At 32.1% G+C, this 72089-nt stretch overlaps 1 protein-coding gene and 1 long non-coding RNA gene across 2 annotated transcripts; both read left to right on the top strand.

Moving 5' to 3' along the window:
- Positions 1–23248: 23248 nt before the first annotated feature.
- Positions 23249–31753, top strand: LOC143074325 (uncharacterized). The gene is made up of 4 exons (XR_012977800.1): positions 23249–23384; positions 23699–23778; positions 29429–29599; positions 31605–31753. It is a non-coding gene; the product is annotated as an uncharacterized LOC143074325 (long non-coding RNA).
- Positions 31754–40172: 8419 nt separating this feature from the next.
- Positions 40173–45455, top strand: LOC143074324 (uncharacterized). Its single transcript, XM_076249832.1, has 7 exons — positions 40173–40349; positions 40985–41058; positions 41467–41631; positions 41945–42073; positions 42819–42947; positions 43400–43537; positions 43931–45455. Exons 1-7 carry the CDS (start codon positions 40219–40221, stop codon positions 44278–44280), a joined length of 1116 nt encoding a protein of 371 aa, XP_076105947.1. The 5' UTR covers positions 40173–40218; the 3' UTR covers positions 44281–45455.
- The last annotated feature ends 26634 nt before the right edge of the window (positions 45456–72089 follow it).

The raw sequence follows: 72089 nt of genomic DNA, 5'->3' as shown, positions 1-72089 counted from the left end.
TTTAATCATTGGTAAAAACAAACTGTTGTCTTATTTTTTGTTAATAAAAATAACATGCAGGAAAATAACAAATAAAATTGAGAATGGAAATGGGGAATGTGTCAAAGAGACAACAACCCGACCAAATAAAAAACAATATCATCAAGATGTTAGCTTATAACATTCATTTTTCATTGTACGGATGGTTGCATTTTTTGTTTTTATATGGTGACCATATCGTGGACAAGTATGTCCATGAAGCCTGACTATTTAAACATTTATGCAGATCCGATTGTAACATGTGAATGTTTAAAACCAATTCCATACTATAAGGATTTATAAGGTTAACTGTAATATACATTCCGTAAATCACCGGATTGAAATCATATAGTTCAGTTTCTTCTTCTGTTTATGTAAGGATTGAGCGTATGGAAATAAACATACATATGCAGGAGAATGTCTTCTGAAATGTATGTTCTATCTACAAACATTTTGTTGTATCAAAAAGAAAAACTTAATTTAGAAGAAAGAAAAAAATCGCGACAAATAGTTATCAAAGGTACAAGGATTATAATTTAGTCCGCCAGACGTGCGTTTTTCGTCTATATAAGACTCATCAGTGAGGCTCATATCACAATATTTATAAAGCAAAACAAGTACAAAGTTGAAGAGCATTTAGGTTCTAAATTAAAAATAGTTGTGCCAAATACGGCTAAGGTAATCTATGCCTGGGATAAGAAAATCCTTAATTTTTCGAAAAATTTAAAGTTTTGTAAACAGGGAATTTATAAAAATGACCACATTATTGATATTCATGTCAACACTGAAGTGTTGAGTACTGGGCTGGTGATTCCCTCGGGGACGAAACGTCCACCAGCAGTGGCATCGACCCAGTGATGTTAATTGTTATCAGACTGTTTTATGAGAGCACTTTTGTTTAAAAACGATTAAGGTATATTTATTAATTCGAATTCAATGGAGACATTCTTTATTGAGTTCTAGTTATATAATTTATAATCGCTTTCATGGTTTCGCTGTTCTGTAAGAAACTTTTGGTCGTATTATCAAGTATTAATTTATGCATGTCTGCTTTCCTTTGGTATTGGCTTTAATCGTTCTGCTATGATGAGTTTATTTACAACCATTGGGTCGATTCCACTGCTGGTGGAGTTTTAATTCCCCTAGGGTATCACCAGCCCAGTAGTCAGCACTTCTGTGTTGACATGAATTATCATTGATATAATCATATTTATAAATTAACTGTTCACAAAACTTTTTTGAATTCACTGATGAGTCTTTTGTATCTTAATACAAAATGTAAATCCTGGTATCTATGATGAGTTTATTGATGATTGCACCAAATTTATAAATTCCTCATTTATTCATTAAATCTTTAATTGCAATATTTTACAATCAACCAATGTAATAGACAACATTTGAATGGAAAACTTTGAATTTCTTTCCTATATTAAAACATAAGCCAAATCAAATGTTTTTTTACTGTGTATATAATATATATATAAGACACGATAGATAATTTCTGATGAGAATACGTTTACCCGTAACGCTTTGCATGAGTACGTTTAAGTAGTGTATGCTATATCAAAGCGCTTTTAATGTTTTATCAAAGTTGCCTAACAAAACGTTATATGATATTTTAACAAAGATAAAACTCTTATTTATTATTTAAAACAGAACGTTAACCTCACAATGGTCTATTTGTTTTAATCAGAGCATACCGTAACGTATTCGAATCTTACAACTATAGAGCTCTATCAATACAAACTTAAATTGTAATAGATGACCCCCGGACTGAAATCATGATTATTTTTTTTTCAAATTTTAATGCAATTCGTTTGTAACGACAATTTTCATCAGACGTTGACAACTATGTTGAAGGATTATATTCCATGTTCTACCAATCCAGACCTAAAAAAGCTTCAATTTTGAATTCTGATTTATTTATTTTTTCGGTTTGTGATTTTTCGGAAAAACAAGATTATGCCTTAAACTAATTATTTTGTCAATATTGAAACCATTCAAAGGCGTAATTAAAATTATTAATACGACTAGTTTTTTTGTTCGAAATCGGGATTACCATATAACGTCACACTGTTAAGATACCAAAGACGATGCAACAGTTTTTTTTAGAATTTTTCATTTATGGCATTTCAGCCAAAATATATTCAAAATGGAATTTAGTTTAATATGTGGCATTAAAATAAGATGAATATATGTTATTTAAAGCTTGGCCATCGTAAAACTTTATTTTGCTGTCACAAATATCCGTTTTCACGTGACTAGGTAAACTCAATTTGCGACAATAAAATCTACGTTTTACGAAGGCCACTCTTAATATCCAATACAGTTATCTCCTAATAACCACAGGTTTTTTTTAATTCGCATATGAAAAGTAAAATTATACATAATAGACATAACACTGAAATATTAACAAGATGATGATAAACTGTAAAATTCTGTTTTTGAAACTTATGAATGGAATTATTTTACAGATACAAACTGAGACAAATACTTAACCTATAAAGTCTTTTAAAACAACAGAAATAAATACTTAATGTATGTAAATCTATGTATGAGTTGCACACTGCTATGGTTCATAAAGGTAATTGGCAAGAAAATAAAACAAATACAATTCTATAATGTATTTTGTTAGTTGCATCCACTGATAATAATAAGGTTGTTTTTCTTGGATTTATATAGTGGCCACATGGTGAATAATTATATCATCAAACATATATTCTTGGCATTTGAAGCAGCGATTGTTAGTTAGTGCATATGAACTGCTTGTTTCATTGTTATAATAAAATACTATAAATTTTATTTCAAATTAGATAATATAGCACATACGCGAAGTAATTTTGGAAGTTCTCTCTTCTAGTGGCCAGAACAATAGGTATTGTTAGTTGACGAAATGTAATCAAGGCGTAGTGAATACGCGTCGATACAGATAACGTTGTTAAAGTTTAAGTGACAACATAAAGGCATCTTCAAGTATTATAATATCAAACAACATTTAATTTGTGATCGAATAAGTTTTTTTTATAAATGTTTAAATATGTTTACATAACTGCTAAAATTTATTGATTGTGATTGAAGATTTGTAAGTAACTCTATAAAATAGAACCCACATCAGATTGGTAAAACACGACAATAAAAACTCATTAAAATATTTCGAAGACAATCTTTTAACGTAGAAAGATTGGTAGATTAAGCGTTAGAAAAGTATTTGTCGAATATAAAGAAGCCTTTAATTATATTGAAAATGATGATTTTCATCAAGTTATATTATTACAGCATCCTGAAAAAGACAAAAAAAAACTTTTAATGTTATCATACATTTTAATCCTGCAAAGTTATAAAATTATATCGAATTTAAGAAAATGTACAATTTTACCACACAAATTACTAATAAAAAGAAACAAACTTAATACAAAGATGTTGTAGTAATACATGAAGTACTAATTGTGTAATTTAATAATTCAGAAACAGAATACAATGTCTTGAAACTCTATTTACTTTGGTAATTGGTTTGCCCTTCACGCTTTGCAATATTCTTTTAAGTAGTCTGACTAACATCAAAAACCTTGATATGTTCCCAATTGCAAAAATTAATGTTAATTGAATACTTAAACTTCAACGTAATAATGTGATAACATACACAAATTCCTTGCAAATACCGTACCTTAGTAAGATAAGATTGTGTTTAGCCAAATTGTATTAACAATGTACGTCTTACAGAACGAACTAAACAGAGACCTTAAGAAAAAAGTAAAAACAAAATGTAATATTTATTTTAAAAAAAAGTCTATGGGTACAATGAAAAGTTGAACAATATGTTAACAATTTAATGTAGATTTTATTTCAACTAGCAATGATGAAAATTATTAAATGTTTTAACCTTTGATCTCAGCGCAATGACTCTCTTTACGACAGTTAGAGCTTCTTAGGTAGTGCATTGGACTAGAACTGAAAATGAGAATATAAATACTACGTTATGTCTATTAGCCTAATGCCGACAGCTAAAATAATACGTTTAAACAAATGATATTTTTTTTAAACTAAGTATTATTAATCTTGACAAGTTTTTAGGAAATCTATCGTAGGCTTTGCAATTTTAAGTCAGCGTTGTTATCCAATTGTGTTGGAGAACTGTGACAAGACCATGGTGTGGAACATATCAAAGTCGGATTTATCACGAAACCCAGTCTTATTTAGGCAGTCGATACAAGTAGCATGTCTAAAAAACAGGATTGATTAAGTATTTTACTTCGATATCTCGTTCTTCAATACCTCTATGTACTAATAACGGCAACAGCGCTTCAAGTAATATTGTCATTTTTGTACATGCTTTGTTACCTTTTCATATTAAACTCATGTAAGCATCATTTTACTGTACACTGCTGGAAGCATCCTTGTTTAATTATGACATTGTTTTACTTAGTCTAACCACATGTAATAATCGTTGGCAAAACATGCACATGTATCTTAAACATTAAAATTATAATTTATCAGACATCTAATCAGCCTTATATTATAAGCATCCTCGTTTGATTATAACGTTGTTTTACCTAGTCTATGTACCTGTAATAATCATTTGCAATTCATGAAACATGCATCTTCAACAATAAAATGAAATTTCGTTTAATTATAACATTCTTTTATTTAGTCTAAGTACATGTAATAATTATTGGCATTAATATGAACGATTTAATAGTGTGTGTAATAAATCAAATATTAAAGCGTCTGAACCATTCAATATCTATTTTACATAGGTCTTTAGAGGTTGTTTCAGATCATAATACAATGGCGCCTTCAAACTTTGGTGAAAAAACAAAATCACCAAAAACTGAGGAAAATTCAAAATGGAAAGTTCCTAATCAAATAGCAAAATCAAAAGCTCAAACACAGCAAACGAATACATATTCCTGACTGAAAGTTTGATCTAGTGCAAACATTTTGATATCAGCAGTTTTCTTTAGTATCATCACGAATTACACAACTTCTAAGAGGTATTTGTCATGTTTGTCTTATGTAAAATTATTCCTTTATGAATAGTCATACAGAACAAAGTGTTTATCTGCAGGGTTAATATCATAAAAATCTTCAATTACGGAAAAATCGTTAAAACTGTACGAAATCATTTGAAGTGAGTATTACTAATACGGACGATTTCCTTCAGACGCATTAAATTTAATCATAAACACCTCTTTGATAGTTATGCAGAAATCCAAGGATACAGTTGATTCGCACTCTCATAGACATGGATTTCAAGTAAATGTAATAAAACAATATCTACTGGTTTAACTACATAAATATAATACAATGTTTTTAGGGACACAAGAATCGGTCATTTGATGACTGAAAACTTACAATACATATAATCGTCATGAAAGGAAAGACAAATAAAAAAGTCAACTTCATAAAAAAAGTTCAAACGTAGATTTATTTCTATTTTGAAATAGATGTACATTTGTATCTTCCTGGAAGAAGCATAACTCTAAGCATTTTCTGAATCCGGTTTATTAAAAGATGCAATATTATTGACAGCATTTTTTATTTTTTGTTAAAACGTGTTTATGAACAGATAATCGGCATTCCCAAAGTATCTCATTGTACTCCTTATATCGCTCCTGTCTTCCTGTGTAATATTATACAAAGGTAATTAAATATCTATTTCAAAAGTATGATACGAAGCAGTTAGCAATACCATTAATAATGTTTCGTCACTTAAAATGATTATTTTTAAATTAAAAGTCATTAAAATATAAATAAACATTAAACATCTATATATTGAAAATTGTTTGCCGATTTGTTTGTGCTTTGTATACGAATGTTAATTTATTATGCAAGAATTCAATCAAAAATATATCAGAATATAAAAAGAGATAAATTCGTGGTTTTGAAGGAGAAAATTCCTTCATCAAAGACCTAGAGGTTTGGTGTTGACACAGTACTGCCAATCTCTTTATATTTCCTGGTAGGAATTTTAGTAAGGCAAGAGCAGATTCTTATCTTTTAGCTGTAATCTATTAAATGATTGAATTGAATTGATGATCTTTGTATCAATTGGTATGACGACAAGAAAATGCTTTAGGTCAATGTATGGTTTTTAAACAAAGTTGTACTAGTAAATGCTACAAAAACTAGAAAACAAACTATTGTTACAGTAGATCATGCTCTTAATCCCAAGGTCAAAAGAAATTATAAGTTACAGTTCAGAGAAACTGTTTATAGTCTGCCATTTACACCGACTTTATTAAAGGACAAAATATTAACAGAAGATGTGAAATTAATCAGTACATGCAAACCCTCACAAATATATATTACCGTTTGAGATAAAAAAAAAAAAAAAAAAAAAAAAAAAAGACCCAAAAGAATGCTGGACATTTTCAAACAAAAACAATATTCAATACGCTTTAACAAACACATGTCATATGAGCCTCTTTTAAATCGGTGAATTAAAGTACATCGGTGTGAATTACATGCTTCGGAGTCATTAGATGTGCAGTTGACTGAGAAAGATCAGTTTCCTCCAAGTTCAGTATTTTGGTGATTTTACTTTTTTTTCATTTATATAAATACAATTCATATTAATTACTTGGATTGTTAACAAGGAATCTGCATTATGTTTGTTTAAATATACTGAGTGCCAATGCAAACGCAAAACTTGGTTTTTCATAAATAAAATTTATATTACAAATTATAATCTTTCAAAATAAATTGTTCATGAAAATTAACAATTTTAACAATAGATCGATATCAAACAAACATGTTTCATTGTCATCTTTCGGGCGCAATAGGAAAACGAAATATCCAATGTCGAATCATCAACTCACACTCCTAACAAAAAAATGTTACAACCCCGTGGTTCAGCGCAATCTCGACAGCGCCGTGGAATTCATCATTTCGGACGTTTAATGTGACCCGAGGAATGTTATTCCGCTTGTCCCGCAAAGCTGACTTTATGATATTGGTGGTGGTTTTCATCGTCTAAACTATGTCAAATCGGACCAAAATCCGGCGAAAAGCATCACTTGTAGCCAAGTCGGGTGTCAAATGTCTTTGTCACCACCACTGACGGTTTTTAGTACACAATGAATGATTTTTGGTCTACAGAGTTCGATATTTACCCCAGAAGGTCGTTTAGATGTCACTAAGGAAAGACTGTGGTGCTCTTTTACAATTTCTGCGCAAATTGTGTTTTATTGAAATTGCTCCAAAGGTTCTATCGTGACCACCATTGAACTCTCGCGACCTTTGAACAGCCATCAGAGTCGATATCGGATATGTTAAAGACCAAATGTATCGGTCTTGCTGAGCGTTTCTTGTTTTTTGTACCCCGGGATGTGGCTTATCATTAAATGATTCATTTTGGTTGAATTTGTGGATGATTTGGGTAATTGTAGAGGCTACAACTTCAGTCGTCTCGTAATTGTATGCTGCGAAAGGCTTCATTGGATCATGCCCAAAACTGCATGTCGCTGGTTGTCAGAAAGTCCTGGCATTAACTCAGATATTTATTGCAGTTTCTTAACAATCCGGGAGGGAAAATTCATGACATTATCCAAGCTTTAAATTACAAAATCGTGAAAATGGTGCGTATGTTGAAAAACGGTGCTCAGTTTATGTCCGTTCAAAATAACCCTTACTTCGCATTTGTTCCAAAAATCATTCAACCGTAAAGTTGTCGAGAAGTGTCTTAAAAGTCATTTTCAACCAACTGTACAAAGTTCTAACATAAATAAAATAAAAATCATAAGATTTAAAAAAAAAAAAAAAAACAAGTGTTGCGTTTTCATTGGCACTCAGTATATATTATGTAGCGATAGGTCTATTTAAAGTTGAGAAATGAAATCCCACCATGGTTCATAAGAAAATAAATTGACTATTTTGTAATTTTAGCTATGAAATGGTAGTGTTACTCCACAAGTGTACTAGTTTTTTGAAGTAATTGGCAATGTGTATTTTGAAGCTTGAAGTTTATCGCTTTAAAAGTAAGGCATTATACCACTATTAACGTATTGTTCTTTCATCTGTAAATACATATAATGTATTATTCTTCACTTCATAGAAACAAGTTAAGATACTAGATAACTTCATTGTACGGTAAAGAAATGAGACGTCTTCGCTAATTAAAAAATGTAATATTGACGTTAAAACCGTACAGACCATCTTGACTGAATAAACACGTAAAATTGACGCTAAAACTGCACATATCAATTTGGTTAATTAGGGTGGCTCGGGTGTCTTCCTCCATCTTAGATTTTGAAGAAACAGATAACTTTGGTCAAGATATTTGATGAAATGTGCAAATTTTGGGAGTTGTATGTAATTTTTATAAAAGACTATTGATATAAATATACAAAATTGTGTGTTTTATCATAATTACAGCTGTAATTTCGCAAAAACACCTTGTTTGTGTTTGATAAGATTTTTTCAATTTTTGCCAAAAAAGGGGAAATAACTCAGATAAAGTATTTTTTTTTTATAATAGAAAGTGTTATGAATTTACTTATTTTGATATGTAGCAAGAAAACAAGTTCGGTGACACCATTTTTTCTTTTTCCTAGTTCTGATAGAACGTTTTCTTTTTATCAAACAAAATTTGGTTTTCCATGCATGAGCTTTACAAAATCTGACAATTTTGCACAACCTGTAGCGTGAAAAAAAGTCCGGTGTCCCATACTGTTTAATACATTTTTGAAAAAAGCATGATAAAAACTTCATTTTGGCAAGTTATAAAAAAATTCTATCATTTTTAGTTAATACTCCCTAGCCACCTTAAACATGTAATAGTGACGTCAAAACTGTATAGAACATCTTGATTAATTAAACAGAACTAGTGTAAATAATATTGACGTAAAAAAACTGTTCTTTTCATTAGAACATAATATCTAGATTTTGAATCGATTTAGGTGTTAAATTAGTCTTCCGGGTTCTACATAAACGTGTCAATTATTGCAAGGTCATATTCCAGGGATGTTCTGTATTTGCCTACGTCATATTTGATTTGATACACAATTATTGGCTATCTCTCACCTGATCAAGAAACGACAACGCGAGGTTTAATTTGGATGAACTTAGTAAGGACTAATATATTTTTTTAATGTAATTTTATATGGAACTCCTGTTTTAAACTTTACTTCAAAAAGATCTTTATTGTATTTGTCAGGATTAAATTTTGCTTTACATTTATAATACATTATTACCAGATTTTAATAAGAATCAGTTGAACATATACATGATCCGGTATTAAAGTAAAATGATACAGAATGCAATACAAGAAACCTCAGCAAATGAAAATCAGCGCGTACCCACTTAAAAACTAACAAGATTTCGTTGGAAAAGCCATTCCTACAGATGGGTGCGGTCCTAACCTTGACAAAAGTTAACTTAGAGTTAACTTGTTGACTGCTTTCTAAGTTAACTTGAGAATTTTTAAGCAGTCAAGCAAGTTAACTTCGTCGTTGGTGGACCAGACCTACGGTCTGCTTTTTTAGGACTGCTGCAGACCTATCGACAAGTCTGCTCCAGACCAGACCTGTGGACAAGTCTGCTTTTGACCAGTCCTGAGGACAGGTCTGCCCCAGACCAGACCTGTGGACAAGTCTGCTTTTGACCAGTCCTAAGGACAGGTCTGCCTCAGCATATGCAACTATTCCAGTCATAATTAGGTTCGATAACTCTGTATGTGACTGGTTTAATTATGGTTATGTAAAATGTACTGGTTACCCAAGTTATAATTTCAAAATATATATATATATAGATATTGCATCTTTGTTTCAACCCATCCATGGTTTCCTTTCGTTGATATAAAATATTATCATAAAATGATTTCATAAACAATCGTATAATACTAATATATATATTAAGTGTTGTCAAAATTTTCATCGTGATTAGGTCACGTTGCCATGTTTGTTTTGTTTGATCACGTTGATGACTTAATTAATATCTCCACAATCTTGCTTTATCCTTAATTATCATACGAGTTACAAAAACATGTCATATTTAATTGCAATACAAACAGTTAAATCTTATTGAATTATTTGCATGTGTAAACTAAGTGTCTAACATCCTCTACGTTTGAAATTATTTGGTCGCCATTTTGTTATATGTAACTTCGAAATTTTATCAAAACAAATAGCATGTATCCACTTTCACAGAGGGAAATAGTGTTTAAATATATGCTGCATTAAGGTAAGACAATTATTGAAAAGACATGCATAAAACAATTTTACGATTTTCATCGTACAAATCTTCAAAAATATATATGTCCATGTCGCCCCACGCTACCAATGTTCAAACTGCATGGTCGGTGCATGTAAATCTTTATTTTTAGTGTGAGAGACTGTTTCTAATAAATATATTGAAGAACATGTGAAAAAAGAAATTTCTTAAGTTCAAAAAGACACACTTTGATAAATATTTGAAAGATTACTTTTTGATTTATAACTAAATGAATACCGGCATGTCGTGTCGTTATGAACCTTCAACAGTGTCCGCCATTTTGAAAATATTGCTGAAGACTGCCAAAATATGAACTTTTCAAACAAATTTCGAAGCAAAAAGTTTAATACCTGAACTGATATGGTTTGCCATTTACTTTAAATAAATATGTTGTCGATCTTTTTAGAGGTTGGAAGGATATAAGTAACAATAAATTAATTGAGAAAATTGATTTTACAAAAAGGTCCCATTGCAATTTTGTCGAGTTTTAACGAAGATGTCAACGGAGGCTGTGTGGCTATGTCACCTCAATTTTCAAACTTATTTCGAAGCACGAAATCATATTTCTGAACTGAAACTTAAAACATATTTAATTGTAAAAATTTATAAACTGTAAAACGCGGGGTTGGAAGGAAAAATATACTTTATAACAAAAAAGTTATGACCGTTTTATCTATGTACCCCGTTCACTTTCATTGATAATCTATCGGCCATTAATGATATACAACAGAAGTGTAAAAGTCACGTGATGACGGAGATAGTTGGATATGGACCAGACCTGTGGACAGGTCTGCTCCTGACCAGACCTGAGGACAGGTCTGCTTTTGACCAGACCTGTCGACAAGTCTGCTATTGACCAGACCTGAGGACAGGTCTGCTTATGACAGATTATCGTTATAAGAGTTTTCATATCAGACTTGAGCTTTCATTAAAATATGTAAACAACATTCGCATTGTTTTTCCACAGATATCATTTATTATTTACTCGCTAGACTCTACTAGATATTATACAAATGCTCTCTTTTATTTGATATACATGTATTTTTATATAAATAAAAAATAGCTATACGATCACACAGAGTTTTTTTTATTAGAAGGCGGATAGAAAGGTTATCCAACGCATCGGAACAATATTCTTATATCACGGGATATCGGCAACATTGTCTACGTTACTTCGTTCCCCGTTGTTTACCTGTCCCTTCCTAAATTTTACTTTATGCATAAATTTATACTTGCATGGATATTTCATTGATATTCAACTTGTTTGCATTGGATTTACTATTCTATTTCCCGCAGAATATTCTAACAGAAATTGTACAGTGTCCGTAAGCATACGATGTGGTAAAACTATCAACAATCTCGTCAAATTCGTCAGATTTATCGAGAGATTTGTCATTTCCGATATTTATATGGGACGTCCTAAAATTATACTCAATGCGCACTTTAATGAAATAGTTGCCACTTGACGTTTAACTATAAACTAAATCAATCAACCGACATAATAGATTCCAAGAAGAGAACCTCGTATACTTTTTTTTATTAAATCATTGTAAACAGTACAAATGAATTCAGACATGTCAGTGTTGGTACTTGGATGATGTGGCATAATAGTTTTGTTTTACACGTACACCATCATGAACTCCTATATATGATGTGACTGTTATTATAAATAAAGAGATGAAATTCTGACATTCTCAATTTATTCAGAATATTTTTTGCATTAATGGTTTTCCAATATTATTGATTACGTGTACATTTACGGTCCTACTAAAATGTGAACAGGAGCGCCAGGAGAAGACATTTAGGCGCTCGGTACAATGGTATGCGGGTATATAGATTTGCAAATAAAAGTGCACATATGATCAGTTTTGGTCAAATAGTTTTGTTTTCCAAGTCAGCATGAGGTATTAAAACTACTGAAATTTTGTTACGTATCAATATTTTGAATAAAAGGAGGACACGCTGGTATCCTAAATTTATGCGAACAAAAATTTGTTGTTATTAAATTGCAATATTGCTGTCCATTGTCATGATTATATTATACAATGATTCCTGACATAAAAAATATGGCTGATTAATACTATGCGGGTACGTCATGGTGTATATAGATTTACAAATTAAAGTGCACATATGGTCAGTTTTGGTAATGCGGTCAAATAATTTTGTTGTACAAGTCAGCTGGAGGTATCAAAACTACTGAAATTTTGTTACGTATCAATATTTTGAATAAAATGTGGACATGCTGGTATCCTAAATTTATGTGAACAAAAATTTGTTGTTATTATATTGCAATATTGCTGTCCATTGTCATGATTGTATTATACATTGATTCTGGCATAAAAAATATGGCTGATTAACTATGCGGGTATATAGATTTACAAATTAAAGTGCACAAATGGTCAGTTTTGGTGGATGCGGTCAAATAATTTTGTTGTACAAGTCAACTGGAGGTATCAAAACTACTGAAATTTTGTTATGATCAATATTTTGAATAAAATGAGGACATGCTGGTATCCTAAATTTATTCGAACAAACATTTGTTGTTATTTATATATTGCAATATTGCTGTCCATTGTCATGATTGTATTATACATTGAATCCTGACATAAAAAATATGGCTGATTTACTATGCGGGTATATAGATTTACAAATTAAAGTGCATATATGGTAAGTTTTGGTGGATGCGGTCAAATAATTTTGTTGTAAAAGTCAACTGGAGGCATTAAAACTACTGAAATTTTGTTACGTATCAGTATTTTAAGTAAAAAGAGGACATGCTGGCACCCTTAATTTAGGTGAACAAAAATTTGTTGTTATTATATTGCAATATTGCTGTCCATTGTCATGATTGTATTATACATTGAATCCTGACATTAAAAATAAGGCTGATTTACTATGCTGGTATATAGATTTACAATTTAAAGTTCACATATGGTCAGTTTTGGTAATGTGGTCAAATAATTTTGTTGTACAAGTCAGCTGGAGGTATCAAAACTACTGAAATTTTGTTACGTATCAATATTTTAAATAAAATGAGGACATGCTGGTATCCTAAATTTATGCGAACCAAAATTTTTTGTTATTATATTGCAATTTTGCTGTCCATTGTCATGATTGTATTATACATTGAATCCTGACATCAAAAATGTGGCTGATTTACTATGCGAGTATATAGATTTACAAATTAAAGTGCACATATGGTCAGTTTTGGTGGATGCGGTCAAATAATTTTGTTGTACAAGTCAACTGGAGGTATCAAAACTACTGAAATTTTGTTACGTATCAGTATTTTAAGTAAAAAGAGGACATGCTGGTACCCTTAATTTAGGCGAACAAAAATTTGTTGTTATTATATTGCAATATTGCTGTCCATTGTCATGATTGTATTATACATTGAATCCTGACATTAAAAATAAGGCTGATTTTCTATGCTGGTATATAGATTTACAATTTAAAGTTCACATATGGTCAGTTTTGGTAATGTGGTCAAATAATTGTGTTGTACAAGTCAGCTGGAGGTATCAAAACTACTGAAATTTTGTTTCGTATCAATATTTTGAATAAAATGAGGACATGCTGGTATCCAAAATTTATGCGAACCAAAATTTTTTGTTATTATATTGCAATTTTGCTGTCCATTGTCATGATTGTATTATACATTGAATCCTGACATAAAAAATATGGCTGATTAACTATGCGGGTATATAGATTTACAAATTAAAGTGCACATATGGTCAGTTTTGGTGGATGCGGTCAAATAATTTTGTTGTACAAGTCAACTGGAGGTATCAAAACTGCTGAAATTTTGTTACGTATCAATATTTTGAATAAAATGAGGACATGCCGGTATCCTAAATTTATGCGAACAAAAATTTGTTGTTATTATATTGCAATATTGCTGTCCATTGTCATGATTGTATTATACATTGAATCCTGACAAAAAAAATATGGCTGATTTACTATGCGGGTATATAGATTTACAAATTAAAGTGCATATATGGTCAGTTTTGGTGGATGCGGTCAAATAATTTTGTTGTACAAGTCAACTGGAGGCATCAAAACTACTGAAATTTTGTTACGTATCAGTATTTTAAGTAAAAAGAGGACATGCTGGCACCCTTAATTTAGGCGAACAAAAATTTGTTGTTATTATATTGCAATATTGCTGTACATTGTCATGATTGTATTATACATTGAATCCTGACATTAAAAATAAGGCTGATTTACTATGCTGGTATATAGATTTACAATTTAAAGTTCACATATGGTCAGTTTTGGTAATGCGGTCAAATAATTTTGTTGTACAAGTCAGCTGGAGGTATCAAAACTACTGAAATTTTGTTACGTATCAATATTTTGAATAAAATGAGGACATGCTGGTATCCTAAATTTATGCGAACCAAAATTTTTTGTTATTATATTGCAATTTTGCTGTCCATTGTCATGATTGTATTATACATTGAATCCTGACATAAAAAATATTGCTGATTTACTATGCGGGTATATAGATTTACAAATTAAAGTGCATATATGGTCAGTTTTGGTGGATGCGGTCAAATAATTTTGTTGTACAAGTCAACTGGAGGCATCAAAACTACTGAAATTTTGTTACGTATCAGTATTTTGAGTAAAAAGAAGACATGCTGGCACCCTTAATTTAGGCGAACAAAAATTTGTAGTCATTATTTAAATGAATTAAACTATTGCTGATTGTGGCTGCATAGTTCAAGGATGTATAACTAACAAGGACGTATACACCTAACATCAAATATACTTCTTTTCAAAAATATACATAATATGATTGAATTTGATCTCGGAATATATATGTATATTCAGTGCCTGTTATCATTGTAACCGAGATTGTTTTTATAATAGATAGATTGTCAGATCACAGATAAATTTGTGTTACGTTCTGTGCGTACTTATTTTCAATTATTTGTGTTTAATCCTGTTCATAAAACGGAAGTATTAATTTTCAAATTACTTTATTTTCGATGTTTATACTACGAAACAAAGATATTAAAAATATTTTTTTTTAAATCAACGAAGAGCGGTCCTGGTTACAAGTTAACTTAGTGTTGACCAGACCAGTCAAAAGTTAACTTGGGAACAGGTCTGGTTTTGATCGGATTTGTTCAAGCAGAAGTTAACTTTGTGGCAGGACCGGTTTCCAAGTTAACTTATGTTAACTTTATGGAAAGAATGGGCTAAATCCAATAACATGTCTTCACATTTTCAACGTTTATGTTCTTCCCGTTCTTATCTATGGAATTGACATTCTTCTTCCAGACAATAAACAATTAGAGCCACTAGAAGTATTCTATCGAAAATCAATTAAACAGATCTTGTCGCTTCCCAACAACACGGCGGACGCAGCAATTTATACTATAGCAGGAGTTATACCACTCCAAGGCATTATACACAAAGCAGCCTTAAACATATACAACAAGATTTGTGGTATGGAATCATCCGTTGAAAAAGATCTGGCAGAAAGACAACTCTCGATATCCGGATTTAACTCCAAAAACTGGTTTTCTAAAATACGTTGCTTACTTGCACAATATAACCTACAATCAGCTCATGAACTTATACAGAACCCGGTCAGTAGATACAGATGGAAAGCAATTGTTAAGAAGGCAGTGGACAACGTTTGGTACGAACAACTCAGGACAAAAGTATCATTATTCAGCTCTCTTCGCAATTTATCTGCAAATAATATTCTATGGTACAATATTCATCCATGTCTGGCAAGTGTTGGTACCTCTGCACAAGATATTAGCCGCCTACAACCAAAATTAAAGCTATTAACAGGAACTTATTACCTGCAAAGCAATAAGGCTGCATTTAACCAGAATTCAATAGATCCAACTTGTCTTCTCTGCAACGAAAATTCAGAAACTGTTGAACATTTTATTCTAGATTGTAAACCTCTGAATAATATTCGTATACCATACTTGTATGAATTAGACTGCTTTCTTCGTAGCATTAAAAACTGTGATAAATGCTTTAACCTAACCAGCTTAGTAATAAATAAACAGCTTATTTTAGACCCAAGTAGATTATTATGCGCATGTGGCTGTAGATGCAAATGCATGGACAACTGCTTCAAAGTGGAGTATATAAATAGAAAACTGTGCTATGCGTTACATACCAAAAGAAATGAACTTTTGAAAGCTCTACCGTCAAACAAACGAAAGGGCCATTGAATGTAGCCAGCATTCACCCCACGGGCGTAGATTTTTACTTTTTTGTTTACCAAAGACCACTGTAAATATAGTCCTGTAAATATATATATTGTGAACTTTTAAACCGATTCTGAAAAGAAGTGCTCCTTTGAAGGAGGGAATTCCTTACACAGATACAGATATGACAGGACTGGTTCCGAAGTTAACTTATGTTAACTTATGACAGGACTGGTTCGAAGTTAACTTATATCAATAGCGGACCTGTTTCTAAGTTAACTTTTTGGCAGACATAAAAACAGTCCTAGGTCCAAGTCCGCTTTTCAAGTTAACTAGATTTTGGTCCTAGGACTGGTCAGAGCAGTCCTATATTCGGTCACAGGTTAACTTTGACCAGTCCAAATGACTGGTTATCAAGTTAACTTGCTGTACAGGTTAGGAGTGCACCCATCTGTATTGGCATTTGTCGAGTTGTTCGAAACAGGTGCACTGTTAGGAAATCACAGTTGTTGGCGTTAACAACGAGATAAAGACGAGATTTTGGTCAAACCAATAACGATGGCGTAGGTCTGAACCATCCTATATATGCCTGTAACTTTACCACTGAGAAAAATCTGTAAAATAGCTTCCTTGGTATTGGTATCAGCAAACATATAGAGACAATCACAATAAAACAATACAGCGCTACAATTAAACTGTTATGTTAAACTTCAGATGCAAGTATTTGATAGAATCTTTTTATGTAAAATTAAAAAGTAAAATTTGAAAAATCAAAATATAAAAAAATAACAAACACAAACAATATGTTTTTTATCATGTATATAAAAAATGTTTGACTTATCCTGTATGAGTCAAATGGAAACCGTTATCGTGTCTTTCATCGTTGCATGATGTTACCAATGTTACATTGTAGCTTGAAAATGGATGCTTTTGTTATAATGTTAAAAAAATATTGGAAACATAAATGACAATTAAATTATAAATGCTGAGGTCTGGTTAATTTTCGAATGTTGTAGATATGATAAATATCGTAACAAAATGATCTTCTGTATATATTGCTGATGAATACACAAAAAGGTTAATATCCTCATGGTGGGCGTAGAAAGCTTCTTACTGCTTCTATAAGTAGGTAATAAGAATTACTAATTAAATATAACTATTAAAGTCTTTGTGAGAAGGAAGCGTGTTTTTGTTTCAGTTGCATTTTATATATAAGCTTGTATGTGTTTGTATCTTTAAGTCAGCAATTAGCATATAGACAACAGCTGAAAATTGTTTCAAGTATAAGTGCCAAGTGATTCCAGTAATTGGCAGGGATATCACACACTAGTTTTCTTGTAGAATATGTTTTCTATTTGTACAATTTAAAAACTGTAGATTTTGGAAACGTTCAATTGTAGCAATATAATTGTAGTTATTAATAATTCGGTTATTAATGAAGAATTCTTTTCTTTGTTTTTACATAATTGCCAAAAAAAATATATATAAGACGTTTGCCCTCCTGATGACCTTTGATAGTGTTGCAGTAATTAAAAACGGTTAATTCAAAACAAGTGCTCGTGATAAAGCGCTGTTTTTAATGGATATTACTGTAGAAAACAAACATGGCGATTAATTCATTTAAATGAATTTAGGGGATTTCTTTTAAGTAGAGAATAATAATTTTTTATTTTGTTTTTGTTTTAGTTTTATTTCATCAGATTAAACATATTTTTTTTCCTGGTTTTAAATATATGAGTTATAATTTTTCATAGACATACACGATGTACATAATGTATTTTTCTTTAGAAGTATATGTAACAGCCGGTTACATGTAGCAGTTGTTAAATTTCCATCTGAAAAAATGTTTTTTAGTTTCAGTATTTCCACAGGACAGCATGTCATTTTTATTAACATGGATTGCTGAATATTCAGGTTAGGTATAACATACGTATACAAATGTAACACCCGTTTTACATCATTATCTATCAATCAACACATGTTTAGATCAATTCTCTATATATAGATATATGAAGATGTGGTGTGAGTGCTAATGAGACAACTCTTCATCCAAATAACAATTTATAAAAGTAAACCATTATAGGTCTATGTACGGCCTTCAACACGGAGCCTTGGCTCACCCGAACAACAAGCTATAAAGGGCCCCAAAATTACTAATTCAAACGGGTAAACCAACAGTCTAATCTATATAAAAAACGAGAAACGAGAAACACGTATTAATTACATAAACAAACGACAACTACTGTACATCAGATTCCTGATTTAGGACAGGTGCAAACATTTGCAGCGGGATTAAACGTTTTAATGGTACCAAACCTTCTCCCTTTTTCTGAAACAATAGTATAACATCACAACATGGCTGTAAAAGCTCTTGAAGTGGTTACCATATCAATCAAATAAATAAAAGACCATATTTATACAAAGTACGACATCGAAAAAGACTTGTCAGTTTTAATTCATATATATCTCAATTATTTTTATGATCTTCTTTTTTTTCAAAATGTGATCGAATTTGGGAATAGCTATTGATTTTGATTTTTGTATGTCCTGTATATGTCCTTTGTATGCCTGTACCAAGTCAGGAATATGACAGTTCTTGTCCATTCGTTTTTGATGTGTTTTGTCATTTGATTTTGCCATGTGATTATGGACTTTCCGATTAGATTTTCCTCTGAGTTCAGAATTTTTGTGATTTTACTTTTTTATATGGGTTACCTCAATCCATCGGGCTTTCAGTTTTATAAGTAGGAAAAGGAGCTAATTTTATTAAATTATACCGTTTGTTTCCCGGTTTGAATGGTTTTACACTTGTCTAGTCATTTTTGTGGACCCTTTATAACTCTATGTTCCATGTGAGCCCAGGCTCCATATTAAAGACCGTACGTTGATCTATAATGTTTTTTTTTATGTTTTTGCAAATTGTGACTTGGATGGAGAGTCTATTCAATAATTTGGCTGCTGATATCATCCTCTTTTTTCACAAAATTGTCGAAACTGCTAAATTTAGAACCTGATTTCGTTGGAAAAGGAATTTATGTTTGTTTAGTTTAAACTTATTTATTTATAGTGGATTGGGAAACAAGTTATAATACTTGCTACTTATATTAACCCCTTTCCACTTTGCCGATGCAATATTCTCCCCGGAACAGGGATCGAACAAGGAACCTTTGTGTTTGTAATCCGATGCTCCAACCACTACACCATGGCTCTCCTATTTATGTCTCGTTGTTCGTTGGTATTTCCTATGAAAAGTGAAAGTTTTTGCAGAGAACACATTCGAAAACGTCTGTTTTTATATCAAAGATAATCATATATTTTGTTAAAGGAATACATATCCTAAAAACCGAAACTTAAGGCCATACTCGCAAATGGTGTCAAGGGGGAGCCGAAAATTCAGTCCCCGAAACGGGTATCGAACCAGGAACATTTGTGTTAGTTGTCCGATGCGCTAACCCCCACACCACGGATCTCAATTTATGTGTGGATAACTCTTTTAAACCACAATGAGGATCATGAAGTTGATATCGTTATTGTCAATTTATTTTAAGTTGTAGTGTATAATTGTTGAAGATATCGAGTATTTGAATAAGGATGTCGTCAACGACTTTTGGTTAACTCAAAAATAACAACAAACGTACATTTGTATGTATAAATCAATTTAAAGAAGCTATCGAAAAACATTACTTTGAAGAAAATAGTATTATTTAAGTCAGTCAATATGGCTTTTGTTGTGATAGGTCAGCATGCAACTATTTAACGTTTATTACTTTTGTTGAAAATGAATACCACAATAAACTGATATTGTATTGAAGCCCTACACGGAAATTGCCACTTGATCGCACGCAGTGACACGCATGTCAAATGCCAACTCAAGTACGTTGACAGGATCGAGGTCACGTTACATGTATCACTTCCGAGATATCTATCAATGGATTGACACAGAAAAGGGTCATTGGGTATTACTTACATGTATGTCGGTCATCCTAATGAATAATTTACTTTCATGGCTCCATGGATATGCGCAATTCTGATGTTCAAATTTTATACATCGGTTAAATATTTATATATTTCTTTCAACAGACGCAAAAAATAAAAAAAAACAGAAACCCAAGATAGCTCAATGCTAGAAAGGAAATATAATATTATCAGATTTATAAATATTAGGTCTACCGCAATAAAATACAAATCATGATTATTTTCCTTCGTATGAATGATTAAAACATAATAATATCAAGAGTATGAAAAAATGTGATACAATTTATGGATCATGCAGCATTGAAGGCGGCACGATCCCCAGTAATAGTTCGTTTAGACTAGGGGTTACTTTAATAATCATGTCACTGCTCATCATTTTTTTTGAACGAAGACATCTCTCATAAAAACTATTTTGAAAATCATGCTGCTTAAATAATATTAAACAAGAATGTGTCCTCAGTCTACGGATGCCCCATCCGCACTATCATTTTTATCAAGTTCAGTGGACCGCGATAATGGGAGAAAATAAAAAACTACCTCGACCAAAAACTTTAAACTGAAGCGGGACCGACGGACGGACGAACGGACGGACGAACGAACAGACGGACGCACAGACCAGAAAACATAGTGCCCATAAATGGGGCATAAAAATTCTATAATTCCTATGCCTTAACAAAAACGAAGTAGAGCCAAGTTATATTTCGGATTGACATTTCAACCTCTATTTCACAGCAAGACTCCCCTAGCACCGGTTTGAACAGAATTCGTAGCACGAGGCCGAGCACGCATCATCTTTGTATTACAATATTGAGAATTGAAATGGGGAATGTGTAAAAGAGACAACAACCCGACCATAGAGCAGAAAACAGCCGGAGAACATCAATGGGTCTTAAACACAGTGAGAAAACCCCGCACCCGTCGGCGGGCTTCAGCTGGTCCCAAAATAAAAATATGCACTAGATTAGTGAAAATGAACGTCATACTAAACTCTAAAACATATATATGAAACAAAATTTTAAATCACACACGACTAACATAGGCAATAGGGTCCTATTTTCGGAAACGCGCAAAAATAAGTCGGGGGTTAAACATAATTTTATTTGAAAGATATCAACCCTCCCCCTATACATCTAGCCAATGTAAAAAACAAACACACAGCGACACGCACAGTAAAACTTGGTTTAATGAAGTCAGAGTCCGATTTCAGAATATGTAAACCTAGCAAAACAATAATGATACATACATTAACAATGGACTCTGTACAAACAGTAAGGGTGATGCCAGGTCAAGATCCCAATTAAACTGATTGAAAGATTTTGATTGGAAGATTATATATGTCATGCTCTTGCTAAAACAGATTAAAAATACTGTCATATATAATTGCTCGATAATCTCTCTATAAGATGTAAAACCACACGAACATTTAGAAAGCAACTCGTCATATATAAAGATACATATTGTATAAAATAGCAGAGACCTATATATAAATACTAGGACAAAAAATAGCGGATGAACTTGCCGAATGCGTGAAAATGCAGTAGCAAGAAAATGAAGAAAAAAAAATGCCATGAATGAAAATATTAGAGCACACATCTCAGAAATATAGACATATTTCATGGTTCCTTTCACAAAGTCTTTCATTTTTTAAAACAACTATTCACTTCTTTTACGATTTCACCTTCTTTTGAGTGGTATATAATCTTGTAATCATATTGATATAGTTTTAACAAATGCACTTCAGTCTGTTTTTGAGATATTATGGTTGTTTACGTTGACATTATATCCACATGATACGGAAACAAATGTCATTGTAAAGTTGATAAAACAGATCATTACCATGACAATAATAGAGGAATTAGGAAACATGTTCCCATTTCAAAACATTGAATGAAACAATGTAAATTAAATGTCAAATGGTGCATCCTCTATCGGAAAAATTAATTTGTAATTTATATGCATAATTATATAGATATATCTAAAAAAAAATGTAAATTATAGAACTTGGATCATTTTAAAATACCGCATTTACTTAAGAAGAGAACAAGTTAAGCCTGGATACTCCTTTAAAACGTTTTTGCAATGCAGACCACATTTGTGAAGGCCTTGTCTGACGTAGTCAGCCTCGTCATGATAAGAGATCTCTGACGTAATTACCTTATAGGTTGATGTTTATACATAAATTTATTACATTTTTCTATTTAGGCTGTACAAGTATTGATGTGAAAAACGGGTCCATTAAAGAGTTGCAAAAATGAGTCCTTATCTTAAAAAACACACGCTACGTACTCTTTACGATCGAGTGATCGGATTTCATGTGCCCAATCTGAACAAACATGGTTGCATACTCATTATTCTGCCCCGAATTCAACCAGTTCCGTCCTTTTTTGTAATTTTGTGTTTTGTTATAAAGCAGGCAGTTTTTGTTCAAACCGATGATTGATCAAACCCAGGCTCACCTACATGTAACCTTGAGCGAGCAAATTCAGAAAAAAAAAGTATAAAAAACTTTGGACCAAGAAATAACATGAGAATTATGTAGGTCATTTTACAAGGTTACAATAAAGTATTTTTTGTTTTTTTTTTGTTTTTTCGCAAGAATATGCAATGGAAAGTTGTGTTATTGGCACTCATACCACATCTTCTTATATCCATTTTGAAATATAAAAAAGACTTATTTCCTATTAAACATGAAACCTTTTGACATTTTATGAAATAGCAGTTTTTGTTTAGCTGAGATAAACTAATATTACACCGGAGAAATTTGGACTTTAAATGATAACACATGCATACAAGGAAATGATGTTTGGAAATAAAATAGTATATATTAGGGATATGATACAGATGCATCAGAGCTATATACTGATAGAGTTTAGTGCTGTTGATTACATAGCATAATATGAAGACCATCGTAATTTGCATTTGTTTTTATGTTTTTAAAGACGTTTGCGTATCATTAAAGATAACAGATTCTAATGTATGTCCAAGAACTGCAGTTGCAAAGTAAGTCATTTGATCGATTTTATAAGATTTATTTATCATTTTCTCATATTTGAAGAAGGGTTATAAATCCAATAGTACTACAAAACTACAAAAACGACATAACCGAGAGTGAAACACGTATTACATTTCACAGACATGAAATGCAGATCCAAAATATATCAAGGCAGCTTACCGCTTATAATCATAACAATTAAGTTGGTCCGAGAAATAATAGCAATATTCTTTATATTAAACGAAATAAGTGACGCGAAAACATAGATAGCATTATCATGATATGTAATTTATAGTTGACAAATCATTTTTATTTTCACCAGAAGAAATCCGTTAGAATCCAAAGGGAACCTGACTTTAGATTGCTGTCCTAATTATTCTTTACAGAATGGAACATGTCAAGGTAGGTATAAATATATGTCGTATCTGCATTGAACATGTAAGGTGAAAAACATGTAGTTACATGTATGTCGTAACTTCATTGAACATTTCAAAGTAGGTATATCATATCTGCATAGAACATGTCTAACAAGTTTTGTTGTGTCTGCATGACACATGTCTTAAAAATTGTGTTGTGTCTGCATGATACATGTCTAGGTAGCTATATAGGTATGTCGTATATGTATGGAACATGTCTTAAAAGGTGTGTTGTGTCTGCATGGAACATGTCAAGGTAGTCTAAGGCACATGTATGGAACATGTCTTAAAAGATGTGTTGTGTCTGCATGGAACATGTCAAGGTAGTCTAAGGTACATGTATGTCGTATCAGTATAGAACATGTCTTAAAAGTTGTGCTGTGTCTGCATGGAACATGTCAAGGTAGTCTAAGGTACATGCAGGTCGTATCAGTATTGAACATGTCTTAAAAAGTGTGTTGTGTCTGCATGGTACATGTCTAGGTAGGTATGTTGTATCTACATGACACATGTCTAAAAACGTTAGTTATATCTGCATGACACATGCCAAGGTTGGTATGTCATATCTGCATGGAACATATGTAAGTAGATATGTTGTTTCAAAAGATCATGTCAAGTTAAGCAAGTCGTATTTGTATGGAACATATAAAGGTAGGTATGTCGTATCTTTATGGAACATGTCTAAGTAGATATGTTGTATCTATTTTAAAAGATCATGTCAAGTTAAGCAAGTCGTATTTGTATGGAACATATCAAGGTAGGCAAACTGTACCTATCAGGACCATGTCAAGGTAGGCAAGTTGTATATATCAGGACCATGTCAAGGAAGGCAAGTTGTATCTGCATGGAACATGTCAAGGTAGGCAAGTTTTATCTGTATAGAACATATTAAGGTAGGCAAGTTGTATCTGTATAGAACATGTCAAAGCAAGATGTATCCGTAAGGACAATTTCAAGGTATGCAAGTTGTATCTGTATGGAACATGTCAGGGTAGGCAAGTTGTATCTGTGACGACCATGTCAGGGAATGCAAGTTGTATATGTGAGGAACATATCAAGGTAGACAAGTTGTATCTATCAGGACCAAGTCAAGGTAGACAAGTTGTATATGTATGGAACATGTCAAGGTAGGCAAGATGTATCTGTAAGGACCATGTCAAAGTATGCAAGTTGTATCTGTATGGAACATGTCAGGGTAGGCAAGTTGTATCTGTGAGGACCATATCAATGTAGGCAAGTTGTATATGTGAGGACCATATCAAGGTAGGCAAGTTGTATCGGTGAGGACAATTTCAAGGTAGGCAAGTTGTATATATCAGGACCATGTCAAGGTAGGCAAATTGTATCTATCAAGACCATGTCAAGGTATGCAAGTTGTATTTGTATTGAATATGTCAAGGTAGGCAAGTCGTATCTGTTATGACCATATCAAGGTAGGCAAGTTGTATATGTTTGGAACAGGTCAATGTAGGCAAGTTGTATCTGTTATGACCATGTCAAGGTAGGCAAATTGTATCTGTAGGGAACATGTCCAGATAGGCAAGTTGTATATGTGACGATCATATCAAGGTCGGAAAGTTGTATCTATCAGGACCAAGTCAAGGTAGACAAGTTGTATATGTATGGAACATGTCAAGGTAGGCAAGATGTATCTGTAAGGACCATGTCAAGGTATGCAAGTTGTATCTGTATGGAACATGTCAGGGTAGGCAAGTTGTATCTGTGAGGACCATATCAATGTAGGCAAGTTGTATATGTGAGGACCATATCAAGGTAGGCAAGTTGTATCGGTGAGGACCATTTCAAGGTAGGCAAGTTGTATATATCAGGACCATGTCAAGGTAGGCAAATTGTATCTATCAAGACCATGTCAAGGTATGCAAGTTGTATTTGTATTGAATATGTCAAGGTAGGTAATTCGTATCTGTTATGACCATATCAAGGTAGGCAAGTTGTATATGTTTTGAACAGGTCAATGTAGGCAAGTTGTATCTGTTATGACCATGTCAAGGTAGGCAAATTGTATCTGTAGGGAACATGTCCAGATAGGCAAGTTGTATATGTGACGATCATATCAAGGTCGGAAGTTGTATTTGTGAGGACAATATTAAGGTAGGCAAGTTGTATCACAATGGAACATAACATGGTAGGCAAGTTGTATCTATCAGGGACATGGTTAGGTAGGCAAGTTGTATCTATTAAGACCATGCCAAGGTATGCAAGTTGTATCTGTATGGAATATGTCAAGGTAGGCAAGTCATATTTTTATGACCATGTCAAGGTAGGCAAGTTGTATCTGTATGGACCATGGAACGATAGGCAAGTTGTATCTGTAAGGGCCATGTTAAAGAAGGCAAGTTTTATCGGTGAGGACAATTTCAAGGTAGACAAGTTGTATATGTATGGAACATGTCAAGGTAGGCAAGATGTATCTGTAAGGACCATGTCAAAGTATGCAAGTTGTATCTGTATGGAACATGTCAGGGTAGGCAAGTTGTATCTGTGAGGACCATATCAATGTAGGCAAGTTGTATATGTGAGGACCATATCAAGGTAGGCAAGTTGTATCGGTGAGGACAATTTCAAGGTAGGCAAGTTGTATATATCAGGACCATGTCAAGGTAGGCAAATTGTATCTATCAAGACCATGTCAAGGTATGCAAGTTGTATTTGTATTGAATATGTCAAGGTAGGCAAGTCGTATCTGTTATGACCATATCAAGGTAGGCAAGTTGTATATGTTTGGAACAGGTCAATGTAGGCAAGTTGTATCTGTTATGACCATGTCAAGGTAGGCAAATTGTATCTGTAGGGAACATGTCCAGATAGGCAAGTTGTATATGTGACGATCATATCAAGGTCGGAAAGTTGTATCTATCAGGACCAAGTCAAGGTAGACAAGTTGTATATGTATGGAACATGTCAAGGTAGGCAAGATGTATCTGTAAGGACCATGTCAAGGTATGCAAGTTGTATCTGTATGGAACATGTCAGGGTAGGCAAGTTGTATCTGTGAGGACCATATCAATGTAGGCAAGTTGTATATGTGAGGACCATATCAAGGTAGGCAAGTTGTATCGGTGAGGACCATTTCAAGGTAGGCAAGTTGTATATATCAGGACCATGTCAAGGTAGGCAAATTGTATCTATCAAGACCATGTCAAGGTATGCAAGTTGTATTTGTATTGAATATGTCAAGGTAGGTAATTCGTATCTGTTATGACCATATCAAGGTAGGCAAGTTGTATATGTTTTGAACAGGTCAATGTAGGCAAGTTGTATCTGTTATGACCATGTCAAGGTAGGCAAATTGTATCTGTAGGGAACATGTCCAGATAGGCAAGTTGTATATGTGACGATCATATCAAGGTCGGAAGTTGTATTTGTGAGGACAATATTAAGGTAGGCAAGTTGTATCACAATGGAACATAACATGGTAGGCAAGTTGTATCTATCAGGGACATGGTTAGGTAGGCAAGTTGTATCTATTAAGACCATGCCAAGGTATGCAAGTTGTATCTGTATGGAATATGTCAAGGTAGGCAAGTCATATTTTTATGACCATGTCAAGGTAGGCAAGTTGTATCTGTATGGACCATGGAACGATAGGCAAGTTGTATCTGTAAGGGCCATGTTAAAGAAGGCAAGTTTTATCTGTATGGAACATGTCAAGGTAGGCAAGTCGTATCTGTTATGACCATGTCTAGGTAGACATTGTATCTGTATGGACCTTGTAAAGATAGGCAAGTTGTATCTGTAAGGACCGTGTCAAGGTAGGCACGTTGTATCTGTATGGAACATGTCAAGGTAGGCAAGTCGTATCTGTTATGACCATGCCGAGATAGGTAGGTCGTACCTGTATGGACCGTGTAAAGATAGGCAAGTTGTATCTGTGAGGACCATGTTATGATAGGCAAGTTGTATCTGTATGGAACATGTCAAGGTAGGCAAGTCGTATCTGTTATGACCATTTCAAGATAGGCAGGTCGTACCTCTATGGACCATGTAAAGTTAGGCAAGTTGTATCTGTAAAGGACCATGTCAAGGTAGGCAAGTTGTATCAGTATGGAACATGTCAATGTAGGCAAGTCGTATCTGTTATGACCATGTCAATGTAGGCAAGTTGTATCTGTATGGAACATGTCAAGGTAGGCAAGTCCTATCTGTTTGAAACATGTCAAGGTATGCAAGTTGTATCTGTGAGGACCATATCAAGGTAGGCGAGTTGTATATGTGAGGACTATATCAAGGTCGGAAAGTTGTATTTGTGAGGACCATATCAAGGTAGGCAAGTTGTATCACAATGGATCATATCATGGTAGGCAAGGTAGGCAAGTTGTATCTATGAAGACCATGTCAAGGTATGCAAGTTGTATCTGTATGAAATATATGTCAAGGTAGGCAAGTCTTATTTTTTATGACCATGTAAAGGTAAGCAAGTTGTATCTGTAAGGGCCATGTTAAAGTAGGCAAGTTGTATCTGTAAAGGACCATGTCAAGGGAGGCAAGTTGTATCTGTATGGAACATGTCAAGGTAGGCAAGTCGTATCCATGAAACATGTCAAGGTATGCAAGTTGTATCTGTGAGGACCATATCAAGGTAGGCGAGTTGTATATGTGAGGACCATATCAAGGTAGGCAAGTTGTATCTGTGAGGACCATATTAAGATAGGCAAGTTGTATCTATCAGGACCATGTCAAGGTAGGAAAGTTGTATCTATCAGGACCATGTCAAGGTAGGCAAATTGTATCTGTCAGGACCATATCAAGGTAGGCAAGTTGTATCTATCAGGACCATGTCAAGGTACGTAGACAAGTTGTATCTGCATGGAAAATGTCAAGGTAGTCAAGTAGTATCTATCTGGACCATGTCAAGGTGTGCAAGTTGTATCTGTATGGAATAAGTCAAGGTAGGCAAGTTGTATCTGCATTATAACATGTCAAGGTATGCAAATTGTATCTGTGAGGACCATGTCATGATAGGCAAGTTGTATCTGTATGAACCATGTCAAGGTAGGCATGTTGTTTCTGTGAGGAACATGTCAAGGTAGGCAAGTTGTATCTGTTGGACACATGTCAAGGCAGGCAAATGTTATCTGTATGACACATGTCAAGGTAGGCAAACGTTATCTGTATGACACATGTCAACGAAGGCAAGTTGTATTTGTGTCTGTATGGCACATGAATGGCAATTAAGGAACCTATAATAATTACAAATTGTGACTTTGATAGAGAGTTGTATCATTGGCACTCATACCACATCTTCTCATATCTATGGTTATACGCATGCAAAATGTATAGGCAGTGACAACTCTCAACAATATATATATAGCCACTGTTTTATGTTGTACTATGTAAAATAGCATTTATTTTATACTGACATTTCATGCACTTTCTTTGTTTGTTTGACGGAACTCGAAATGACATGTAATTGCACAATTCGTAAAGTTTGACCAGTACAAATGCATAACAAAACGGAAAAGTAACAAATAAATTACAAAAAAAAGGCTTCAAATCGTGCGTAAGATCTAGAGCTTCTCTATATAATGCAAATGACTTAATTAATCAATTAAAAAATAGAAAATTGTTTTTAAATTTGAATTTTACTTATAGTGTTTATGTTTATATTTTATAAGCATGTGTCGCCGGTAGATATGGTAAAGATTGTCTGGTCCCATGTTTGCCATATTACCATGGAGTACAATGTAAACTACGATATAACTGTACACATAATCAGAAGTGTGACTCGGTTCAGGGGTGCGTTTGTAAAGAAGGGTTTAATGCATTAGATGGTAATTGTACAAACGGTAAGACAACCTTTTTTTCGATTTACTATAACAATAATTGTTTGTATTTTTCTTAAATATATTAGAATAAAAAAAAAATCGAGCATCAGAAGCCTTTTCTAGATATATCTTTATCATGAACACTGAAGCCGACACATTTAAGGGTTGTAAATGGTTAAGGGGTAATTTATCAAGACATCAAAGTTATTGTGAAATTGCCTATTCTAGAGGTGGCGTGAATCAGATGTGAATACTTAAAAATTCCAAAGATCTTTTAGACTACATACAATCTAACTCTCTTTCATCTTGTAACAGTATTAAAACATTTGACATTTCTACTCTTTACACAAGTATTCCACATTCCAACCTTAAAGACAAATTGAAAGAGTTGGTATTGCTTTGCTTCGTAAAACAGAATGGCCAACGTAGATACAAGTATCTTGTCTTAGGAAGGGATAAATCCTGCTTTGTAAAGGATCACTCTGATTCGAACAAAAAATTCTCTGAAACTGATATTATCAAGATGCTTGATTTCTTAATTGACAACATATTTGTTACGTTCTGAGGACGTGTTTTTCAACAGACTGTCGGCATTCCAATGAGAACAAACTGTGCCCCTCTACTTGCCGACTTGTTTCTTTATTATTATGAGGCTGACTTCATGCAGGAACTTCTTAGGAAGAAAGATAAGAAGTTAGCAATATCCTTTAACTCTACTTTTCGCTATATAGATGATGTTCTTTCACTAAACAATTCAAAATTTGGTGACTATGTGGAACGCATCTATCCCATCGAATTGGAGATAAAGGATACGACAGATACAGTTAAGTCGGCTTCATATCTTGACTTACATCTAGAAATTGACAATGAGGGTCGGTTGAAAACAAAACTTTACGACAAAAGAGATGATTTCAGCTTTCCAATTGTGAACTTTCCATTTCTAAGTAGCAACATTCCAGCAGCACCTGCATACGGGGTATATATCTCCCAATTGATACGATATTCCCGTGCTTGCATTTTCTATCATGATTTTCTTGATAGAGGGTTACTACTCACAAGGAAGCTATTAAACCAAGAGTTCCAAATGGTGAAGTTGAAATCATCCCTTCGTACATTTTACGGACGCCATCACGAGTTGGTTGACCGTTATGGAATAACCGTTTCACAAATGATATCGGATATGTTCCTTACGTCGTAACAACAATCCCCTTCCCTTTCATGAATGGGACCTACCGAATTAGACTATTTACCGGATTTGTAATCACATAAGCAACACGACGGGTGCTACATGTGGAGCAGGATCTGCTCACCCTTCCGGAGCACCTGAGATCACCCCTAGTTTTTGGTGGGGTTCGTGTTGTTTATTCTTTAGTTTTCTATGTTGTGTCATGTGTACTATTGTTTTTCTGTTTGTCTTTTTCATTTTTAGCCATTACGTTGTCAGTTTGTTTTAGATTTATGAGTTTGACTGTCCCTTTGGTATCTTTCGTCCCTCTTTTATCAATGCCTCTGTCTTTGTCTTTCTTAGTTTTTGGGAACTGTATCTCCGTCATTCATATAGTCAGACAATCAATTGGATGTTGACTGATGGATGTTCTTTGCAGAAAACTGAAATGAAAAACTAATAGCAATAGTAAAAACATATCAAATCAAACATGTGTGTGCTTTACTCTGAAAACATGTGTATAAAAGAAATAACAGTATGTCCCAGAGTGTATGCTCTGTAACATGTTCCTAATATTAAAAAAAACAGTTAAAGCATACCCTTTGAAAATAGAACGGATATTTAATATTAAGGAAAAGTTTGAAACGTCAGGTGAACATCAATATAAAAATAAAGAGATGTGGTATGATTAACAATGAACCTTACGAACGTAGATCTATGTAAACGTGTAGACTGTGGAAGAATTTTATTTAAAGCACAGTAAGCTGCTACTGCATTTGTAATTTAGTTTACCATTTACCAGATACAGTGTATTCTTTTATATTCACATATGTTTTAAAACATTTATCCTGTATATTTCAGATTGTCACCAGGGATTCTATAACATAAGTTACAATTTTAACTGCTCAGAAACCTGTATCTGTAGAAATGAGACGTTCTGTAATCCACGCTCAGGAATATGCGAGTATAGCGACGAAACTTTATGCAAAAACATAACGAAAAAGCCAACTCCGAAGAACCCTACTGACAGACAAAGGTACTGGTTGATTTCATAACAAAAAAAAAAATATAAAAACATGTATATATAAAGATTTATAATTATGTGACGTACAAAAATAAATGCACAGATTCTATGGAAATGAAGAAACAGCGGACTTTATAAACATTTTCTCATCTACATGTACTATACCTATAGGAAATAATAGAATAACATAGTCTAAGAGAAGCTGTCATAAGGCTGTTTACATATTTCCCAAAAAAAAAAAAAAAATAATATTCTCTAGACAAAACTTTTGTCGATATTATACATATAATCTACATAGAAATGAGAAGTCTATTGACTACAATTTTAATTGCCTTTTGTAATGAAACAAACAGTCTTAAGACTATATTTCGAAGTAAACAATATTTTTGACCTTGATGTGAAGCGTAGAAATCTGAACTTAATATACTTGAACAAAAATGAATCTTTATAATGCTAGGTTTTCCTTTGTTTTATACAAATAAAAGATAAGAAGATGTGGTGTGATTTGCCAAAAGACACAACTATCCACCAAAGTTCAAATGAAGTGGACGAAAGGAGTTATAGGCAACCGTACAGCCTTCCACAATGACAAACACACATAGCGTATGGTCGGCTATAAAAGGCCTCGACATGAAAAATATGAAACAAGTCAATTAAGAAAACTAACGGTCCAATTAAAATAAAACACTGAAATACAGGCTCTTGACTTGGGACAGACATGAGGAATGGGGTGGGGTTAATCGTGTAAAAACTTTGTGATCGCTCAACCCGCCTCTTACCTTGGACAATGGTGTTACAACTACAGCATAAAAACAAAATATAAGAATAAGCTGAAAAAGGCTTAACTCATCAGATGGATTCAAATAGAAATACATCTAACATTAACACAGAGTGGACGTAGCAGGGTACTTGTATATCCCAACAACAAAAAGACACTAAGTACAGATCGGAGAGTACTCGCAGTTACTGACAGCTAGTTCACAGCCAATAAAAACTAAAGAAAAGTAAATATGTATCTTAGACGTATATACAAATCAAATACACACCCTACATTGCATACATTGGCTTGATTATCATTTTGTTATTTGCAGTGTTCCAGTTATTACCCTTGTAAATGTCTCCGCCATTGGCATGCCGATGCTACTCTTTACATGCTTTCTCCTTATAAAACATTGTAAACACCAGTTCCAGCACAGCCCTAAGGATAGTGAAGCAATCAGTGATCAAACATACGGAAACGATATTTACTGTGAAATAAATATTGAACAGCTCAAGGATCAGACGAGTGTTAACTCTCTTGGAACCGGAAACTTCAACACAGAGAAAAATTGTCAGCAAACAACAGAAGAGAACCATAGACATATTAACATCGCTAAATCACTTCCGAATTTTTTGATGTATGAAGAACAGTATCTCAATCCTTACTGTTCTCTTTAATAAATTTTCCCAGTCAATGGATGATTTTAATGTGTCAATCAATGGCCACAGCTACACTGTTTTGAATTTCATTCTAATGACTATCTGAACCCATACTGTGCACTTGGGTTAGGAAGGCGTATTAGTAGTTGTTCAAACCTTTATACTTTTACAGACATTATAGACGTCGTAGATTGAAAGTATTCAAAAATTTTTGTGATTCAAATGTTTAAAATGACATGATTTTGCTCTAAAATTTCAATTTATCAAAATATTGATACATATTGTGACGGCGCCAAAATGCAACTCCTTTATGCAAAACTGATCCCGTAAGATGTATGCTTTTTAAACATTTTTTATGTTTTGCTCTTAAATGTTTTATAGGTCGAAGGTAAATATTTTCACTTTGAGAAAAATAATATTATTTCATATTATATATCTATTTTTTAAATTAAAACCTGAATGATATGTTGTTTATACTGTTCTTTTTTAAAATTTTATATTACAGTACGCCCTAAACCTTCCTCGCAGCAAATCACAGATTTTCTTCTTCAATTTTAATCTGTTTGAAAATTTTCATCCAGTTATTTCCCTCTCTAAAGATTTGAGTCTCCTTCGAAAAAAAAATAATAAATAATTGTGAGCTGAACCATTTTATTTTCCTTCAGCTGTACGGAATATATGTTATATAGTGCTTTCTGCTACACAATTTTTTAATCTTTATTATTTCTAGTCTCTGAAATTTTCGCACCTATTGATAGGATTTATGTGTACAAAAACCGAACGACTGAACCTTATCAAAAATATTTGTACATATTTCTGTCGAAGCGAAACCAAAGCAAAAACATACATCTGTAATGAAAAACATATCAAACAACAACATGGGTTCTCTCCCCTTTGCCAGAAATAATCCCTACCAAATCAATGAAATCAATCTTATCATAGTTACAAAGATAACAAAAATCACAAAACATACTGTTGGGTACAAGAGACCACACCAGCCTACAACAACATAGTTTAAGTATAATGAAAACGGGGGCCCAAGGGTATACATCCTTTTTTTTAAATATAGGATTTCGTCGCTATTTTTTCACTATAAATGAACTTTATCATATACTTAATAGAAAAATAAGATTAAAAAAATGGGGTAACTGTTCATTTTCGCTCACAATCTGCCTTCGAAAGAAACATACAGTTTTGTTGAGGTACTTTTAATAATAACTAATAGGAAAATCGAGATAATATTGAAATAAAGAAAGAACTAAATTACAAAAATCGCTTACATTTTACAGTGGTTTAGTTTCAGTACAGCTTATTTGAAAAAAAATAATAAAAAAATATAGGTCACCGATGCGTTAAAAATATATTTCAATTTTAATGCCAAAAAAATGGCATGTTTGCACAAAAGGGAAATAATTTAGAGCTTTTTCAATAATATAAACATTTTAAAAGTCATATGGGGCCAAAACGAATTGATTGTATTGGTTGATTTTTTGTACCATACCAACGAAGAGTGTAATAAATAAAACTTGTAATGAAAATAAAAAAATGTTTAATTTTTGATGAAATTTTTGTACCCGCGAGCCTCCTTAAGGTGCACAATTTTGTAAACTAGTTGTTATTGGCTCTGAACTAGCTGTTAGTCACTGCAAGTACTCTCAGATCTGCACTTAGACTCGTTTTGTTGAAAGGATGTGTAACTAATCTTTTACGTCCTTTCTGTGTTTTTGTTACTTGTTTTCCTGCTTTGTGTCGATCTGCTGAGTTCAGCCTTTTTTAAACTGATTTGTATTGTTTGTTCATATGTAATACGGCTACATCAATGTCCTATGTTTAGGGGAGGGTTGGACGTACAGTAGATTATTATTTTCCTATTTCCTTTTTATGTGTCTGTCCTAGTCAGAATACTGTAAATCAGTGGCTGTCTTTAGTAGTTGTATATCATTTTTGAAAATTGTTCATAGTGTTTAAAACGTCAACAGTATCTGAGCAGAAAGTTGATGAACCAGGGATATGTTAAAAGATGTCTCGTCCCCCTTTTTTTTTTTAAGTTTATCGAAAGGTACAAAGACCTTGTTAATAAAGATAAATATTCCGTATCATCTTTACAATTAATACACGATGGTCTAAAAGTATAGGTACTGACGTTATTTATCATCCTAATAGCGTAGTGTAGTATTCTTTTGTTTGTCCTTATGAATATTACTTTGAATGCTTAGTCTGTTTTTGGGGTATTCATTTGACGTCGTTCTGTACTTATACATCCCGTCTAAGTGTAATTGTTCTAAAATAATTTTTGTATTCTTGTCTTTCACTTTTGCTAATATGCTTTGTCTATATGCCATTTTGTGTTTCTTTGTGACATGTCGGGGCTCAGTACTGATACATCCCGTCATTGTTCTATGAACATTTTTGTATGCTTATCTTTCATTTGAGATTAAATGTGTTTCTTTGTTACATATGACGTGACCTTGATTGTGCTATTGTGCCATGGTAAATTTTTGTTTATATATTTGTTTGTTTTTAAAATGGTTAAGATAATAACATTTATACCTATTGAGTGTCCCTTTGGTATCGTTCGCCTCTCATTGTTGTCTGTCTGTTTTGTTTCAGTTCGTTGTCAATATAATGCAATTTTATGCAACTGTCATACAAGTGAGAGGTTTTGCTAGCTTAAAACAAGGTTTAATCCACAATTTTCTACATAGAAAATACCTGTATCAAGTCAAGAATATGGTAGTTGTTATCCATTGGTTTGATGTGTTTGAGATTTCGAATTTGCCATTTTAATTAGGAACTTTCCCTTTTTGGGCTTTTCCTCGGAGTTCAATAATTTTGTGACTTTATTTTTTACATAATTCACGCTGTTCGTTTTCTAGTTTGAATTGTTTTACATTTACATTTAGCATGTCTGAGCCTCTTATAACCGAATAGACGGTATGGGTTTTACTCATGGTTGAAGGCTACACTTTGTCTATAAAAGACTTCAGAGTGGAAATCATGAATTAAACAATAGTTTTTAGAAAACTGTTGGTAAACGTTTGTTAATTCTTAAAAATGAACACAATTTAATGCTAATGAATTCCATTATTAGTCTTGGGAAAATGTCAACAGTTCACTTCATTCGTCATGGACTTTGATCATTTCACATCACATAAAAAGGAAATAGGAAAATAATTATGTTGATATATTCTAAATACGGCTATTGATACTTTTCTATGCCTTCGCATGTATCGTCAAATCATGTTATACATGAAATAGTCATAAGAAGAAGTAATAACACGAGTAAACATAAATTATGTTATTTCGAAAAATACAAAAAAGACATGCCGTAATGCTTGTCATGTGATGGAGTATTATTATGTAATGAGTTATCAAAGGTACCAGGCTTATAATTTGGTTCTTAATTACATAAGATTCATCAGTTAAAATGTACGCTCCGATCAAAATAAATAGAAAGCCAAACAAGTAAAACTATCAAATTGAAGAGCATTGAGGCCCCAACATATTAATTTAGACTGACAAGTGAACAATACTAACAGTACTGCAACTACTATTTCTGACACCATTCATTTACTAACTATAAAGACAACTACATGTACTACTACTATGTGCCTTTGACATTTTGACGTTTGATAAGGAAATTTGTCTGGTTTTCTATAGCCATTTTTCACAGATACTGTTTGAGTAAAGCTACATTTCCTAAAAATCAGCTTAGAATATATCGATCAATTTTGAAATAAACAAGGTTAAACCACTCAACTAAAACTATTGGATGTTCACATATCATTTATACACATGATTAGTCTAATATGATGAAGATTATCCAAGGAAAAGTCGTTGTACACATTTCAGTAGAAAGTTGATTATTATGATGATGCACAAACCAATTAAGTATTATATTTTTTTATTATCTTCTTATGTGTTATTCATTAAGAAGCTGTACGATTGATCTCAACGTCAAAAGAACAAATATGCACCTTTCGTATGAAAAAAAATCCGGCATTCGTCACCTGATAAAAACAGATACAATGTATATAGCTGTGGCATCTTTTCATATGCATGTCTCGTTATCCCCCTAGAAGGCTTATTTGTTGAATAAACTGAATGTGACCTTTTTTCATTTTTACTGGTTATTTCCGTCAAGTTTTGTCATAATCTGCAATTCATTAATTCAAGAAAAATCTAGTATAATGAAAAACGACATCTACAGCGATTCGAGCAAAACATTTCTTCGATCAAATATTTATCTCATCGCGTACAAATAGTTAAATGGGATATCAAATTTTACTTAAGGATGACACATACCACTAATAGACCTCTAAGTCTTCATTATATGGTCTCTTTTGGTCCATTTATTTCTCTCATTTCCTCAAAATTTCATTTTTTAGGCCAATTAATTAAAAGTTTGAGGTATTTTCCCTCATTTGTGATAGAAATTTTATAATTAATAAGTAAGTGAAGTATTCAAGCTGAATGAACTATACATATAAAAGTTTACTGACTCCAAGGTCGTTTCAAAAAGTCTTAAATTTACGCATCGTTCCAGACAGGGAAATAAAAAGCTTCCCTTTTAATGAATAATTTGTTGTTGCTGCTAAGAGTAAAATTTAATTTACTTATAACTATTATTATATGTTTATTAAAGTATTACTTGAGGACAAAGTTTTCTTTTATAGCAGAATAAATAAATTTGGTGTATTTACTGTCTTCTGATTGGTTAAAATTAGTAGTTTTATTTTCAATGTTGTCAATTTTGATGGCGACACGCAAACTCTGACGTTGTGTATTCATACACCAACATGTGTGTACGTTGTTATTGTTAATATAAATAATACAAAAAGTTCTTTGTGCCTTATTTTTGATAGAAATTTATTTATAATGAATGGCAATAATTTATTTTGATTTTATTGAACCATAAAACTAATTTTTGACTCTTCACATTTTACATAATCCACTTCGCGGATTATTCAATGTGAAGAGTCAAAAATTAGTTTTATGGTTCAATAAAATCATAATAAATTATTGTCATTCATTAAATATACGAATTAAGGAGAAAAGGTCAGATGAAGCTCCCTACAACACTGAGTATTGCTTGCTTTGTCTAGAAATGTATACGGTAGAGTCGTATTTCAAGGCAATTGTCATATAGAATGTGTTTTGAGACTCAAACCACCCAGAATATTTTATTTTATGTGATATGTCCCTTAGATAGCAGGCATTTTGACAAATGAGAGTACTAACAAGTTCAGAGGTGCAAATATCAGGTGTAGGTTCTAATACCACAATTGATTTTTCGTTATAAATATAGTCCTTACTAGTGTGGACAGTGTGTTACTAGCCAATTTTTGTTATACCCCTTCCAAATTTATTTCTCCATGTTTTATGCCTCATATAGCAAGTAGGGGGGTGAAATGACACTGTAAAAAAATTTGGGTCATAAATATTAATGTAAAGTAGTGATTAGGTCCAGCTGAAAAAGGTCAAAAATTAGCACTTCGGAAGCTGTGAAAAAATTTCAAGACCCCCTTAACAGAAAATTGTCCATATTTTGAGTTAGAGCTGATGACGTTTTCTATAATTTTGATATAATTTGTCCCAAAAGTAGTACAACACACTGTAAAAATATTATTGAGAAAGCGCAGGTGGGATTTTCTTTTAATTTTCATTTATTGTCTAAAAAAAATGCACTACGAAATAACTGTGTACTCGGACCAGGTTACACTTTTCAAAGTATTTTGCAAAAATATCTTTATTTCAAATAAGGAAAAATTTGGCATGAGTAAAGTTTAATCTTGTCCAGTGCATAGATAAAAACCTTTCATTGCATAAAAAAAAGTGACTGGAAGTTAACCAATCAAATGTTAACCTCTTTTTTTTACCTGTGTACAAGCTTCCGTAACCTTGTAAGCTCAAGATTCTAAAATATTATATAGAAGCACTAAATAAAAAATAATGATGATTTGAAACATCCAAGATATATGTATTTGACCCAGCTATTTTTTTTTACTGCAATGAAATACAGGATTATTTACTTAAACCTGCCAAATTTAAGAGAATAGTAACCGGATGTGACGTACTATGATTTGATGGTGCTATAAAACATGTTTCATGTATAAAAAGATGGAAATGTGATATGTTTGCAAATGGTACAACTTTCCACAAGTGTTCAATTGACATGGATTTAAAATATTATAGGTAACTGTAGGCATTTTAAAAAGGAGAAAATAAATACCGTATAGTCGGCTGTAAAATGCCCTGACAATGAAATAATCTATTTGCAAAATCATACGGCCTAATATATAATAAAACAGTTAAGGAAAGGAAATATGAAAGACTTGAACCAATGCCAACCTCTTAAGTACAGGTTTCGGACTTTGGACAGGCACATATAAAATGTGACGGGGTTCAACATGTTTGACGGTAATCAATCCTCCCTACTAGGGACAGTAATGTAACAGTAGTGTAACAGTACAACACAAGATCAATCCATGACAAAATCAGGCAAAAAGGGCTTAAATCACCAGATTGACACAAAGCAGGACAACATATATCAAATGCACATACCGGACGTGGAAAGGTATGTATGCATTCCTTAAAAACAAAAACAAACCACACACTACACTTATGAGAGTACTCGCAGTTCCTGAAAATAATTTCATAGCCAATAATAACTAATAAAACAATCATGCATATTCAACTTAAATATCAAACAGTACCATCCAACATCCAATGGATTTAGTGTAAAGACGACTAACAGTCAGCTGATCGAAAACAAATCATGACCTTGTGAAATGCCAACGTATATATATTGTGTTTATTATGTTTAACAAAAGCCAAATAAAAACAAAATGATTAAAAAAATAAAACGGAAAGCAAACTCGAGTGGATATTTTTTTTAACAATGCATTAAGCAAATGAGGAAATAATAATTGAAACTCGTCATTAATATCGTCATTGTTCTGTATTAATATACATGTACACGAGTTTCTATGAATAGATAGTCATTAAAGCGTACTGCAAACAATAACATTGATGGAGACACGTTACAGGTTTATTGCGAATAACGTGGTGTTTATAATTTTTGCTGCGTTTGTTGGAACGACAAATTGTACATCACTGAATTTAACAGATCCAAATGTTTGTCCTAAAAGAGTAACTGTAGGGTAAGTAAACAGGTTTGGTTGAAAAAATACTTTTAAACAAATGAGATGATTAAAGATATCAAAGGGACACACAACTATATAAAAAAAGGGACAGACGAATATATGAGAAAAAAGATAAACGACGGAAAGACAAACAATGGAGTATATCAAAAATGTCTTTTGAACAGAGTATTACGTTTATACAAAAACGTTCACGTGTTTTAAAATAGAAACACAATATTAAAAGTATATAATTTGGTATTATCGGATTAACATTTATTAGTTTGATAAGGAGAAAGACGAAGTCAAATTAAATATTTTATTAAGCTTCACGAGGAGCCCTCGGGAGTCATCAGCGTTTTTGTTACACTAGAGAATACTGATAATTTTCTATAATAGTGTGCTTTTATTAACGTTTGGTTTCCTTCTGGAAATAGATTGCAATATATGTAGCTGACTTAGTCAGGCCAAACATGCCTGATTATATATTTTATCTTCACACAGAACCGTCATAAACAGCAATTTTAATTACCGTACGAAACAAACTCCAGCTTGTAGATATTTCCACTGTCCTAAACTGCGGGATCAGTTATATAATTAAATATGTTTTGTAACTGGTTTGTAATAATTATTATTTTTTTTTATTAATTTTGTAGTCAATCTGTAAACGAAACACAATGGATAATAGAATGTTGTCCAGATTTTGTTAACAAGAATGGGAAATGTCAAGGTATTCTTGTATAATGTAAAATGGTCTTTTATTGTGCATTAAATACTGACATACATTTGCAGCTATTGGTAATAAAGAAAACAAAAAAGTCAAACATCCTTGTTCTTGATTGAGGAAAGGAGTGCATTATTTTGCGGAACAATCTCCTGGCGATGAATATAACTGTCATTTAAAATAAGGAACGTGAGAAACAATTGAATAATACAATTGCTGATTTTGTTTTCATCAAACTCATTTGCCTAAGTTAAATCACCATGTTTGCATATTCAATTATATAAAAAGTATATTGTAAAGTTTTCATGTACTCCTCATTTTATTTTGTTTAATAGAAGGTGCGTTTTTGAGTTGCTGCTCTTTCATTCTGAGTATCAAATGTTTATACGCGTACTTAAAATCTTTATTCTTCAGCATGTCCAGCAGGGAAATTTGGTAAAGATTGTTTGCAGACATGTATGACTAATTACTACGGGGTTCAGTGCAAACAGAACTGTACCTGTGCTGATAATCAGAAATGTGATCCAGTTCGTGGTTGCATTTGTTTTACAGGGTTTACCGGTTCAGAATGCTTAAAGGGTAGGTAAATAGTGTCCATTCATGACTGATATATGTTGGACTATTCCAATACTTATCAGATTTATTTGCGTTTTATGTTGTATAAGTTGTTAAAATATAACTCAACTGTTTTTGAGTTTTTTTGGCATAATTCAAAATGAAACCGTTCTTATACTGCTTTTTGAACAAGTCATATTTTTTAGCCTCCTTATTTATATCGGTACGAATAAAAAATTCTGTATTTACTGTGTATATAGGAATTGGTTCGTTAGATGACCTGTGTGTTATATTTTCAAAGATGATTTTTTTTAAATGTGATTCATTCCCATTGAAGCTTGTCCATCTGGATCATACGGTGTTAACTGCGGTGAGAAATGTTTATGTGGATATAATTCTAAGTGTGATCCGGTTACTGGAGACTGCTTATGTTCTACAGGATGGTTTGGGGTTCACTGCACAAAGGGTAAATAATATTGAGTGTATTTCAGTTTCTTTTAATATTGTATACAGATATAAGAAGATGTGGTATGAGTGCCGATGAGACAACTCTCCATCCAAGTTACAATTTATAAAAGTAAACCATTATAGGTCAAATTGGCTCACACCGCACAGCAAGCTATAAAGTACCCCAAAATTTGCATTCAAAACGAAAAAAACAACGGTCTAATCTATAAAAAAAAACAAAAAAACGGGGAAATACGTACGAACCACATCAACAAACGACAACTACTGAACACTAGATGCCTGACTTACATTTTAGTGTTATGTCGTTGTTCTCCTCTTATATTTAATGCGTTTCCCTCGGTTTTAGTTTGTTACCCCGATTTTGTTTTTTGTCCATAGATTTATGAGTTTTGAACAGCGGTATACTACTGTTGCCTTTATTTATGACAAGTGCAAACAATTGCGGGTTTTAACGTTTTTATCCTGTTTATAATCAGGCGGATTTTCTCGAAAGAGAAAGATTAAATGAAATTGAAACATTGCATTTATTAAATTTGATAAATGTTGACATTACAAATAATTTTACGACAAAACCATTATGACAGATATATATAATTTGTCTTTCTCACAGTGTACTTGTCACATATGTGTAAGAGCACCATTGCTGTATTTAAGGTGCATAACCGTTTTGTCTAGTATATTCTTTGGTGATTGCGAAGTAGGTTCTAATGAATTTAAAACAGTATAGTTTATTATCATTGAAGCGTGTCCGTCTGGAACGTACGGTGTAAACTGCAAAGAGGAATGTTTCTGTGCACACGATGCTGACTGTAATCCTATAACTGGAGACTGTTTATGTCCTGAAGGAAGATTTGGGCCTCACTGCACAAAGGGTATATAATAATGTTGTGTGTTATCATTTTCCTTGAACTGTTTTGTACATTTCAGAATTGTAAATTGACTCGCGTAGCAATGTTTAATATGGGCTTGGATATGTTTCAAAATTGATCGATATCATATAAGGTATTACCGCAAGATATTGTTTTTGTGAAGAAATTCAAAAATGCGGTGCACACAGAAAAATCTACAGTTTAACTCCAAGTATGAACCACGTGTTTGAATTGTTATTCTGAATAAACAATTCAATTATAAATCACGGTCACTTGACAAAATTATGTCTATGAGCTGATAGTAAAACATTTTAAAGCTGATCAGAACACTTGTTCAAAATAGAATTATTGATAAATATAAATAACGGGAACATTGACATCAGTTTGTAATCTTTGATAATAAAACAACATTTCTTCAAACCAAATCAATATAACCCTATCATGATTTATTGCAGACTGTCCAAACGGAAAATTTGGTAGGAATTGTAGGCGGATTTGTGCCTGCTCAGATGATGAGCAGTGTAATGCTGTAACGGGAGAGTGCAGTCAGTGCAACCCTGAATCTGATGAAGGAGAATGCAATTCACACACAGGTATTTCTATTTATTCAAGCCTTTCAAATGTCTTTAAATATCCAAAAAAGATACACAAGGTTCAAATGAAGTACATGAACATTGAATTTCACCAGGAATACAAAAGCAGAAAAGATTAACAGAACAAAATAAATTCAACGCTTTATAATTCATCCATTTTTGGTTCATTGAATGAAACCTAATATTTTCGTTTCACAGTCAACAATGTTATTATAATCAACTCAATTAACACCAACCAAATGGACTATTGAAATTACATTGCTCATCACATGGGTACCATACAATTTTCATCCACACAATATTATGAAAAAATATATATGATGTGCAGATTATATCTTATCGCATATTTTTATTAACGATCATTGGTAACTGATTAAAATTTTGATGTTTCAGATGAGGTAAACAATCTAAGTTCAGGACAAAAGAGTTATAAATCGAATGATAGCGTAATAGTTTACATTACGATGGTTGCTGCTGTTATTGGTCTGGTCTGTGTTGTAACAATGGCCGTGAAAGTTAAAGAAAGATTTTGTCGTAATCTACAACAATCACTAAAGGACATGTCAAAACCAAAGATCAAACGCCGAACGGCAAAACGAAGCCTACCTTTAACCCAGACACAGAACGCACAAACTGGATCGTATATCATAAACACTGAAGGTGTCATGTTTCAACCAGAAATCGAAGAAGATTTATACTGCGAGATTGGAGATATTAATGAAGTTGAATCAGACCGATATTAATGTCCCAAAACGAGTACAAACCTCAGTCTTAATTTCTACATAACAACCGAGAACAAATTCAGTCAAATTTACTTAAAATCGTAAAATGTTTACCTCTATAACATGTATAATTGATTATAATTTGCTTTTTTTTTACGAATGAACTTTGTCGGATTTGAAGTCCAAACAGGAATGTAATTACATTTTACGTTAGGGAATAATTTAATAATAACGTTGACTCTTTTTATAAAATCAATTTCAATTTCTATGTTGGATTGAAATCAAAAGTGTTCAAAATATACGCATATTTTCTGATTAGAAAACCAAGTTTTATTTCGGGGTAGGTGAAAATTTATACCGCGATTCGTCTTTTGCGATAATTTCCTATTGAAAATGCTTTTATTAAAAAAAAAAGAAGACCAAGCACATTGTGTTATAAGTGTCTTGGACGAATCAATAGTATTTTCATTGAAATGATTTTCATTTACACAAAACAGTTAAAGCAATATAACACTCTTTATCTAAGGCATTTTCCTGATCGCATGCCCATATGTAACACATGTGTGTAAAGAACTACACCGATTTCAGTGAGTCCGTAAAACAGCATAATTGGTCAATCAAAACGATATTTGATTGATTACACAGTCAACATGCATTTGAATAATTGACCTTTAGATGAAGTAATTCAATTGCTATTTCTATCAAGGATGTTTTCACTTCGTTTAATACAAATTTGTATAATGCCACATTTGACGCGACGAAGAAGACCAAATGATGTAAATCAGTTGTGTTTTTTAAACATCAATGTGTGCACTTAGAAAGTTATATGAGTGTCAGATCTGACAATAAACAATATAAAATGACTCAAAAATATAATAAAATGTTATGTGGAACAAATATGATTAATAAAAAACCAAAGCAAGCACATTGATGATCCAAAACTTGATCAAACTAATAGTTTAACGAACTGTGCATGGATCGTGTTTAAGGGATATGATTGTATATATTTGAACATTATTGATAATTTTAAGTGAAAATTTCCAAAACATTAATTTTGTGTCTTTGACGAGGTTTCTTCAAAGAACCCACCATTTAAGTTTGAATGTTTCTTTAAATATTTAACCAGGGTCACTCTTTGGATGTATCGACTAGATATTTATATTCTCCTTTTCTAATATTAAACCTTGAATATGAAACTGAAGATATTATATAATTTACTTCTTCTACAAAATGTAACTTCACGTTATTCGAACAAAAAAAAAAGACAACCAGAAGTAACCGATCAAACAGGGTTTATCAGAGCTACGTTCGTGGGAAATACATTATTTGATGTCCAATGTTTTACAGCACCTAATTAAAAAAAAAACAATTCCGTTCAGTCATGCTAGTTCAGATGTACTAAGTTACTAGGTTGGTCGTTCTCTCTGGGATTAGCTGTACATCATCAACATCAGCTGAAGTGTAAATAGATAGTGCACAACGGTTTTTGCAGTATCACCATAGTTCACAGCGGAACCTTTATAGTGAAATAATAGATATCAGTTTTCCGGAAACATTAAGTTGAGTTCAGTCATTTTCAAAAAATTGTATGTAGGGGAAATAGGAAGTGTGTTCCAATTTGTTTGTCGAAAAATTATTTGTCAAAAAATATTTAATGGAGAATACTCAAACTACATTTGTCCTGCTTCTAGGACAAAACTGTAACCGGAAAATGGCATTTTAGTGCTGTTGTGTTGTTGCCCATTATATAGAGAATAATACATGGCAAAATCCGTATCATATGTCGTATCATCCTGAGACATCAATATCAGCCCAAGGGCCTTTAGGCCCGAGGGATGATATTGGTCGAGGGTGATACAGCATGTGATACGGATTTTGCCATGTATTATACGCTTTATCATATATTTCAACAGAAGAGTATTATATTGTATGAACTGTTTTCTGATCCATAGCACTGGGTTTCCTTCAGTTCTACTTTTGTCTTGTTTCAAAGGCCTTAAAAGAACTGCTAAATTACTTATCCGAAGCACCTGGGTAACATTACAATTTGCGTGCTGTTGTTTTAAAAATATTTTGTTTATTATTGTATTTATTTGTGTGTTTTGTATTTTTTTATAGTTGCATTTAGTGTGCTAAAAAATATGAAAACTTGACGTTCGTGACGTCACATACAATATGAAAAAGTGACGTTCGTGACGTCACATACCAACAATGACGTCATTCAAAAAATTGACCTATTTTGAGGAAAATTTTTCTTAAGCAAAAAAAACCCAAACTGACTATGTAAAAAAAAAACATAAGAAATAAAAAGTAGGGGTGTGATAAAGGGTAGGGATGTGATAAAGGGTATGCGATAAATAGAGAATAATACATGGCAAAATCCGTATCATATGTCGTATCATCCCGAGACATCAATATCAGCCCAAGGGCCTTTAGGCCCGAGGGATGATATTGGTCGAGGGTGATACGGCATGTGATACGGATTTTGCCATGTATTATACACTTTATCATATATTTCAACAGAAGAGTATTATATTATATGAACTGTTTTCTGATCCATAGCACTGGGTTACCTTCAGTTCTACTTTTGTCTTGTTTCAAGGGCCTTAAAAGAACTGCTCAATTACTTATCAGAAGCCCCTGGGTTACCTTACAATTTGCGTGCTGTTGTTTTAAAAATATTTTGTTTATAATGGTATTAATTTGTGAGTTTTGTATTTTTCATAGTGTGCATTTAGTGTGCCAAAAAATATGAAAACTTGACGTTCGTGACGTCACATACAATATGAAAACTCGACGTTCGTGACGTCACATACCAAACAATGACGTCATTCAAAAAATTTACCTATTTTGAGAAAAATTTTTCTTAAGCAAAAAAAAAAAACCAAAACTAACTTTATGTAAATAAAAAAAAAAAAAAAAAAGTAGGGGTGTGATAAAGGGTATGCGATAAAGGGTAGGGGTGTGATAAAGGGTATGCGATAAAGGGTAGGGGTGTGATAAAGGGTATGCGATAAAGGGTGCGCATCAAAGTTGCGCGATATGGATTAAACAGCAGGCTATTTATCACATATGCAAAACTACTGTATTTACTACTAAACATATGATAAAGGGTGCTATCAAAGTTGCGCGATATGGATTAAACAGCAGTCTATTTATCAAATATGCAAAACTACTGTATTTACTACTAAACATATGATAAAACATTTTAACATGAATGCAAGATGATATTTGTTCTATATATTTTAATATCTAAGTAATTCTTTGATTAAAATTTTTAACATACGCCACCGATGATTTGTATATTACTGTAAACAGAATTGTTTTGTTATGAAATTGGCATGACAATATTTAAGGCAACCTCAAGTAACAAAACCATAGATATATTGCAAAATAAAACTATTGGTTGTTAAAATAAAATCTTGATATGGAATATTTATCAATAAGGTATTGGTATCTCTCGATGAAAGTTTTTAAAACAAAGAATGAGATGTTCTTGAGGTATACTAATGAAGCCAAATCAGAATTCCAATTAAAAGAGCATCATCCATATAACTAAATGTAAAACTGAATGATCTGGCCTGATTGGTATTCTTGTTTTTAACACGTGATTGAAGGTTCGCCAACTCATATGATGAATAAATTAGATGAAATAGGCAAGTAGAGGCGCACATTTCGTTGGATCATTTACAATTTGTTGAAAAAGTTTACCCCAAAAGTCAAATATACTGTCAATAAGAAACTCCAGCATACTGCATGATCAGTTGTTCCTCGGTGTAGCATGTTTTTACTTTTTTGTTCCCTTTAAACAAAATATGCCGTATGCAGCCATTTTTATATAAGTAGGCGTTGTCGATATTTCTTAGAGACTTTTTTTCAATTTCACTTGATTAATGGTAATTGAAAACTCAATAATATTGATAGAATTAATTTTTAAAATATTGATACCAGTACACAAGTAAAAATGGAAAACACGATTAATTTAAGGTAATGGTTCCAATTGATGTGTTGGGGGTTCTCTAAACTAAAGACAATAAGATGTCCCCTGTCGGAGATGTGCTTGTTGAATTATGTTAAGGTCAAAAGTAATAACATTCACATAGAGGTTGTATAAATAGAAGGTTGGTGAGTACAGTCACATGTCAAAGGGTTTTTGTTAGGTATTCTTCAAAGTAAAGGTCATGCAATAATATATTCTTCCCTTTTAAGTATATAAATCTCACTCTCCTTTATATTCTCCCTTGTCATTTTCATGGCATGGTCATAACGTCAGTAGCACAGGTTTTTCAACCATATAACTGTTCCAATGTGATTGCCATTGATTGTTTGTGGTGAAGCCTTTTGGATCCGTTTTGATGTCTATAATTTTCTAAATCTTGGTTTATATACTTTTACTTGTCATCAAGTCTTTCGATGATATTGAATTTCCCTTTGTGTATTTTTTGTCTCTATTTCAATGTATATGCTACCCTACGATAGAAGACTGACAGTGTAGAGTTTATGTTTAATTTATCTTCGGGGTGCTGTCTAATTTGCGTTACCCCTATACCTTCTTCTTCCAATACGGCTAACGCCTTTTTAACTGATTTAAAATGATCAAAATAGTATCAAAATATTTAATTTAATGTGCAAATTTGTCACAAAGAGATCGTCACTTATATCAGTTATTATAAAAAGAAGATGTGATATAAATGCAAAAAAGAAATTAAAATGTGCCTATAAGTAAAACAAATACATACATAAACGACATGTTGTAATTCAGCATTTTGTGATCCAGTGGGACAATTAATATTCATTAATCTTGAAATATTGCATTAGAACAACTACTTCCCAAAACATATTACATTATTGTAAGAACCACTACTGTGAATATAGGTTACTATTAATGAAATGAATAATACTGATGGTTATATTATAAAAGAGGTAATTTATCTTTTAATATATGCTAATTCTGAAAGAATTCATGAAGAAATAATTGCTTCTGACATATATGTCTACAAAAATCTCAAACGCAAAATATGACTTTTTTGTACATTTCATTGGAAAAATCTGCATTTTCCTAAATTGAGAAATTCAGAACCTTACCATATTGTCGTTGAAACTATAAAATTATTAAATAAAATTTAAGTCGGAAGACCAACACGATTGTATTTTTTTCACACCGAAAATGGTCAATGAGGAAATTTTAATCGAAGTATGTCGTCATAAATATTGGCATTGTTCTGTAAAAATACACGAGTTGTTATATGGAACAAATAGTCATATTTCAAACAACAATGGAGAAACATTCAAGGTATACTGCGAAACTTGTTGTGCTTCTTATTTATGTCTTTTGTCAGACGATCAGGTGTACAACACTTACGAGAGCAGATCCAAACATTTGTCCAATAAAAATAAGGTAGGTACTACACGGTTTCATGTTATAATGGCTGCCTAAAGCGAATTATTATGTTACTTTTTCACTTTTATAAATGATTGAACAAAAACTAATAGTATTTTAGATTGTTTTTGTATCTCGTAGTTATTGCCCCTTAAGAGCTATTCGGATCACAAAGACATTTTCGGATCAATATTTGTTTACTAATCAGCTCGTATCACTTCTAGACAAAATTAAAGAATTGTATGTTTTTGAACATTTCGTATTTGACATTGTAATATACATTTAGTAATGTTGATTGTACCTAGTTTAAATACGTTTTCTGATATTATTAAATACAAACAGGTTAATTAGGTTGATTAGTTTAAATTTTTTGTTGAGAAAAGGGTGATGGTATGAAAGAATGTTCATCATTTAAAAATAAACTTTGTTTATCGTTCAGTTATAAATTACCAACACTTCGTGAGTTTTTAATACCAAAAACAAAAAGAGTATTACCAATATGTTATTTGATAAGACCAACACATTAAATGACCGCAGAAGAAGTTTGAAAATCGACTTGAAACATGTTATCTGAGACAACATCATAAGTCTTAGGCAAGGTTTTCAATTTACCAGACCATGGAATTGCAACACACATGTTCATTATGTTAAGAGTTTTTTTTTAAATGCTTTTAATGGATTTGTCTTTTTCAGTGAGGCAACTTTTGTTGATTATTCACTCACACGCAGACAAACTTGTTTCCCTGGCAGCAAGTCGTATACGATTACGATAGTACATTACCTCAACAGTCATAATTTTATGCGTCTTCATTTATCTTTTGTAGTCAAACTGAAAACGAAACAGTATTAATATTAGAGTGTTGTCCTAATTATTTTAACCAGAATAGAAAATGTCAAGGTATATCGATACATTAATTATTTGCTTGTATCATAAAGAAAATAGTTAACATTTTAAATATGTATTTGCATGTTTTGTGTTATACCTTATCAAATTGGAGAAAAATAAATTAAAAAAAAAATCACATTGTATTTGCACTTATTGATTATGACATAAACAAAACAACAATCTTAAACATTTTCTTAATAAAGGGAAGGATTGCGTAAATGCTTAACAATGTATTTCTTGAAATACTGAACAGTAATATACTTCGTCTTTCGAATCTTATAACTAATGTATAATGTTGATAAGAATTGGGATAGCTATACATTTGATAACGAAATGCAATGGTATATCTCCTTATACTACTATACTGCAAGATTTTCACACTGTACGAGTTTTTGTCTATACTGTTATATATCACACTTCCGTTGAAATATAATAGCTTATTCATCTTGTAAGTCCAGAGAAAAATATGTTATATTGTATCTTTGCTTTTTTCAGGGAAAATAATTAAATGATGTACATGTATTTCGTTTTCATGTTATTGCATATGAGTTAATGTATTATACTTGTATTTTATAAACTAAAATAGTTTATTTGATTATACCTCTTTTTGTTTGAATTAATCCGTGTGTTTTTCGGATTTTATCTCAAATTTTTGTCGTCTTTTAGCATGAATATAAAATATCTTTACTTTTTTAACTCTCACTTTTTTAGCATGTCCAGCTGGTACATTTGGTAAAGATTGTTTGCTGACTTGTAGGCATAATTACCACGGTGTACAATGTACGCAGCTTTGTAACTGTGAATATTATAAGAAATGTGACCCAATTTATGGCTGTGTTTGCAATACAGGGTTTACTGGTACACAATGTTCAAATGGTAAGTTAATAACTATCATCCATCATTCAAATTTGCCGGACAATTTGGAGAAATGATTCCAAAATTCATAATAATCAGTTTATTTCACTCAATATATCATAGAGATATTTGTGTAATACATTCATACTTAAACCTCAGAAGATATAATATGCATTGCTTTGGTTACTCCCAAACGAAATCATTGCACATTTTTACAACACCAAACACTCTTTCAAAATATATTATCGATGTATTGAATATTTGCCTCTGAAACAATGGCAACCCTTCCCTATTCACGAATATGACTTACCGAATCAGACTTTTTACCGGATTTGTAATAACATAAGCAACACGACGGGTGCCACATATGGAGCAGTATCTGCTCACCCTTCCGGAGCACCTGAGATCACCCCCAATTTTTGGTGGGGTTCGTGTTGCTTAGTCTTTAGTTTTCTATGTTGTGTCTTTTGTACAATTATTTGTCTGTTTGTCTGTATGTCTTTTTATTTTAAGCTATGCTTTGTCAGTTTATTTTTAATCTATGAGTTTGACTGTTTTTCTGGTATCCTTCGTCCCTCTTTTACATCTACTAGTCATAAATATATGTTGGTTAAAGCATCCTTATTAGTATAGCTAGTTTTTTTATTTAACAATCGTCATGTACGCTATGTGTATTGAGGCGAATGACTTTTTTATCTGGCATATTCTTTGGGGATTATTAATTTTGTTCTTGTGTATTCAGTAACGATTAAATTTGGTGTTCATTTCAATTAAAGCGTGTCAATTTGGAACATACGGCGTGAACTGCATTGAGGAATGTTTTTGTGCGCACGGTGCTGAGTGTGATCATGTAACTGGAGACTGTTTATGTACTGCTGGATGGTTTGGTGATCACTGTACAAAAAGTAAATAAATTTTGTCTCTCTTTACGTTTTCTCAAATAATTCAAATGTTTCAAATCAACTTAAGTCTGGGATACATTTTTTGAACTAGCCTTTATTAATTATAAGTACTCATTATTAAAATGTTATTGTGTTTCGTGTCGATCGGAAGAAATACTTTTCAGTTTATTCTATTGAAATGTTGGTTAGGGGAGGTCTGTATTTGCCTGTTTTAAGTCATGGAGTCAGTACTTTTGCGGTTGTCGTTTGTTAATGTCTATTTATATGTAACAGACCGTTGTGTTTTTGTAGTTTTTTGACTTTTTTCAAGTTAAGGATTTTGTTTTAACGTATTAGAAATTTTACAGGCACATTGTTGTAGGCCGTTCAATGACATCGAGTGGCCAAAGTCATGTAGTATATGGTGAATATTTTTCTCATCAGCAATAATACCACACTTTTTTATTGGTATGGGATACATATCTATACTTATTTGCCAGAAAAACATATATAAGTTACAGTTGTTGTGACTTCAATTTGCGTTCTCAGATTACAGTTAAAATTCGCTAATAAACCTTTGTATATATACATTGTACCAAATTTAAAAAAAATCAAATTATCCCTACATTATCCTCTCTTGTAGAATGTCCATTAGGAAAATTCGGAATAAATTGTAGTGAAATTTGTGACTGTTCATATGATAATCCATGGGAGGTTAGAACAGGAGTGTGCATTCGAGGGAACCATGAGTCAGGTAAAAGTTACTTAAAGTCATTAAAATACAATTAGAAATAGTGAAAACAGGAGTAAAATCCTACCACAAAAAGTTAAGGTGGATCAAAAGGTATTAAAACAATGAATGAATGTATGTGCTCCGAAACAATATACATTTTAAAATCCGAAGATGACCGATATTAAACGTGATCTTTATTTGAAGCGATCAGCAAATTAAACCTGTTGATGAACGTTGGTCCTCCAGAAAAGTAAGACGGGATATATTAATAGGATAATCAAACCTTTAAGTAAAAGGAAGATTGACATTATGAAGGTAAACAGAAACAAACACGATAAGTATTGTCTCGTTTTGATATGTGTTAATGTGAGATTAATTTTATTCGTTTTTAAAATTAGTTTGTTAATTTTGTTTCTTTTACTTACAATTTATATTTCAGAATGTCATCAGGGGTATTATGACTACAATTTGAAGTATAACTGTTCAGAAACATGTATATGCAAAGATGGAGCAACATGCAACAATCACTCAGGGATATGTGAATGTAAAGATAAAACTTCATGCACAAATATAAAGAAAAAACAAATTCCAAAGGACAGCACGACAACAATTCATATAAATAGGTACTAGAAGTTATTATAAGACTAATATTGCATTATCTCAAACACGAAGAAATTGGAAAACGTATTATAGAACACTACACATAATCTCATGGGAATCACAATAATTAAAACAGTTACGAAAAAAATATGACTTAAATGAAATCTAAAGTTAGAACGAAATGAAATTGCACGCCTTTATATTTTGGTCTAAAAAAAAATGTATTTTAAAGCATAACGTATTATAAAAATGTCATCTCGGTTATCACGTATTGAAAGTGACAAAATATTTGGAATACCTTAAATGAGGTCAACGGTATTTGCTTCATATGAAAAAAATACAAACAACAGTCAATACTGCTTATTGTCAATTTTGCATAAGAGGTTTTATCACATACTAGTATTTGTTACGAATACGTTAGTTTTTGCATATGCAATAACCTCATAATTGATAAGGACAAAAAAGAGGTAATTGGTTATTGTGCCCTGTTTCCAAATGACGTGACGTCATTGCGTACTTAACGACAATTTCTAACACTTTTGTGATATGAAATTTAAGATTCTACCAGTTATGTTTCATTAAATTGTTATAGTTGATTTGTTTTGCTCTCAATTCTGCAGAACTTAAATATGTGATAAATAGATTATTACATGTCTTTTTAATATTGGCCCTGGTATCATCCCTCTACCCATATCGGTCCTCGGCTAAAGTCTCGGAATAATATCAGGTCCAATATGGAAAAGAGCATGTTATAATCTAAACTTATTTCAAAATTACTTTAGCGACTGCAGATATTTCAATTGGAGTTTACAAACCATTTAAAGTATACAGATGAATACGTTACCTGAAATATTTGCTCGTCTTACGCAATTATTGTTGTAATGAACATTAAATGACTTTTAATGACTTAAAAACCAAAGATAAGTGAAAAAAAGGAGCACACTTAATCCATATAAAAAGCAAGATAATAGGTAAACAGGATGATAACACAAATTCATCTGAAATAATTGAACCGAGCAAATCAGGTTTTCAGTTGAAATGTCGTGATATGACAAAAGGAGTTTTGACATTTAACTATTGCAATTTGTGTTTTACAGGAATTTATTTATTGTGGTAGTAACCCTATCTATCTCCATATTTTGTGTACTGTTACTGGCTTTAACATATCTGCTTTTTGGAAGGTACTTGAAGTACACTACGAACCGAGAAAGTCAGAATAATCGTAATGAAACACAAAATGTCCATGTTCATTACAATGAAAGTAATCATTACAGTGAAATTCGCGATGATCAGTTGCATGATATAAGGGGAACAAATTCTGGTATGGTAGAAAACGACCTTTTGCAAAACAGATTTCAGCAAACAACAAATAGAGAGCATCAGAACAATGTACGATCTTTGTTAAACATCAACATATTGGAAGAACAACATAATAATTCGTACTGGTCTTTACAACATGAAAACGATGATTACTTGAACCCATACTGTGCATTAAGGTTTGAACGACGTGTGAATAGTTGTATTTTTTGAGATTTTATCATAAAGATGTATTTTTCGTCGGACTGCTCTGTTGTTGATAATGTAATAAATATAATTTAACTTTTTATCATCTTTTTATGATATGTAAGGAGTAAATGGTGTACATTTTATAGTATTCACACAGGTTAAAGCAATTTAGAGATAAATAAATATGTAGAAAATGTAACCCATAGGCTCTACGTACATGTGGGAAGATTCTTTATTAAACATTCAAATATAAATATGCCTTGATATCTACTGGTAAGGCAGCTAAACATATATGTTTGACTAACCTAAGTATTACATCAACGAAAAAAATGGAAAAGGTTTCTTCCGACCATTTTATTAAAACCGAGATAGAATATATTAGCTTCTCACAGCAAGTGTTTTTGTTGTGATATATTCACTTACATAGAAGACGTTATATGGCAAAGAAATGCAAACCACTTACAAAATAATTGAATAAAATGTCAATGATAAATTAATTCCAAAAACTATCACGTCAAACTTAGTCCATTGAAAGAAATAAGCAGGTTTAAGTTATGTCATTACTCAAAATAAAGGAAGTAAAATATTTATATTTACGTTTACCCAAGGATTCAATACACAACTCCGCCAGTTTCAAAATAGTCTTAATATGTATTCACCCTTTTCTTGTAGACTTGGTCGAATGCAAATCTGAGAACAAGGACTACATGTATAGCAAAAAAGCAAACATAAGACATCAGTGACGCTCATATCAAAAGAGTTATAAAGCCAAACAAGTACAAAGTTGAAGAGCAATTAGGATCCAAAATTCCAAAAAGTTGTGCCAAATACGGCCAAGGTAATCAACAAATTTTGTTTGTACAAATTTGTTTAAATCTTGTATTTGCACAAAAAAAGCAGTGGCTGCCTTTACATACAAAGTTAAATCACAAAAATACTGAACTTAGAGGAAAATCAATTCGGAAAGTCCATAATCATAAATTATTTTTAACCATGTTGCATACAATGTTTTCTTCACAATATTTGTCATGATGTAAAGTAATGCAGAATATCTACTGTTTTCATAGAGTATTACCGTTATCTAAGAGTGAGTTCTCCAAGGAACAATGCAAGGCACACATTGTCTTGTTTTGTTGGCAAATATGGAATAATACAAAAAGGAAGTAACCCAGGAATAGCACCAACATGTATATCTTATCCACCCAGAAGCGCTTTATTTAGATTAAATAGCCTTTTCTACCCTTAAAAAGGGTTGAAAGTTAATTCTAGTGCATTGTACGAATATTTACTGAATATGTCTATTTTAATTATCTGGCTAAAACAAACACTTAATGCTCCTAGTACGTATATATATTTTCTAAAAAAAAATGCGAACGATACAAGGCGATTTTGTTCAGAAGACAACAAAGAGACAAAATAGTTTAGTTGTAAAATGTCCCGAAAGTATCAAAATTGTCAAATAAACCTGTCTCTATCATGTCTACAATGCATTTTCATCGCTGTACATAAATAGTTATTCAAGTGTTCTAAACTAAATCATATTCCTGAAATACAGGCCAAAATCAACATCGACGACAAGGTATATCAAATGCAACGGAGTTGAAATGTACCAATCTCATCAATCTAAAAACAAGAATTAAATCGAGATAACACAAACTTAAGGAATTTCATGAACTTTAAAAGTAGCGAAACCAGGTTTGTCAACACGGTAAACATTTCAATATGCCTACACCACTTGAATAGCCAAACCACACTCAGTCAATATACCACTATCAGGAATGGTAAAACAGGCGGTAAATTTTCAAATCTGATGATAATTCTTATATCCAATTATTTTGCACCGCAAAACTAATGTCAATAGTGAGTTATGGATCAGAAACATCTTATCGGTCAACCAGTCCGTTACTGCTGATCAATTGCAATATGTGTAATCTGCGCGATGAAGCCGAAAAAAAATTACTGTGGGAAACTTGAATCATTTGGTATAATATCGATGAAAAGGTCTAAGTTTGATGCAAACGACATTTTTGTAAGTTACCTTAATATCAAGGTCATTGGGGTATGCAAGATGCAAGCTCTTTTTGTAATAAGGGATATTAAGTCCAATCAAACTAATGCCGTGTTCTCATTGACCCTAACACGGGGCTGTCTTAGTGGAATTCACACGTAAACTAAACACAATTACGTCCCCATTGATAACACTCAATGTTTACATGTAGTTTAAATCATGTTTTGTCTACATGCAGTAGATAGTCGATGTAAAACTTGTGTTGCTCAGTGTACCCTAAACAAGGTATTTAAAACATGCATTTTACCATTTATATTTAAAGAAGAAACTTTTTTTTTAATAAAAATGATATTTAGAACAATTATTTATGTAGGTTTTTTTTTACCGAATTATTTGTCTAAACTCGATATATTTATTGGTTTGCTATATAAAAAACTCTAAGTAGCGTTATTAGGGAGCAACCATTTAACTACATGCGGGAAGGGAGTTATGGTTTTTATGTTCGACACAGAATTTTTCTTTTTCGCGCATAGCACGAACATTTTCATTTAGTTGTTCAAAGATATCAAGCAATTAATTTTGTTCAAAATTTAACACCATAAGGTATGGGGAAAATCTGGATTCAGAATTTGTTTTTCCTCATTGAACAGAATATTTTTTCATCAATTTTAGAATCAGAATATTATTTATGGAAAAGTCTAGACTCAAAACATCATTATTGCAATTCATTTGAAAACGTCTTCCCGAATTGACTGGACATACATAGAAATATTTGCCACTGGTCAATTAACGATTCACTCATAAATGCATTACTTAAACACTCTAAACATCTTAATCCCTCCTCTTCGTTCATAGCCTATTTGATGTATTGCGTAATTAGTGGCGGATTCAGATGAGGGCGGGTTCCGGGGTTTTGAACCCTCTTTTTCGGACGGTCAATGTTTGGAACGCCATGCATTTTAAAAATGCCTTTATCTGTTTATTCACCTCTGGTAATCGAGACATCTTTAGTATCTTTAAATTAGATCATCAAAATGACTTTCATCACTGCTAGAAAAGCTGTCCAAAAAATTTTAATTCAATTCTATGTAATGAACATTTAAATGACATATAGTTTATAAGTGTGAACAAAACTTATGCACAAGTAATTAAACCAGGTGTATATATGTGAACAAATATAATGTAATACCAATGTACATTAAATTAAACTAATTGTAACGTGTTTACTGTGCATGGTGTTTGGTGTGAACACGGCCTAAGATTTAATCTCACACTAATTGCATCAGAAAATGTTTTAGTTATAATCTATATAGCATTATGCTCTTTATATACACAGAAAAAAAGTCCCATAAAATCTAACTTGAGGAAAAATCAAAATCAGCATTTTTAATTTCCTATGGAAATTAACATTGGAAGGGGAGATAACTCTTGCAACAAATAGTCTTTTTTGGTCAGTTTTTTGTTGTTTTTCTTGAAATTAATGTAAAGTATGATACTTTGATGGGGTTATAAGTTTGTATTTGACTAAATTATATAATCTTCTGCTCATGAAATGTACAAAACCGAAGTGTCACGGGTAGTTTTTTTTTTTCGTGCATTTTTCATTAAAGAAATTGCAAATTTGAAGCTTTGTAACCATTTTGAAAAAATGATGTGAAAATTTGGTATTGTTTATATCTGTATATCATATTTTGTCAGCAACTTAGGCCGTGTTCACACCAAACGCCATGTACAGTAAACTTGTTTACAATTAGTTTAACGTACTGGACATTGGTTTCACATTAAATTTGTTCACATCTATACACCTTGTTTAATTACCTGTACATAAGATTTGTTCACACTTGTAAACTCTATGTCATTTAAATGTTCATGACGTAGAACCGAATGCAAAGTTTTCGGACAACTTTTCTAGCAGTAAGGGAACGACCATTTGACTTCAAATGGGGGTGGGGGTATCGATGGAAATATTCCGAACCCCAATTGGATAAAAAAAAAAGGTCCTACAGATGATACAAATATATTCTAAATCAAGAGTTTCCCCATACATTATAGTGTTAAATGTTGAAAAAAAATTGATTACCAGCATCGAAAAAAAACCCGGAATAAAACGTTTGCGCGGAAAAATTTCTGGCTAAGATAAATTAACAAAATACCCCCCCCCCCTTTTTTTAAGTTAAGTGGTTGCTTCTTTATGAAAGCCATTTTGATGATTTGCAGTAGTTTAAAAATAATAAAGATATCTCGATTAAGCATTAGAAAACGTAGGCTGCAGCAGCGTGCTTACAGGCGAAGAATATGTATTTTTATTCTCATAAAGCCAATTATGCATTACATCGGTACAGAGATGGAAGGAGACGAAGAAATGATTATATTAGGGATCACTATGTTCCTATCTTTTTTGTTTGTTTCAAATGGTATATTTCTTCTCCAAGGAGTATTTGGCAAAGGGAGGGGTAATGGTTTTTTTTTTAGTTTTAAGGGTAATTTAACGGATCCGAGATACATGCACTAGACAAACAATACATTTACCTCACACTTTTTAAGTAATGCATTTATGAGTGAATGGTTGTTTGAGTTAAGACCAGCGGCAAACATTTTTGTGCAAGTCAAGTCAATTCGGATAGACCTTAATTTTCAAATGAATTGTGTGTTCGGCAATGATGCTGCTTTGAGTCTTGATAAGGGCTTAATAAAGCTACGTTAAGTTTAAAAAAAAAAACAAATAAATATATCAAGTTTAGACAAATATTTCTGTAAAGATCTTTATTAATATATCAATTTTATTCAAAAAATGTTTCTTTTTTAAATATACACGGTGAAACTAATGTTTTAAATGCCTAGTTTTGTGTACACTTAATCTACACAAGGCCTACATCGAGTATCGACTGCATGTAGACAAAACATGTTTTACACTACAGGTACACATTGTATTTTATCAATGGGAACGTAATTTTGTTTAGTTTACGTGTGAGTTACACTTACACTACACAGAGTTTAGGTCAATGTGAACACGGCCTTACTCATTTAAAGTAACTTTAAACCACAAAGAGAAGAATACATGCTTAATTATTTTTTATTAAATTTGAGATTCATTACCTTGACACGTTGAAAAATTTAATAAATGGTCAACTAATGAATTACGAAATCTAGATTATAGCTTGATAAAATATATGACAACACCTTTAGAGTTATTTGTTATACTCTAAAGACTGTTAAAAATCAAGAATCATTACATTCTGATGAATAGAAGCGGTAAAGTTATACTTTTGTAACAATTTTTATTGATACTAGAACACACCCGTGAAATCGCGGGTCCGTGACTGAGTTAAAGTAAGACTTATTTCAGTGTTAGTTTTGACATCTTATAAAGTAATGCCGATTATAAGATACACAGTGTTCTCTGCTTTCAAACTCTTTCTGTGTAAACCCGTCGTCCTGGAACCTGTCAACTATTGGTAATATACATTATTAGGAAAACAAAAGTTCCTGGAATGAAGTATTTTTTAATTAACAGCATTGTCCTATATTAGTTATAAATAAGTTGAATTCTTTGATTCGCTGTTTTACGTCATGCCCGCTAACAGATTGAAAACTGTTCCTTACATATACGCCTCATTTTAAGTCCAGATTGTTAGTATTCGTATTGTTATCTTAGAAAGTCTCACTGATTAAAATACTACAATAGGTAACAATATGACAATGATTGAATTAATTTAGTAGTGCCCTGTGATTATGACCCGTGTACATAGCAAAATCCAAAATACACCGTTTGGTGGTGCACCTGTCAGATGAGGAACGTACAGATAAGATTATAGGTAACATGTTAATATACTATTGGTATCGATATCGGAATCGACACGGAACTTGTTAATTATTGGCAATATTAATTATGTGGAAAACAAAAGGGTCTGGAGTGGTGTAATTTTTAATCTACACCTTTGTCCTTTATTAGCTATATATAAAGTTGAATTCTTTGATTTGTCGTTTTTTCCCGATGACGGCTGACAAATTGGACCTCGTAATTTTAGTGTTATAGATTTCTGCCTTTTTTGCAAGAGTTATCTCCCTTTTCAATGCAAATCTCCACAGGAATTTTAAATGGTGATTTTTTTTAGTCTTCCTCAAGTTAGATTTATTGGATCTTTTTTCTGTATATATTTTGGGTAAAATGCTAAAGATTAAAACTTAAAAACCTTCTGTTGCAATTACTTTCGGGTTAGGGTCAAATGTATGTTAGATTGGCTGGACTAATTGGTTGAGATGACATTTTAAATATATCTGAAAGTAATTTAAAAATGTTATAAAATGCTTCTGAGAGGGTTTTTTATGAAGTTTGCTGAACCGCACAGCAAGCTAAACAGGATCCAAAAAATGACAAGTGCAAAACCATTCAAACGGACAAACCAATTATCTATTCTTTATAAAAAACGGGAACCGAGAAACACATATGATCCACATCAACTAACGACAACTACTGCACATCAGATTCCTGACTTAGGACAGGTACAAACAAAAAATAATCAGCGGGTTCAAACGTACCCACCTTCACCCTTATCGAAAACAATAGTGTAACGTCACAACATAGACAGACACACGTATGCATGAATTTTCATCACCGGCTTTGATTGCAATACCTAACGTAAATGTGACTTCCGCACGGATTTGTTACCTGCTGAAATACCAAAAAGACACATCGTCCGCTTTAACTTTATCATGTTTATAACGGACTGTTTTCAGTTTTGTTTTATAATCTTCATATATATGGTTATGTTAAAAATTATATGAGTGGACATTGTATAAGAATAATAAAATTAACGGTATCAATTTTCTTGCACCAGATGCGCATTTCGACAATACATGTCTCCTCAGTGATGCTCGTGGCCAAAATATTTAAAATCCAAAGAATCATCACTGCACAAAGGGTAAATAATTGTGATTTGTGCCTCCATTGTCTGAAATGTTCAAATGCATTGCAAGCCATGTGTATTGACCCCATGATCAACATTTGAAATTAACTTCAGTCTGGGACATATAATATATAAAAGAATTGTTATTGGCTTTCGTCTAGCTTTCATTATCTGCGACTACTGTCAGATCGAAAAAAAATGTTTTTTATATTTTAGTAGTTCTTGTGCTTTGTGTCGATCTGATAAGTAAAGTCATCCCTTTTTTACTGATTCTAACAGTTTATTTATATGTACCATTGTTTATATACTGTTAGTTAGCAACTTAAACTACATCTTTTATATAAGCTTTGGATTTTACATATTTTGGCCACGAGCATCACTGAAGAGACATTATTTGTCGAAATGCGCATCTGGTGCAGAAAAATTGGTACCGTTAATGTTATTAGCCACTACCACTTGTCAAGGAGGGGCAAGTTTAACCTCGCTACATGTCTATGTAACTGTCCTAGGTCAAAAGCATGTAGTTAATTTGTTTTCATAGGTGGTTATTGTCTATTATGTTTGTGTTTCGTTTGTTGTTTCATACATTGGTTGCATAATTGGACATGCTGTCATGTCTATGCGTCTTATAGCTAACCATACGATTCACGTTTTGCTCAATTTAGAAGGCTGTATAGTTTCATTAAACAAGATAATTGCTAGATGGCAACATGTTTCCGTCGGTAAAACATATAATGAAGTGAACTATTTAAAAGAAGAACCATATTCTCATGACTTATAAGAAAACAAAGTTTTTTTAATATCGCATAAATACTCAAATTCATCATTTAAACGACAGACTTTGGCACATATTCCATGTCTGATTTCAAAGAAAAAACCAACAGTTAAAAAGAAAGTGTTTTCCATCTTCAATTAAACTATTATCACAAAACATACATAACCGGTCTTGTAGAGGTTCTGATAGTCTAGCACATCGACCCGTTTTAACTTTAAGTTGTAACGAATCAGCTCTAAAAAGTGACAAAATAGGTCGGTGGCATCTATAATTGACAAATTTACATAAAGCTCCGTACCAATACAAAAATAAAAAGAATCTATTAAATTACAATTTATTACAATTGACTATATTTTTATCATTCCATACCTCTTGGTACCAAGATTCTTTTTCATAAAATTGAATATAATTCCATGCCATACTCAAATCAATTTCCTCTACTAAATTTTCAATCAAAAAGATTTAAAAGTATACCAAGATATTTATAACAAGCTGCAAAACCAAGACATAATTTACTACATTTGAGCTGAAAAATTACTTTTATTGATAGATTTCTTTCTTAAATGAACAGTTTTGGTTTTGTTTTTAATGAGAGTTAATCTTCACTTCTCACACCACTAGTTTAAAATGTTTTTGCAGTTTCTCTGCATGATCAGGTGCTATTAATGCAATGTCACCATCTTATAATAACATTGAAACCATTTTGCCATCTATTTGAATACCACATTGTCCTTCTTTATTATCTGATACTAAATCATTTACATAGATACAAAAAAAAGTCGGCGATAAATCAAAGCCGTGTGTTAACACCAAGAGCGACTGGAAAAAAGGATGTCATTAAGTTATTTACTCTCACTGCACAATTGATTTTACCGTATAAAGGAGTAATACAATTTTAAAAATATACCACTAATACCATTTGTTCTCAATTTGAATAGTAGATAGTCTCTATTAACAGTATCAAGTGCTTTCTTTGCGTCAACAATACATATAAATGTATTCTATTGCATTTGTTCTGCTTTTGACAATATCATCTTATACATGATCTGTACATTTTTTTCCCTTTCAAAAACCGTTCTGTTCATCACATAACATTTCATTTTCATTGAGCCATTTATTTAAACGCTTATTTAAAAAGGCAACTGTAATATACCGCTGTTCAGAAGTCATAAATCGATACATATGCTGTTGCGTAAACTTTCCACAGGAATGTAGTCAAAACTGACTGCGTTATTGACTTCATGCCGTTTTACAGCGTCCATGACATCTTGTCTCGTAACAGGGCAGTTCAAAGTGTCAACGTTACAAGTCGGAAAACATGATTATTTTTCATACCCAGCCCAAATGATTGTTATCAGAGTTACCATTACCACAAGAATTAAACAGTTTTTTTATTATCTGTTTTTCATTTGTCATCAACATCACTTCTGAAGTCTGTCATCTGATTTTTCTTAGAATGAAATATGTTTTGCGACGTTCATTCGTAATACCAATATTACCAATATTTCCAAAATTCCCGATTATTGAGACTTTTAAACAAATAATTCTCCTCCTTTCATTTGAAGTTTAGCATTTAGATTCATTATATCGAAATGATTTTGAATAAATAAAAGTCCTGTTTTAGTAAACGTCTCACATTAGTGAAAATGTTTGCATTTAAAACACTGCTTTTCTTTAATAAACACTTTGTTCTTTAATGAGTTAAGTTGTCCAGTCCAATATGGTGTTTTAATTGATTTGTTCCATTTATTTGAACGTGTTCCTGTTGCGATTTTTTTTATTTGTGACTAGTTCGTGTTTAATTTTATAATCAATATCATGTTGAATATGTGTAATGTTGCAAAGAAAGTTAAAGGGAAGTTTTTCACATTGTATTACTCAATTTATTTCACTTGAATGGGCGGAGTTTAACCGGTTCGCTCATAATTAACCAGTCCACATATAGATAGGTGTTTTAGGATAAACTCATCAATGAAGTGTCCAGTCACTGTTTTGTAAATTCCTCTGATAACACTAATAGGTGATTAGAAATCAGTAATAATTATAACGGCAATCATCCTTATCCCACACATCTGCAAATAGACAGTCCTTATGCAAATTAAAACGTAAAGCTCCGACCGATCAGTTGAAATAACATTAGTAATAACTGGGTCTATCTGTAATTTGTGCTTGTCTGAGCTTACTAGCATCATATGCAAATTCTTTCTTTATGTTCACAGTCCACACTATTGGTCCATTCCGGCAAATACATCTTAAAGTTCAAATAAGTATAAGATCCGACCTTAATTGCATATCACAGCTTGTTCACATGTCTACTTGAAGTGTAAAGACATAGTCGACAACTGACCTTCATCGCTTTTATACACAAGTGAAACCGTCAGCAAGACCATTTATCATACATAAGTTACGAATGATCTAGAAGTCAACCAGAAAATAACTGTAGCAGATCACCGTATTTGTTACTAATAACGTCAATTATTTTTCTGTCGTTTATGTCATCCATACCGTGTATATAATCCTGCTCACTCCCGCATCTAGAGGTAACATCTCCACTAATATACACACAACCTTCATTTTGGTAGAAATATATTTGCTGTAGCCGATCATTTTAGACTTTTTCACCATGATTTAAACAACTTGACTCCTGCGGGACAACAGCAAAAATAGAAACATATGTTATTTGAATCTTCATATTTATGTTATAATTTAATCCGCAAAATATCTTCCACTGAACTTATCCAGGACTTCATCTTTAATCAACAAATCAAAACCACCAGATCCTCTTTTCATTTTTGCATTTTTAAACTGTCTATTATGACATATTATATCTATTATAAATATCAGGCAAAGTGTGCCATCTAGTATTATTTAATTATAGTAGGTAAATCAACCTTGAAATAGAGAAAACTACATATCAATTAAAGATTTATGGCGTAAAATGTTCTTGCAGAATGTCCTTTGGGAACATTTGGAATGATTTGCAAAGGAATTTGTGAATGTCCTGATGATTGGAAGTGTGAAGTTATAACAGGAAATTGCAATTCACTCAAAGGTATTTTGATTTATAAACGCCTTTAGGGGTCCAACTTGAAATATTGGAACATGTAAATTATCTGAGACGAGTGAAATTGTAGTAAATGTTGATTATAAACATATATTTCAACAAGTAAAACGGGAGATGTACCAAGATGCTCCGTAACATTCGTAGGTCTTTTGGTCTTTTTGAATAGTTGTCTCATTGGCAATCATACCACATCTTCTTTTTTATATGTAACATTCGCCAGGTAAAGATCTACGATCCTGTAATTATGCTTTCGATTTTCAGCCTCTTTTACTCATCTACCTCTAAACAAAATAATATCATGATTTCAAGAAGCGGTAAACTAACAACAAAAAAATCTCTCCTAGTGCCAAAAACTGCGATCCTTAAATAAATTCAACTGTCGCTAATCGAAATTCACCCTCAAAATTAATGTTTCACAATTGTGTTAAAGAAATTCGATAGATTGCTCAACAAAAAACACACGTGGATATTCACATATATATCCAATGCAAGCCAAATAATGACAAATCTGATCAAGAATATTATCAATGTAAAGAGCAAACTGGACGTTCACCATGTTTACATGACTTATAAATCGCCTCTGCAGACTTAAGAAATTCAAAAGTTTATTTACGAACATTTAGAAAAACAGAAACAGAATATTAAATCTATTAAATTCCGATCACTCCAAACAGTTCATAAACCACTAGCTATATATAAGACAATTTATAAAAGTCTTCAAATTTGCCAATTGATATTTTTTTTAACAATTATTAGTTACAAATTGTCAAATTATAAAAAATAATCAGCAACCAAAAAAGATGTGTTATAAATAGCATAATATCACACACATTGTCATGTGTTTTTAATCAATGCATTTTATTGGTGTGAACAATGAAACAAATAAATAACTTTGTATCACATAAAAGCGTGACCAAAACCATAATCCTAATAACACAATAACGTTTCTGAAATGTTTACTCAATTGAATCTAATATGTCCACTTTATTTGTTGTTGGTTTTGCTTTAACTTTTTTCATTGAAATTGCAGAATGCCACCTGGGGTTTTATGAATACAATTACAATTATAACTGCTCCAAAACTTGTATATGCAACGATGGAGCATTATGCAACAAGACATCCGGCATATGCGAATGTAAAGACAACACTTCATGCATTAATATAAGGAAAAAACCAATTCCAGACAACACATCATCAATTTGTATAAATAAGTATAATTATCAAGATTTTCTATTTTTATATAGATGAAAAGAAAGCATGATTAAGAAATCTTACTATTTAATTTTCACTTAATAAATCGATCAATCTAACAATCAGAAATAAAAAGAGATAGTTTGAGTAATAGTGCAAAGAACAGTCTGCACTTTTTTATACTCTTATTGCAATTGTCTCTTTTAAACATGCGCAACAAATGCAAAAATCGCCAAGAAAAGTGCATCTTTCGATATTCGTACGTTTAATTTTCATAAGAATTTATTATTCTTCACACATATTAACAACTACGAACTGGTATCTACAAATGTAATACAAGCGTGACCAAATTAGGTTCCTGAACATTTATTAAAAGTAAAATTACCACGAGAAACAGCAAGTGTATTAACATATTATGTAATGTCCGTGAGGACTTAATACTAGAGTGTCCTCTTTTTTCCTATGAAATAGAATTTTACAAACAAAACCGATCTAAAAATAATGAAAACATTGAAATATTTCACGGAAGTTGATATTGGTGAAAAATATTTTTTCAGCATCGTCTGCTTATTGTCTACATTGTGCGATTGGTTGTTATTCTTAGTTCTTCCTGTGCACGCATTATTACTTGAACTTAAATTTAATTGTAGTAAAATTCAAATGGCGTTTTGCATTAATAGAGAAACAAAATGAAGACGCTAAATAAAACAAACGCAAAACAACTGTCTTATCGAGATAGGACTTTTAATCTGCTGTCCTTGATCCGATTCAATTAGGTTTTCAAAACGAAATTCATCCTAAAACAGAAGGAAAATGGACATTTCAATCGCAACTCATTTATCCTAATGCAAATACAAACATTTTATTTTTGTAACAAAACTATTGCCTCCAATGTGAACTTTAAAAATATAGTTAATTGCTGTTGTTTTTTACAGCAATTTATTTATTCTGTTGGTTACTGTCGCGGTCTCATTGTTTTGTGTTTTATTGCTGGCTTTAACATATCTGCTTCTTAGGAGGTACTTTTAGCATAGACTAAATCGAAGCAGTCAAAATAACGTTAACGAAACAGACAGTGTTCAAGGACCTTTCAATGAAAGTTATCATTACAGTGAAATACATGATTATCAATTAGATACTATAAGGAGTTCTCGTATGACAGAAAATGACAATCCACAGAACAGATTTCAGCAAACCACAAATGGAGAGCACGAATATCAGAACAATGCACAATTATTGTCAAACATTGATATGTTTGAAGAACAACGTCCTGACTCGTATTGTTCTTTACAACATATACACGATGATTACTTGAACCCATATTGTGCTTTAAGGTTTAAAAGACGTGTACATAGCTGTATATTTTGAAATTGTATAATATGCAATTTTTCTATTTACTGGTAATTATCTGCTTTGATGAAATGATTAATAGATGTAAACTGGTATATGATCCTTTTCAGATATGAAGAAATAAATGAGATATAAAACTCTATCCGATAATTGAATATATAGAAACTAAAAATTAAAAGATCTCTGTAAATGGGAAAAGGTGAAATATTAAAATATGTTCAAATATCTGCTGATAAAGCAACAACTAATGTTTGTCTGACATAATTAAATCATCAAAGAAAAAATCCCGAAGTCATCCATTTTACTAAGATGAAGAGACATTGGTTCTCGCATAAAATAGATAGTTAACAAATGTACACAATGTCCTTAAAACAAATAAAACACATAAGAATAATCTTTCAATTAAAAATAATTCAAACACAAATAAACAGCAAGGATGTCTTTCTAACTTACTTACTAAAAAATGTGGTCCCTTCTAAAGGCAAAAATATGCAATGAATTAAAAACATTGAATCAAAGATTAGATAAGAATTTGCCTCAATACCTGATGATCAAACAGTAAACAATCTTATATTTATATTGTTTTTTTTAATTAGAATATGAATTTTTTATAGATATAAAATAAAACGGTTTCCCTTATATGAATTATTTACTTGTTGTTTTTTACATTTTATTCTCATAACTTGTCATGTTGTATATGTTGTACATTTCCATTCGTCGTTGTCACTTGCACAATAATAATAAAATAAATTTGAGATTGTACTAGCCCATTAATTTGTGAAAGCACACACATAGCTTCTGTACAATAAAAAAACATGCATTGTGTTGGTGGATTGGTATTGTTAAGACCAGTTCTAACATTCAACAATATAATCAATGATTAACACAGCTTTAAGTTTTATCCATCCAGAAAACCTACTTTGTATCCCTTTTCACTACCCCTTCATTACCTTGTAGAAATTTTCATCACATATTGGTCTTTGTAAAAGAAAATATTGGAAGAGAAGAATTACGTTGTTCAATTTATCATAATCACGCAGTTCATTGGTTTAAAAAAAATTTAACCCGATTTTACATTGAACTTAAGCAAACACATAATTCTTCCTATGAATTTTCTATATAAGGTAACAATGAGTTCAAGGGGGAATTTTGTAGACGACAGCCAAGCAATCTAAATTTCGAAGTTCTAAACATGCCGGAAAGTAAGACAATTCAAAGTGTAAATAAAATCGTTCTAAGTATTCTAATTACATAAACTGAACTTCGAACAGCATTATACTACAGGTGCCTGTATCTATAGATTCCAGGGGGAAAACGAGATTTCACGGCATGACGGCGACGACAGTTTACTAAAGATTGAATCTCATAAATCCATATGAAGAAGCTAATTGACAAAGGTTTTAGAAATGTTATGATTTTTAATAGTAAAGAAACCAGGTTTGTTGACACGGTAGTCGTATCATGTTATGACTTCTTCTACAGCAATGCCAGTCAACATGTCAACATCGACACTGATACACAGTCATCAAATTTCCAAATTAGAGGACAATTCTGATATACAAGTATCAAATACCACAAAGCACAGGTTGATATTGAGTTGAGAAATTGAAATATCTTATCAGTCAACCAATTAGGAATGTTAAGCATACAACTGTTGTTGTTTCGAATTTAGTCAATTCTAACCACATAGAAATTGAAAAGTGTACGCCATTCTATGGGTCACTGAATATTAAAAAAAATACATTTGAAAGGTTGCATTCAACACGTTTATGATAGAAAGTGTTTGAAGTCGGTCAATGTACAATATCGATGATAAGTTACAACTATGAAGCAGCCAGTTCTTTTTAGTAGTTTTCTACACCCAACGATCACTTGAATACACATTATCAAATGTTACACTCCAAGTGTTCCATGTGATGCAGTTTATTGATTAAAAGAACAAAATTACACATCTGAGAAAATGAAAAAAACTTAAAAGATACTTTTCCCTTATATCTTACAGAATCTTCTTTATAAATATTACTTATTATTAGTCCAAAACATTCGACCAGTATGAATTGTTGTGATATATTTCAATAACGAATGTCTGAGTGCATGATAATACTTTAATCTTAATTTAAACATCAGCATTTGTAATACATCATCTTCTGTGTATTTGTTCGGAATTTTTGTGGTCTTCGTGACCTAATTAGATAAAATGTGTAATCCCGCTGTGTTTGCATTACACCCAGAATAAATGCTTCTTCCATACAGACTCAATACATACACTTTAAATGAAAACTCTGTCGAAATTTTGGAGAGATACATATTATAAACTTTTAATTTAGATAAACTTATGATCTCATACACTTGACTATATATCTCTTGTAGTTAAATTTCTTATTATTTAATTTTTTGGAACATGTGCGTTCGATGAATGTAAATGCAGATAAGTGCTTTGGAATTGTTGTGGTGTTTTATCACTGGCTTGCCACTGCTACTAGTAGATCTTTAGTACCCGTCGGTACCATCAGCTCAGTAGTCAGTGAAACGAAACTAGCATGCTTTATAACATAGTTTTACTTTATTAAACAGATAGTATTATTCTCGCTGAATCTTGAATATAAAGTTCATTCGAATAACTGAGACAATTGAAATAAGTTGTTTTCCGTGACATGATATCGTCAAACTAAGATGTGTTACACTATCGACGAAAAGCTTTAAAATATTGATGTCGAGTAAAGATTACATCATTTTTAAGACATGTTCCTTTGCATTACTGTCTATGAATCCGTATAGTTTTTCAGAAAGTAATAATTGTTTAGACTTAAAACAATAAGTGAAATGTTTAACTGCAAACTCTTAGTTTGTACAAACGGCACTGACAGGAAAAAGAATACAGTTAATTTTGTCGTTGGACATGATAAGTCATACAGTAGAGTGTGCATGAAATTTGAGACTGGCTATCTACGTGAAAATTAGTTTTGATGAATTAGGAATATACCTATTTCAGATTAAAAGAATCCAAATCAGATTAAACGATATACTCCTTATATATCAATAAACTTACAAAATGTTATACTCAAAGACTTCATTGTATATCAATAAACTGAGAAAATGATACACTCAAAGCCTTCATTGTATATCATTGAACTCCCAAAAACGATAAACCCAAAACCTTTGTTGTATATCAAAGAAATCACAAAATGATATACTCAAAGCCTTCAATGTATATCAATGAAAAAAAAATCACAAAATCTTTTTTTATATTTTATTGTTAATTATTTTGCTTGCTTAACATCTGGTAGTAAACATTATACTATATAGATTTCATCTATATTCATCAAGAAAGCAAGTTATCAGTCTTTCGAAATGTTATGCTATGCAAAGGGTAAAACTGTTCTATTAAATGTCAATCATTTGGAAAATATATGATACTAAAGAAAAGTATTTTGAATTATTCAGACTGACTCATATCTCAAACTAAATTGGATATATATAGCTTAGATTTTACAGATTAGAAACTCCTTTTGCAAACACTTTTAAGCATGGTTATATCTATGAAAATTTAATATATATTGAATATTCTACATACAAAGGTTTGAATGAATGCATGGAGACAAGAAAAAATAAAATCAATTACTAAAATAGAAACTTCCTTTTTATTAATATGATTTTACTTCTAGTGTATTTTGAAATGCAGTTTGTTTTATAT

Source organism: Mytilus galloprovincialis, chromosome 5 (genome assembly GCF_965363235.1).
Source record: "Mytilus galloprovincialis chromosome 5, xbMytGall1.hap1.1, whole genome shotgun sequence".
Lineage (NCBI taxonomy): Eukaryota > Metazoa > Mollusca > Bivalvia > Mytilida > Mytilidae > Mytilus > Mytilus galloprovincialis.
This window is presented reverse-complemented; position numbering and strand designations above follow the sequence as displayed.

Bases quoted from the DNA above. Each gene is read 5' to 3' on its own strand.
- LOC143074324 (XM_076249832.1), top strand. From the start codon at position 40,219: ATGGAGACACGTTACAGGTTTATTGCGAATAACGTGGTGTTTATAATT. The intron at 40,350-40,984 runs GTAAGTAAACAG...TTAATTTTGTAG, and splicing joins CCTAAAAGAGTAACTGTAGG to TCAATCTGTAAACGAAACAC. The intron at 41,632-41,944 runs GTAGGTAAATAG...TTCCCATTGAAG, and splicing joins CGGTTCAGAATGCTTAAAGG to CTTGTCCATCTGGATCATAC.